Source organism: Apium graveolens, chromosome 1, assembly GCF_009905375.1.
Source record: "Apium graveolens cultivar Ventura chromosome 1, ASM990537v1, whole genome shotgun sequence".
Taxonomy (NCBI): Eukaryota; Viridiplantae; Streptophyta; class Magnoliopsida; order Apiales; family Apiaceae; genus Apium; species Apium graveolens.
Window position 1 is genome coordinate 20,010,480 of NC_133647.1, and position 72,089 is coordinate 20,082,568.

Genomic DNA, 72,089 nt, shown 5'->3' on the forward strand with positions numbered 1-72,089 from the left:
ATAGTTACAAAATTATTTTAAAAATAGTTTTCTTTTGAATTAATATCAAATATTTAAACTTTTATTTAAAAAAAGAAAAATTTCAAAAAAAAGTTATGAAATTATACTAAATAAAAGTATTAAAATATGTGACAAACACTTTATTTAAATTGTTAACGATCTATTGGAACGGAGGGATTAGTTTTTTAATTTCTTGCTAATCTTGTAAGTAGTTCTTTTTCTTTGGTTGTATTTAATTTGTTGTTTTCTTAATTTATGAAACTGATTGACAAAAATAAACAAAAGTCTAGTTCAACTTTACCTCATCTTGACTAATTCCAAAAATGTATATCACTTTAATCATCGTCATAACGAGTAAAAAGCACTTTGTGTGCGTGCACTTTAAATGTCAAACCATTTGTGGTACGGCATTTCATAATCTAGCACATGTTATACTACATTTAGTAATTACTTAAATTTTGTGTACCGCTGTGAGTTATCCTTAACTCCGTTAACTTCTTGAGGGGTAAATCAGTCTTTTCATTTTTCTTTTTACAGTTTAATTATATATGAATAAAAAACACATCACGTAACTTTACTCTCTTCTCTAACAGCTCTTCCCTCTTCATTATCCCCTTCATCTTCCCGCCCAATATTGTCACAGGGGTGATCGGAATTCTGTCGGCTTGGACTGGTTTCGAAGAGCTGCAGAGGACGTGGATATGTACTTGCCTGACGATGGTCCTCGTTATGGAGGTAGTTTCCGGCCTTCACTTCGTGTGCGGGTGTATCGACTAAATTAGGGTTAACGCTTGTGGTGTTAAATAGTCATAGAGACTTTTAATTAAATTATGTGTTTTTCTTTAGTTGAATGTCTGTTATAAGAGATGCAGGTAAATTTATATTGTTTTAGTTTTAGGGTTTCAGTATTGATTTGGTTAATTGGCTCCACTGTGGACCCTTTGTGTTTGATGTTGTCTAGTAAAAGGCAATTGTTTAGAGTAAATATTGTATTATTAGGCCTTTTTAGTATAAAGTATCACCATGGTGGGAATTTAGAGTGAATCCGACTGAATATGTGGGTGGGACTGTAGATTATTTTGACCTATGTGATGCTGACACAATAAGTTTGATTGAGTTAATTTCAATGGCTAAAGAAACTGGTGAGTTAGGTTTTATAAGCTTCTTCTACAAATGGCCTAAGACAGACGTGAATAGGGGTTTGCATCCAATTGAAAATGATGCAGATGTCGTTGAAATGTGTGAGTTATTGCCACCATATAGGGTTATACATGTTTATTCCATAACAATGAAGGTTGTATATGTTGTTGGTGCTGATGAGAATCCAACACAAGAGTATGCACCATCTCAGGATCCAAACTGAGTATGTGGATGGTGAGCATGTGCAAGATAATTTGAACAATCCTTTAGGTGATGTGGATGATGTATGGTGATACTGATGAGGAATATAATCCTGCAAATGATAAGGATGTGATGTCTGACTGTAGTTTTTACTCATATTCTTTCAATGTGGATAGCACTGATAATGAAGTTTGTGATCACAAGTCTGACAGAATTAGAAAGAGGGAATCTAGGTCACATGCCAAGGCAAAAAAAAGGCATAGGGTAAAAAAAATTGGGGTGGATGAAGTGGTTCAGGACAAAGTTCCAAGCAGGCCATTGATTGATAATTCCAAAGATAAAGTCAATGCAGATGAAGAATATGGACATAATGGAAATGATTGTTCTACTCACTATGCATCAAGTGATGAGGAGAGAATGGCCTCAAACTCAACAGATGAAGATGAAATCTTTTATCCAGTGTTCAATGAGAGGACAGATATGCATGATCCAAAGTTTTAGTTGGGCATGTTGTTCTCAACAGCAAAAGTTTTTCAGGGCTGCAGTCAAGAAGCAGGCTATAAAGGAAATGAGACCAATCAAACATTGCGGAAATTATGGAATCAGAGTTAGGTTTATTTGTGAGAAACCTTGTGAATGGAAGATATATGCTAGTAAAATGCAGAGGACATATTCATACCAGATAAAATTATACAATTCAAATCACACATGACATATCACATTTCATCATAAACAGATCAATTCTAGATGGATTGCAGAACATTATGAGGATGACATAAGGATTAACCCCGCATGGCCTTTGCAGTCATTCTTGCAGAAGGTTGTTAATGACTGGCACTGTCATATGAGTATATATGATATTGATAGGGCAAAGAGAAAAGCATTAGAGAAGATTAGGGGAAAGCATGTTGATCAATATGCCAAGTTATCGGACTATGGAAATGCATTATTGAAGGCAATGCCAGGGAGTACCATTCAATTGATGACTGAAGACCAAGAAATGCCTGATGGTAGGAAGAGGTTTAAGAGATTTTATATCTTCCTTGCTTCACTGAAAACTAGTTTCAGAAATGGGTGTAGACCTTTGTTAGGGCTTGATGGGTGTCACCTTAAAGGCCCTTCTGATGGTCAATTTTTGGATGTAGTGGGTACTGATGCTAATGATGGAATATAACCACTGGCTTGGGCAGTTGTTGAGGCAGAGAACAGTGACCGTTAAAACTGGTTCCTACAGCTTATAAATGATAATTTAAGGATTCAGGGTAGTGGTACCTTCATATTTGTATCAGACAGGAAAAAGGTACATTCAATTTCTTTGCAAATATCATTCCCTTGTATGTACTATAAATCTTTGCAATATCATCCCCTTGTATGTATTATATCTAATAGCTGGTTATTTATAGGGCCTTATAAATGCAATAGAAGCAGTGTTCTCAAATGCAGAACATAGGTTCTGTATGATGCACTTGTACATAAATATGTGGAAGGACCACAAAGGCATAGGAGTAAGGATGATGTTGTGGTTGGCTGCTAGGGCCACCACTGACTACACTTCTAACAAACACGTGGAGGAGATGAAAAAAGGTAAAGCTTGAGTCTATTAGTGTTTTTATTATACAAACAGTATTTTTAATAGTACCATGATAGTAACATTCTATATACAGCTATCCAAGAAATGTTCTGATTGGTTAAGTGAGAAGCCTATGTCACAGTGTTCTAGGAATGCTTGTAGACCTTTTTGCAAATCAGACATGTTTGTAAACAACCACTCAGAAGTGTTCAACAGTATCATAAGGAGGTATAGATATTTGCCAATAATTTCTATGTTCAAATCCATACATGTTGATGTAATGAGAAGGATTTAGATGAGCAGGGATAAAATGTAAAATAGTTATGCATTGAACCCTATTTGCCCTAATGCTATGAGGAGGCTTAACAAGTAAGTGGTTAATTTATCTCTTTGTTGTGGTTAATTTTTTAATTTACACTGCATGTACACACTTGCTTACTAGATATATTTACATTTTATTCACAATTAACTCTATTTTTAGAGCAATAGAGCAAAGTAGAGGTCGTCATGTTGTTTGGAGTGGAGGAGCAAGGTACCTGGTCACAATGACCTCTGGTGGATATGAAATGGTTGTTGATCTAGATGCTCATACATGTGCTTGCAAGAAGTGGGAGTTGTCTGGAATCCCATGTTACCATGCATGTGCCTGTATTGCTTGATGTAAGAAACCCTTTGAATAATTTATCCATCAGTTATATAACAAGGATATGTTTATGTCATGTTATCAGCATATTGTGGAACCTATATGTGGAGAAGAAGAGTGGGAGGCAAACAAATTATCCCAAGCCTTTACCTCCACAAGTTAAGCCTCAGGTAGGCAGACCTAAGAAAAAAAGAAACAATAGAAATGATATGGTTGCTACAGATCCAACAAGACTAAAAAGGCAGAACACAAAGGTCAAATGCAGCTATTAACTGGGTATAGTCACAATGCAAGAACTTGCCCAGCTAGGGTAAGAGTGTTTAAATTTTTAATACTGATGCACTTTACTAATTAGTGATAGTCATGAAATGGATATTAATGCTCATAATTATTTTTGCAGATGGCTGATAGAGCAAATGATTGTGAAAAGCAGTTCAAGATGAGGACTAATGCACCAAAGAAGAAGACACCAACTGTTGGTGCCAATGAGAATGCCATTGGTGGAGATGGTGCATCAAATGAAAGAGCTGATGTTGGAAAAACTAAAAGAAGGACTAGAGGACAATCCAAGGCTAGTGAAGGTGCCCCAAAGAGTACCACTGAATGAGGATCAGGAGGAAACAAATTAACAACCAATGAGAACAATCAGGCAAAAAGGAGGGCAATGCAAGCTAAGCTCAGAAAACATCCAGTTTGGAAATTTTGAACTTGTGTACCATTTTATTGGAACAATTATTGGTATGTTATGACATCTAGATAAGAATTGTATTTAGTATTTTTTGTCTCCTTTAACGGGTTATTTTGTGTTTGGATGTCGTAAAATTGTTTAAGTTATTTTGTATGGCCTTCGAACTCGTTGACCTTATGGTAATGCTATAACAAGTACGCATCTTACAATGTCATAGTTTTGCCTTTACACTTTGTTAAATTTAGTAATTAGATGTACTTTATTATGTACGAACTTTAAACAAACGACACAACTAAACCATTACACAAAAGTCGAACATTGCATTACAAGCATTACCATAGTAAAGTGACACGAATAAGTCAAATATTGCATTACAAGCATTACCATAGAAATTAATCAAACATTGCATTACAAGCACCATCCAAATTGAAAATTACAATAAAAGGAGGATAAATTAAGCAACACATAAATGATAATAAAGATACTAAACTAAACACTTCGAATAGTAGACAGAAACAAACACTTCACTGCTTCACTCTTCTTCATAATCAGATTCAGCCACTGGAAACTCGGTGTTCTCACCCACATCCTAGAGCACCATATTCGTCATGCACGAAAACTGCACAAACATTGCAACCACTGTCATCTCTTGCTTCTTATTTATTGTATTCATTTGGGTTTTATGCTTTTCAATCAAACGATCAATCTTTCGCTCGTACCTGTGGTACAACTCAGCAGTCCTATCCCAGCTCCTCGATGACTGCTACAGCCCGCAGACCAAGTGGTGGGTCAACCCATATGTGATATCCACACTCCTCTTCCCCTCACGTGTGGAGCCTCCTACCAGCATTTTCCCCATTCCAATGGGTCTTCACCACGCTGAGCTAATTACAGTCATACATAAGATTGAGCAAATCATCAGAAGGAAGCATTTTTTTCACCCATTTTGAGTTGTAGCCAAGGATGAGCTGTGAAATTAGGGTTGGAAGTTGAGAAGTGGAACAAATGGGAGGTTACAACTGTTGGTGAGACTGCGTAGCCGTATGAACAGTTACGTGATAACACAACACGATAACAACACTAGAACAGGACAGGTTAATAATACTATGTCTACACAAGAAATCAAGAAGAATGAAGACAAGGCAAATACAAAGAGTCAGAAGATTAGAAGAAGGCCTCAAGTCTGTTTACAGGTCACTGAAAGAAGTTCATTAATATGTTCATGCCTCAGTGAAGAATAAAGGTTAAAGACTTTCAGGGTTTCAGAAATGATAAAGATTCAGTGTATAAGTGCTACGAGAAGATTTTAGTATATTGGCATTGATTGAAGATAGATAGTAGGAATCTGAAGAATTGAAGACATGGTATAGATAGAGGTTAAAGAAGACAATTGCAGTCTTGAAGTTATACTCACTGACAGGAGTTCATTTATATGTTCAAGCGTCGGTGAAGAACAGTGAATGAAGTATTCAAGATTGTAGTAGCAATGAAGACGTTATCTAAAGTACCAAAAAGGATTCCAGTGAAAGTACAATTGTTTATTGACAGTCAGTGTTTGAAGTAATAAAGTTGAGGCAAGCTTAATAATGTAATCAAGGCTATAATACGAAGACCTGAATCGGGGTTAATCGTCTGTGAACCAGACCAGTTGCACTAGGCGTAAACAGCTCGTGAAAGGAATCTGGGTATTATTTATAGAAGAATTGTTAAGTTGAGGAATGTACTTGGATTGAACGTTTATCTGTTAAAGTACAAGAAGAGGTGCGAGGGGTATACATCTAAACTGCTCGAGGGACTGGCGAAGTTCAAAGTTTAATTGTTAAATTAAATAAATTTATTTTGTGGACTTTAATATAACTTATTTAATAAACTTAAAATGATTAATCTTATAAACTTTAAATAAGTGTCTTTTATAAATCTAAATTAGTTTATTTATATAAGTTATAATTAAGTTAATTTATAAATTAATTTAATTACAATTTAAACTAAAAGAAAAACAAAAAGAAAATAAAAAGAAAAAGGAAAACAAAAAGAAAACAAAAAAAAAGAGAAAAACAAAAACAAAAGAAAAGAAAAATGAAAGAAAGAAAAATATAAACTACACAAACAAATGTGTACAAATCTTTTTTGTTTTTGTTAAGTTCAGTCAAGTACACATATATGTACTAGTAGTGTAGTTGTCGCCACAGAGCATAGGAGTCACCTGTTCAACTAAATAAACTAAGTAAAGCTCCCTCCTGTACCTCCTTGGTCGCCACAGAGTAACACACATATAAACTAAGGCAAATGAATTACCTTGGTCGCCATAGAGAAGCTAATGTTGGTCGCCACAGAGCACTCCTCAACCTCAGCCACTACTTTATTGATTCATTCAATTAACTTGTGTGGTCGATATTTACCCATACATTTGAATTGAATATAATGACTACACTCAGCAGCAAATCAGATTTAAGCTATTTGGATTAATTTTATGTTCATCTTCTCTCCCAAGAGAGGTGAAATATAGAAGCACGGATTTTCAGAGAAGCTCAACCTTTTTATATATCCGTTTAACTTCTCACCGGAGTAATGTTATAATACCCAATTTAATTCTTGTATATTCATAGAGGCATTATAATCGTTACCTGGTAATTAAATTCTTAGACAAATAAAAGCTAGATCATTGTATAGGATTTGATTTGTAAATCTTTGTAGAAGCTAGGAACTTTGTTATTTTAGACTGTAGTTGGTAAATTTATTTACCGGAGTGTAGTAACACCCCTCGAGGATTTATATATGAATATATACTTTCCCGAATATCTTGTGTTCCTCATTTTATATTCCCAAACACTATTCACCTCAAGAACACGGAACCACTAACCGAGCACTAAATCTATATCCGCTAAATATTCGAAATGATTTTTAATTTAGTGATTATCATATTCAACCCCCCCCCCTTCTACAATAATTCGGGACCTAACAATTGGTATCAGAGCTGACTGATTGATACAGAAATCAGGATCCTTAAATTAATTTATTTTATTAATTTGCATTTACATAAATTTATTTTGTAAATTTGATTTAGCAAATTTGTTTTATAAATTTAATTTAAATAAGTTTATTTTATAAACTTAATTAAAATAAATTTATTTTATAAATTTGACTAAATTAATTTATCACTTAAATTTTAGTAAATAAAAATTATTATTTTAAATTAGTATTTCAGGATATAAGGTGCAAAATTCAGAATTTGTAGGTGCCATTTTATCTCGGCAATTCAAGGCAAATTAGATGCCAGTTTTCTGTTCAGTTTGTTCACTTCCAATTTTTGGCTGCCAAGAAAACAGACTTAGGTGTACATAATGTGCAATTGTTTTGTTGATTGTTGAACAACACGCGCCAACCTGTTTGTCTGGCAAGTGAAGATCACGCGAGGGAAATATTTCAATATGTGCAGTGCACGCGCAGTCCTCCTATCACGCGCAGCAAATTAGTCGAAGTGTACAAAAATAAAGAAAATGACAATCATCTGGTAGTTAGCTCTGGTCGCCATAGAAAGTTATATTAAATCTACTGAATTTCTAAGGCAGGATACTGTGTAACCCAAGGTCACCACAAGAGCTTATAAAAGCAATATACAGGGATAATCGCCATTTAGCATTTAATTTTTTTGTAACTCCAATTTAATTATTTCTGATTTATTTATTTTTCCATAAAATTTAAAATTCTTAAATTTAATTTTTTCTAAGATAGTCATTTATGTTTTATTTAATTTTTAAGAAAATTCAAAATTCTTGAAAATTAGATTTGATGTAAATATTTATTTTTGATTAATTTATGTTAGGCCATACACACTGTAGAATGGGGTTGAATACAGTGTTTATCACAATCAAATCGAATTAAAGAACACAAGTAACAGAAAACAAGCTTTATTAAACTCCGTTACAATATGGAACTGTCCTCTCTCAGTGATGAACAAATATCACGAGAGCTGGTAGGGTTACAACAAATATTATTCTCGATAATGATAACACTTATAGTGTAAACCCTATGTCTGTGTTTATATACTACACAGTTACAAGATAATCGCTAATTGATATGGAATATAATTCTGCTTCCTAAAATATATCAATCAGTTATCTTTTCTTCCAAGTATTATATTCTTCATAGAATTCTTTCTCCATGCATGTCTCTTCTTGCGTTTGTCTTGATCTTCTTTCCTTTCAATCAGCCGCCTTCCTTATCTGAAAGTCTCCTTAAGTCCTGATATTATCTCCTGATAAATATCTCCTGATAACTTAAGTTCTGACCACTTAAGTTCTGATATCTTAAGTACTGACTTCAGTATAAGTGCTGATTTCCAGTTAAGTACTGATTTGTCCTGTTTAAGTAAGATCTGAAAACTAAACACAAATCATTTTAGACATGACATTATCAAATATATCTAACAGTCTCCCTTAATTTGTAAATTAGCATAATATACAAGTTTAACATATATTTGATGATGTCAAAAACATTAAGTACAAATGCATGAGAATTTGACTTGATAACTACAACTTACAGTCCTTAAAGCTTTACCAACTTCAACTTCAGAAAAAAAAGCTTCAGACTGTATACACATCAGAATTTGAGCAGTTGTAGATCTTGACTTGGCTTCAATTACTAATCTCTTTGATATCAGGAGTTGTTCTGAGATAGTTCTTTAACAAACATGTCTCAGCATATTTAAGTTCATCAATCATCCTCCTTTTAGCATTCTTCAATTCAACTGTATCTTCACCAATTTGAAAGATAGCAGCCCTGAGATAATTTATTATGGCTTTCCTTATGTCCTGATCCAGTCTGATCAAATATGCCTTGTCAGACTCAAGATTGAATTCTACAGCCTTATAACCCAGAAAGGTAGTTATAATTTTAGCAAAGTTAGGCTTCATCTCAATAATATCACCCTTGTGATCTCTGTACTTGGGATAGTATGTGTTGTCAGACTTTACATAATAAAGCTTCTTCTGCTCTGAATTTGAGTCTTCAAATAATTTGCAGCACTTTCTGTTAATCTGTTCTTCACTTGAAGTAAGAATAGAACATGTTCTAGTTCCTCAAAATACTTCAGTGGTATAGCATTCTCCCTTATGTGGTAAACCCTTCCATCTGTCATGAAATATAACAAGATGTGTTCTTTCAAGAAGGTTTGGTAAACCATCTGTACAGATTTAAGCTGATTCAAGCTTTCAGGAGTTGCTCCAACACCTGGTTCACTTAAGGAAGTTGGATCATTGGTTGTGTTCTGCACTCTTCTTTTATTAGCACTACCTAATCCAGATTTATCTCTTGCTTCCTTTCCTGTAACCACTCTTGCTTCAAAACCACTTGTTGCGGTCTTCAAAGATTGAGTTTGTTTGGATTTAGTGAATCCTGTTAGGAGTAATCTTGAGGATTTAACATGAGCAATATCAGAGGTTTCCTTTAACTTATCTTCTGATATCAAGCCAACTTGAGCTATGTCAGAGGTTGCTTGCTTCAGTGTCATATCAGAACTTACTATATCTTGACTCTGAACAACTTGAGCCATGTCAGAGGTTGTTTGAGAAATCATCTTTGAAATCAGAGTAAGATTAGCATCTTCATCAGATATTTCTTCATCCATAGCAGGCACATAAACCTTTACAGGTTCACCAACATTTTCTTTGCCCTTGGACCTTGGATCTATCTCCATTTGTGATTTGGCCTTAGTTGCCTCAGAATTTGTCCTTTCTTTTATCACAATGCCTTTAGCTTTAGGAAGTTTCTTTTCAACAACTGAAGCTTCAGATTTGGAGTTGACTTTTTCTAACTTAAGTCTAGCTTCTTCTTCCTTTAGACTCTCAAAGTCCGATCCTGGATTTTCTTTCAGAAATAACTGTCTTGAAATTTCCTCATCAAGTTCCAGAAGTTCGTCAGAACTTATCCTTTTACCAGTATAAGAACTTATTCTTCTCCCAGTATCAGAACTTGTTCTTTGACTTGTAGTTCCAGCTTTACTTGATGAAAAACCTTTACCTTGACCATGACCTACACCCATTCCAGAGTTTCCCAGATCATCTTTTCCATCATCATTTCCCTTCAGTGTCTTAATAGGTTTGCATTTGGACTTAATTACTTTCTCCCCTTTTTGGCATCAGCAGGTAAAAGAAGAGAGACAAGCAATTCCACTGAGGATTGGATCTCATTGAGTTGATTTTGGTGAGAAGCTTGATTCTTCAGAATTTCTTCAATTTGAGCTTGTTGCTTCTCCTGAGTTTTCTCAATGTAGGCAATTATGTCAAAGGTAGGCTGGAAAAACCTTTTCTTTTCAAGTTTCAGATTCATATCTTGCTGGATGAAGTTTTCTTGAATTTTATTCACCTTGTCATGAGTTATAGAGTGTTGACCTTGAAGGTGCCTTGTACTCAATACAGTAACTCTCAGTTGTGCCTTGAAATCATCATTTATCAGCATTTCATCAGCTTTTGCAAGATGCTCAGCAAGAATCTTTTCAGAAGGAACAAAGGTAACTGTGTTCCACTCCTTAGTCCACTCTTGTCCTCTAGGAGTTTCACTCCAAGGTACTGGTGCTTCCCCTGTAACAAACTTCTTGACTAAATCAGCTTTATGAACAGTTTGTTGAGGTGCATGTCCAGAAGGACCAGTTTGTTGACTTTTTATATCTCACCCAAACATATTCTGATTTTAAATATGACTGTTTCAGATTTTAACCACAAATAAGTCAAGTAAAGAATCAGGATTTAATATCAGAACTTAGACTTATATCAGAACTTAACAGTCATCAGAACATGGCTCCTTAACTCGAAAAGTGAATGATTTATTCCTGTAATTCTTCACATAAGTACTGATATGGTTTCATCAGAATTTAATCATCAGAACTTCCAATAGAACTTGTCCTCAGAATTTATGCAACTGACGCTTAACCTGTTCATCTAAAACAACATATGTTAGTCCCTTAACAATATTGCAAGAATTACAGAAGGGGGGTTGAATGGAATTCTTGAACCTTTTTCTTGAAATAAAAATGTTCAACTCGATTATGGATATATTTTTTTTGATTAGCACAATGCAGAATGTAAACTTGAATGAATCAAAACATAAGTAATTAAAAACAAGAGTCTTTAAAAACTTTCTGGTGGATTTAAACAATTCCACCAGAGATATATATAATATATCGAGAGGACTCTGTGTGCAGAAATGCTCACAGCTGCTTACAAAATAGAACTGCTGAGAATACAGGAAATGCTAAAGATTGTGCTTACAAAGATTTCTATGTTTGTATATTTCTCAACTATCTCAGTTATTTTTCTATTTGCTACTCTCTTGGTTTATATATTACCAAGATTACAAATTTAAAAGAACTGAACAAATATAAAATCTAACAGTCTTGATCTTTGCTGCTTTTTGTCCTCTATTACCCAGTTAATAGGCTTCCACAGTGTGTTTGTATCCAACTCGACGGCTGTGTGTCAGCTTTCACTGTTCAACTGATGTTTGAATCTTGATATGATCATCCGTCGACTTTCATATCATCCGGCAATGACTTAATTGATCATTCGTCGACTGCTATGTTAAACATCCGTTGATAGTCATTTGATCATCCGTCGAAGCTTTGTTAATCATCCGTCGATAGCTATTTTGGCACTTGACTTCATTTCACTTATAAAGAATTACAAAACATTGCTTATGTACAGTTAATCAACCTATTCTGCATATCTAGTTAAAGTCAACATGACTTATATGCTACTACAGATTCTATACAAAGGTGCATACATCACTGTGCTACAAACTTATTATTACATATACTACTCACTCGATGGATAATAAGTTAATCATCCGTCGGGACTATAATGAGTTATCCGTCGGGACTAAAACTCTTATTCGTCGAGTGCTACATCATTTCACTAAGTAAAATCTACTTAGACATTTTGTTTAAGTGATCATCAAGTACACAACATATTCACAACAATCTCCCCCAATTTATGTCTACTGGAATTGTAGCCATAAATTAAGAGACACTTGATGATTACAAAACATCCTTAACATATATCTTTAAAGATAAGTAGATAAAACTGAAAGTGCTTCAATTTAAATAAAATGTACAAGGTTTGGCTCACAGTCAGTTCAAGATGCTCCTCTAGCCTGAGCAGATTTTTCTAGTTTCTTGAAGGTCTGGATCTTCTTCCAAGCTTTCTGTTGTTTTCTTCAATTTGATTCTGGAGCTGCCTGTGGAATTCTAATTCATCAGATTCTGAGAGATCTAACATTTCTTGCATCTCCAAGAGAGTCTCATTGCTAGAGATACTCAATTGGCCTTCTAATCTGAAGAATCTTCTCACACCCTTGTCATCCATGAATTCCATCAGCCAGTAAGGCCTTAAATGCACTCTTCTCCCTGTGTATGGGATGATAAGAGTCTTGGGAAGTGCATTTTTGGCTCTAACACTCCTTAGCTCTTCAATCTTCTTCAATACTAATCTTCTTGCAGTTACATTGAACCCAAAGTTTTTCTTGAAGGATGAATAGACTTTGATCAACACAACTTGGCTTTCTTGAAGTATCCTGTGAAGAGGCCACTGAATCTTCCTTCCTCCTTTGTACTTGAACACCAACCTTTCAGGTAGGTTTCTGTATGCATCAATTGCCCTTACCTCATCCAGCTCCTCCAGATAAAGGTTTAGATCTGAGAATTCTTTGATGTCACATAAGTACAAGTAGTCTCCCATGTTGACCTTGGGTTGAGCTTTGACTACTGACTTGGATTTGAGAGGTGACAACTTCACTTTCTTGACTGCCCTTGACTTTGTCCTTCTTGGCTTCGTAAGAATTGGCAAGTTGAAGTCAGGAATTGGTAATTTATCCCACTCTATTGGCTCATCCTTTAGCACAATAGGCTCTCCATGTATGTTCCTGTAGGGGTCCACCACCCTTATATTTTCAAATACCACAGAGGGCTTTGATGATTGAGTTTTAGCTTGAGTGGATTCCTTAGGAAATTGATCTTCCAATTCCTTGTCAACAACATCCAATTTCCTTTTTGTTCTTTTAGCCAGTTCTTTCTCTCTTGGGGATTTCTTCTGTTCTTCAATCTTCTTCTTTGATTCAGTAGCTTGAGATGGTTGAGAGGGAATTTGTTGAGAAGAATTCACAGCCTGTAGCTTGGCCAAGATAGCAAACTCTTCTTTCTTTTGTTTTGACTTCTTTGCATCTAGAGCAGCTTGCCTCTTTTCCTGCTTCAATCTGGCTTTTTCTTCTTTCTTTGCATGAGCAAATTGTGGATGTCCAGCTACCACACAAATTTCCTTCCCATTTCTGAATATCTTTGCAATTCTCTTTCTTGAGGCTGAATCAGCTGGATCTTTGTAGAAGACAATAGATCTTGACAGAAGCTTCTTTTCATCAGGTTTGGGTGTCTCATACACAGTATCCATAGGGTTCTTCAAAGATGACTTTGGATAGTTTTCCCTTGGTTTAAGAATTATCTCAGCCTTTATAGTCTTAATGCAGGAAGATTGTCCTTTCTCCAGATAGTTCATGCTCATTTCATTCACACTGATTGGCTTGACATGAGAGTGATGGATGGCTGACTGAACTGGTTCCTTGACTAATTCAAATTTTTCTGTATGTCCTCATCAATCTTTTTCCAGTTGATCAGAGTCAACTTTCCTTTATCAGCATCTTTCAAATTTTCTGCTGCTGCATTGATAAGATCTATACCATCTGCAACTGGTGGCTTGGAGATAGTAATTGAAGGTATAATTACTTTGCTGATTTGAACTAGAAGTTTCTCCCCCTAAGTTGGTCCTTTCTCCCCCTTACTTGATTCTCTCTCCCCCTTTTTGTTATCATCAAGTGGAGGAGTTAGGCCTTGTGCTTTAGCCAGTTGTATAAGAAGATTTGTCTGAGTCTGTTGATTTTGAAGAAGTAGAGCCACTGAATTCTCAATAACTTGAACTCTGTTCTCCAGCTTGGCTATCTTCTTGTCAGAATCTAATTCTCTCCTTAATCTCAGTAATAGATCTTGCATGGTACCATATGGCATTACTGAATCCAGCTTCTCAGAGTTATAGGTCTTCAAGTCAGCTATATCCCTTTTCAATTCATCCACACTGAGATTCTGTCTTAAGTGCTGGATCTTCATTAGATGTAGAGAGTCCAGGTGAGCTTGAAGAACAGCCTTGGTACCAGCATCTGAAGTTTCCTGAGGGGCCTGTTGAATAGCTATTACTTGTTTGACCAAAGACACCTCAAATTGTCCTGGTGTAGATTCCTTTGCCCATGCCCATTCAGGTAAACTTAAAGCAGAACTTGGGCCTTCAGCTCCCCCTAAGTTCATGCTTCCATCCAAAGAACCAGAGTCATCATCATCAGAATTTACTCTAAATTCTTCATATGGCTCTCCAGCTTGAGAAGGCATTCTGTTCACAGCAGCTTTATCTCTTTGGAGAGATTCTGTGGTGTGCACTAAATTCAAAGTCTGCTCTGCCTCCACATTGCCCTGAGCAGCCAACAATTGATAGGCTGAAACAGGGTGAGTAAAAGTGTCGGCATCCAAGGAAATGTTATCAATTATAGCTTTATAATGTTGCTGAAATTGTCTTTCCTTTTCAGCATCATCCATAATCATTGACTCACTAGCAATGGCTGGTTCCATCCTTATTTCTCCAGTACCTGCCTTTCTCTCATATTCTCTCTTTTGTTGCATCAGGGTCTCACCCTGGCTCCCCACCCTCACACCCTCACCTTCACCTACTAAGGTGGGACTCCTCTCACTCACTTTTGCCAATCCTGGATGAATAGATTGCTGAGATTCACTCTTTTCCTCTCCTTTTGCCTGGGAGCAACCCAGTCTCTCACTCAATGCACTCTCATCTCTCAGTCCTAAGAGTGATTGTATTACCACTAAATCTTCTGCACTTGAAATTATTGAAGTTTGAAGTTGTGCAGAGACACTCGACGGATAAGTGATATCCGTCGGGTGAGTGGTAAAGCTATCTGACGGATAACTGCTGTTAAGCTTATCCGTTGGGATACAATCACTACTCGACGGATGAGCAATATCCATCGAGAGAGTAGAAATGAATGAGGTGGGAAGAGAAACTATTGTTGACTCTGTGTTGATTGAAGTTATTTGAGGCACAGATGTCACAATAGAATCTGAAAGAATTGGCAAGTGAGCCAACAAATCATCTAAAAGATGATGCTCACTTGCACTAGATTTTGGCTTCCCCAACAGAGTTAAAGAAGGGGAATCAGGAATTGAAGTATTTATCATGTCCACTTCCAGTGAGTTAGTTGGTGAGTATTGTGTTTCAGTGGCTTCTATAATGAGAGATTTTGGCTGTGACTCCACATTTATTGGAGCCACATCAATCTGAATTTGAGAAGGTGCAGGGACTGTGTCTTTAGCACCAGTTTGCACTAAGTGTGTGCCCTGTGGATCCCCAGTTATTTTGGATTTCTTTTTTCTAGTGTAAGTTTGGGGTGAGCTTGTGTCCCTAACCCTCTTGGCCTGTGCTCTTGGATGAGAGCTTTGTTCAATAGCCACATCCTTTTGGGAGGATGCAGCTAGAAGTGAGCTTTTGTCCTTTTTAAGCACTGCAGTTTGTTGGGAAACTGCAGTGTGGCTAGGTTGGGATTCACTCAACTCTCCAACCTTATCCTTGGGGTTTCTTTGATGTTCACCCCTTCCCTCACCTATCTTACCCTCCTTCACACTCCCCTCTTTGGCTTTGGTAGATTTTTCAACTGGTACCTTTTGAGAGATACCAGAGGAGGTTTTCTTTGATTTGGATTTAGAAATTGCAGTTGTTTTAGCAGCTTTGGTAGGCAACTGTTTGGTCATTGTCACAGTTGCCATAGCTAAGCCTGAAGTCAAAGAAATAGAAGAGATTGGAATAGTTGAGGGTATGGATGAACTTACCTCACTTACCTTAGGTGTCAGCATTACAGGAAAATAGAACATTGGCACATCCCTGTGATGGTTGGCTCTGTTCAGGTCTACAATAATTCTTCTCTCTTGAACCCAACAAGCTAATTTGTTGTTTGGGTTCTCAAGCACAATCTCTTGACAAAGATGGTTAGCCAAAAGCATAAAAAATCTAGCATAGTAAACATTATTTCCTCTTTTGGCTAAGTCACCTAATTTAAAACCTAACTCATACACAATAAGGTCACTGAAATTGTAAAATTTGTCTGTAACTAGCATGTATAGCATGTTAAGCATGGAAATGTTCACAGAGAATCAAAATTACTGATTTTTCCAGAAAAGACTTTAGTTACAACATCACACATGTAACTCCATTCCTTCCTAAGACCTAGTCTCCTAATGTCACTTAGTTTTGTAGTAGGAAGTGCATAATGAATGGAATTGAGCATATTGACAATATCAGTGTCAGTGTGTGGTGCAGTTATATTATCATCAGGAATCTTGAAACATGCTTTTATTACATCATTATTGATACAGAATTCATTACCTCTGATGGTCAGAGTGATGGTTTTGTCAGTAGAGTTGTAGATTGATGTTGTCCACATCTCTTCAACAACTTCACAATAAATTGTGGGTGATTCCAGCATGGCAAAACTTAACTTGCAGTTCTTCACGAAGTCTATCATCTTATGATAGTCTTCTGATTGCTGAATACCCTTATTGACCAAAGCAGTGAAGTTGTTCTTCTCATATATGAACCCAGTCTGTGACATGATCTTTACTACGGGTGCCATTGTTAGAGAAGAAAAGCTTGAAGAGAAAGAGGATTTTTGCTTGAGAGAGAATGAAATAACATAGTTGAATTTGAGAATGATAAAAGAAAATGATTAGAATGAAATAAGCTTTTATACTTTACTCAAAATCAACGGATAAAAATAATAAAGAAAAGTAAATTACCCAATAGAAATTGCCTAAACTAGCCGTTTTAGAAATAAACTGTAAAAATTCCACTCATTATCCATCGTGTAATGCTTACAAAATGTAAGTATACTCGATGGATAATGTTCAGTGAATTAACGGTTAAGATTTAGACACTTCGACGGATGAGGATAAACTGTTATCCGTCGAATTTGAAAAGATTCCAGAAAAAATAATTGATTTTTATTTACAATTTGTATATCGACGGATGACTCAACTCGATGGATAATGGTCATCCGTCGAGATGCAAATTTTGACTTAGCCAAAATTTCATCCAAGACTAAAAATCAGTTAAATTTCTGGCTACTTTTCGACTTGCAAAATAGTTCAGATAAATTCAAGAGTAATTAAGCATACCTAACTCACTTACCAACCTAGAAAAGGTGGATTCATCCAGTGGCTTGGTAAAAATATCTGCAAGTTGCTTCTCACTTGGAACAAAATGTAACTCTACAGTACCATTCATTACATGTTCCCTTATGAAATGTTACTTGATGTCTATATGCTTTTTCCCTGAATGTTGCACTGGATTTTCAGTGATGGCAATTGCATTTGTGTTGTCACAGAAAATAGGAATCCTTTCAACTTGCAAACCATAGTCTAGCAATTGATTTTTCATCCATAAAATCTGTGCACAGCAACTACCAGCATCAATATATTCAGCTTCAGCTGTAGAAGTAGAAACTGAATTTTGCTTTTTACTAAACCAGGACATAAGCTTGTCTCCTAAAAATTGACAGGTTCCTGTTGTGCTTTTTCTATCAATTCTGCAACCTGCATAATCTGCATCTAAATAACCAGTTAGATCAAAACCAGAATCTCTAGGATACCAAATGCCAAGTTTTGGTGTTCCTTTGAGATATCTGAAAATTCTCTTAATGGCTATCAAGTGAGACTCTCTAGGATCAGCCTGAAATCTAGCACACAAACATGTAGCAAACATTATATCTGGTCTTCTAGCTGTTAAGTACAAGAGTGAGCCAACCATGCCTCTATAACTTGAAATATCCACAGACTTTTCAGTAGTGTTTAGTTCAAGCTTAGTTGCAGTGGCCATGGGAGTTTTTGCAGATGTGCAATCCATTAGATCAAACTTCTTTAAAAGATCAAAAATATATTTAGTTTGACTAATGAATATTCCATCACTAACTTGCTTAACTTGTAAACCAAGAAAGTAAGTTAGTTCTCCCATCATACTCATTTCATACTTGCTTTGCATCAGTTTGGCAAACTTTTTACAAAGTTTCTCATCTGTAGAGCCAAAAATAATATCATCTACATAAATTTGAACAAGTATGCTAGAGCTATTAACATTTCTGAAAAATAAAGTTTTATCTACAGTACCTCTTGTGAAGTGATTTTTCAAAAGGAACTTTGATAAAGTGTCATACCAGGCTCTAGGTGCTTGCTTCAGTCCATAAAGTGCTTTCAGTAGATAATAGACATACACTGGGAAATTTGGATCTTCAAAGCCAGGAGGTTGACTTATATACACTTCTTCCTCCAAATCTCCATTCAGAAAGGCACTTTTGACATCCATTTGATAGACCTTGAAATTGGCATGGGCTGCATAGGCTAAGAAGATTCTGATGGCTTCAAGTCTTGCAACAGGAGCAAATTTTTCATCAAAATCTATCCCTTCTTGCTGAGAATAGCCTTTAGCAACCAATCTTGCTTTGTTCCTTACTACTATGCCATTTTCATCCATCTTGTTTTTGAATACCCATTTGGTGTCTATTGGATTCTTTTCTGTAGGCTTGGGTACCAGCTTCCATACTTTATTCCTTTCAAATTGGTTTAGCTCCTCCTGCATAGTTAAAATCCAATCTGGATCTAACAAGGCTTCTTCTACCTTCTTTGGTTCTTCCTTAGACAGGAAGCTGTTGTATAGACATTCTTCTTGAGTTGCTCTCCTGGTTTGAACTCTGGAAGAAACATCACCAATAATCAGTTCAAAGGGGTGATCTTTTGTCCATTTTCTTGGTTGAGGTAGATTAGCCATAGATGAAGAGACCTCAATGTTGTCTTGATGTGTGATTGAGTTTTGATTGCTAGAAACTCCCCCTGAGTTTGTGGATCTTTGATTTGAGATAGGGGTACTTTCTATGGGTGATCTGCCTTGACTTCCTGCTCCTTTTGATAACCCGACGGATGGTGAATTTTGAGTACCGACGGATGAGGCAGGTTGTCTTCCGACGGATAATACAGATTGCCTTCCGATGGATGAAGCATTATGTAACTCGATGGATGTTGAGTTTTGTGCTTCATTTGTGGTAGATTTGTCTGCATTATCCTTAGACACTGTTTCTTGATCACTCTCATCATCACTTTCATCACTGACCATCTCAACATTGTCGAATTTGAGGATTTCATGGTAATCTCCATCTTTTAGTCCTTCAATCTTTTTATCATCAAACACAACATGTATAGATTCAACAACAATGTTGGTTCTTAGATTGTAGACTCTATATGCTTTACCAACAACATATCCAACAAAAATTCCTTCATCTACTTTAGCATCAAACTTCCCATTTTGATCAGTTTGATTTCTCAGAATATAGCATTTACAGCCAAAGACATGAAGAAAGTTTAGAGTTGGATTCTTGTTCTTGAACAATTGATAAGGTGTCATGCATCTTGCTTGATTAATCAAAGAGATGTTCTGAGTGTAGCATGCAGTGTTTACAGCTTCAGACCATAAATAAGTTGGTAATTTTGATTCTTCAAGCATTGTCCTTGCAGTTTCAATAAGAGATCTATTCTTTCTTTCCACTACTTCATTCTATTATGGAGTCCTTGCTGCTGAAAACTCATGCAAGATCCCATTTTCCTCACAAAATACTCTCATGACATAGTTCTTGAACTCGGTTCCATTGTCACTCCTGATTCTTCTAACTTTGAAATTAGGATGATTGTTAACTTGCCTTATGTGATTGATGATGATTTCACTAGCCTCATCCTTGGACTTTAGGAAATAGGTCCAAGAGAATTTTGAGAAATCATCTACAATTACTAGGCAAAATCTTTTCTTTGAAATTGACAATACATTGACTGGTCCAAACAAATCCATGTGAAGCAGTTGCAGAGGCTCTTCAATTATTGAATCAAGTTTCTTCCTGAATGATGCTTTAATCTGCTTCCCTTTTTGGCAGGCATCACACAGTCCATCCTTTGTAAACTCCACCAGAGGAATGCCTCTAACTAGCTCTTTCTTTACCAGCTCATTCATGGTCTTGAAGTTCAAATGGGATAGCTTCTTGTGCCATAGCCAACTTTCATCTTGACTTGCTTTACTAAGAAGACAAGTTACAGATTCTGCTTTAGTTGAGTTGAAGTCAGCTAGGTACACATTTCCTCTTCTCACACCAGTGAGAACCACTTTGTTGTTTTGATTATTAATCACAACACAGGTTTCTTTGTTGAAGATTACTGAGTTGCCTTTGTCACAAAGCTGGCTGATACTCAACTGATTGTGTTTGAGACCATCCATTAAGGCAACCTCTTCAATGATGACATTGTCCTTTGAAATCAAGCCATATCCCATAGTATAACCTTTGCAGTCATCTCCAAAAGTGATACTTGGGCCAGCTCTCTCTTCAAACTCTGTGAGCAGGGTAGAATCACCAGTCATGTGTCTTCAACAACCACTATCCAAGTACCAAAGATTCCTTCTATTTCCCTGCACACATCAAAATCAAATCAAGTTGATTTTGGTACCCAAGTTTCCTTGGGTCCTGCCTTGTTAGCTTTCTTCTTCTGTTTCTTAGGTCTTAACTCATTTGACTTAGGAATTTCAGATTCTTCCTTAGTCATTTGGGTTGGGCCTTTGAAACCACTAGATGCAACAGAATTATCATGCATGTTATGGCTAAGAGGAAATGGCATGCTTGGTGCAAACATGTTATTCCAGTAAGGCATGCTAAATGGCATTTGAGGCATATTGTATGCAGCATAATATGGATTAGGTGCAAATGGCATATTAGCAAACTGTGCATTCATGTTCTGTGTAGGCATAGCATTAACAGGCATGGGAGGCATGGCATTCATGTTAGAGAATTGAGGCTGAACAGACAAGGGAGTAGGCATGGCAGATTTGCAATTAACAGACAGATGATTTACACTACCACACTTGACACAGATTTTTCTAGGAGCATATTTGTCAGGTGTGTAGTTATTGTGTTTGTTAATCCCTACTTTACCATTCCTATTGTTTTTCCTTTTAGTCTCTGTCTTTACCTCTATCTTCTCAAGTCTGTCACTTAATTGTTTGACAGTCATGTGACCAACATTAGCCTTCTTCCCTTTCTTGGCTTGACTTGAGTCTCCTGAAATAAAGTTCTTGGAAACAGACCCATACTTATCATTTAGCTTGGTTAATTTGGCTTTGCTAATGGGTTTGCTTACAGCCGACGGATGAGGATTTTTATCATTCGACGGATAACACTTTTGTTATCCGACGGATAGTCCTCATCATCCGTCGAGTCTACATCTGTCAGCAACCCATCTACCAAAATAGGTTCTAGTTTCTCCTTATTCTTTTTTCAGGATTCATCACAAAAAGACTCAATTCCTTGAACCTTGGTGATTTGAGCATGAACATCTTTGGATGTTTTCCATGCTTTAATCACCTCTTGTTCACGATCGAGCTGCTTCTTTAAAATTTCTTCCTTTTTCAAGGACTCGGTTAATTCCTCCTTGGCAATTCTACACTCAATTTTTAGTTTCTCAAACTCAACAAACTGAGACTCAAGCAAATTATTCCTCTCACTCAAAAACAAGTTGTTTTCTTTGATTTTAGCATTTTCTTTAGTGAGGGACTTAAGTGTAACACGCAAAAGATACAATTCTGTAGACATGTCATTTATTGCATTATTACACTCAGCTTTAGATAAATGTGCAAGGTTTGTAGTGATTACCTGATTGCTTGAGGAACTTGTCTCTGTTTCATCAGACTTGGCCATAAGGGCTAGATTGACATAGCTGACATCTTCATCTTCATCCAAGCCATCAGCTGCCCAGTCATTCTCTTGTGTAATAAAAGCCCTTTCCTTTTGTTTGAGTAGATCAAAGTATTTTTGCTTGTAATCTACAGACTCAAATCTTTTCTTACTGGAATCTGACTTTTTACACTCATTTGCAAAATGCCCTGCCAAGCCACATTTGAAACACTTGAATTTTGATTTATCCACCATGTTTCTATTTGGCTTGGCAGCTCCAAAGTTCTTCTTGAACTTGAGCTTGGCAAATCTTCTTGAAAGGAATGCTAGGTGCTCATCAATGTCCTCCATGTCATCTTGGCTCAATGAATCTTCATTTTCTGCAGCTAGCCCTTCACCCTTGCTTTCACAGGCCTTTGAAGTTGATTCTACAGCTTCCATATTCACTTCCTTCTCCTTTTCCAGATCAGTAACTAGTGCAATGGATCCTCCTTTCTTCTTTCCTCTCTCTATTCTTTCATCCTGCTCTATTTCAAACTCATAGGTCTTCAGAATGCCATACAGTCTCTCCAAAGTAAACTCCTTATAATCTTGTGAGTTTCTCAATGAGACTGTCATTGGTTTCCATTCCTTTGGAAGAGATCTGAGAAATTTCAGATTGGAGTCTTTAGTCTGATAGACTCTTCCATGCAATTTAAGAGCATTTAGTAGCTTTTAGAATCTACTAAAAATGTCAGTGAGTGACTCACTTTCTTCATTGTGAAAATGCTCATATTGCTGAATCAGGAGCTGTATTTTATTTCCTCTTACTTGCTCAGTACCATCACAAATTATCTGTATTGTGTCTCAAACTTCCTTGGCAGTCTTGCAGTTGATAATGTTATCAAACATGTCTGCATCAACACCATTGAACAGAATGTTCATGGCCTTTTTATCTTTCCTGACTTGTTCAATATCAGGATCAGACCATTCATGCCTTGGCTTTGGAACAGATGGTTCATTTCCTGTTGCAGCTCTCATTGGAACATGAGGGCCTCTTTCTATGCAGTCCACATAGGCCTCATCTTGAGAAAGCATATGAAGATGCATCTTTACCTTCCAATGATGGTAATTATCTTTATCAAGAAAAGGAATCTTGACTCCAACATATTTCTTGTTCATCTTGCTGAATTGTTTTGATCTTTAAACTCTTTGTAGATTAAGAGCTTGCTACGATACCAATTGTTAGTCCCTTAACAATATAGCAAGAATTACAGAAGGGGGGTTGAATGGAATTCTTGAACCTTTTTCTTGAAATAAAAATGTTCAACTCGATTATGGATATATTTGTTTTGATTAGCACAATGCGGAATGTAAACTTGAATGAATCAAAACATAAGTAATTAAAAACAAGAGTCTTTAAAAACTTTCTGGTGGATTTAAACAATTCCACCAGAGATATATATAATATATCGAGAGGACTCTGTGTGCATAAATGCTCACAGCTGCTTACAAAATAGAACTGCTGAGAATACAGGAAATGCTAAAGATTGTGCTTACAAAGATTTCTCTGTTTGTATGTTTCTCAGCTATCTTAGTTATTTTTCTATTTGCTACTCTCTTGGTTTATATATTACCAAGATTACAAAGTCAAAAGAACTGAACAAATATAAAATCTACAGTCTTGATATTTGCTGCTTTTTGTCCTCTATTACCCAGTTAATGGGCTTCCACAGTGTGGTTGTATCCAACTCGACGGCTGTGTGTCAGCTTTCACTGTTCAACTGATGTTTGAATCTTGATATGATCATTCGTCGACTTTCAGATCATCCGTTGATGACTTAATTGATCATCCGTCGACTGCTATGTTAAACATCCGTTGATAGTCATTTGATCATCCGTCGAAGCTTTGTTAATCATCCGTAGGTAGCTATTTTGGCACTTGACTTCATTTCACTTATACAGAATTACAAAACATTGCTTATGTACAGTTAATCAACCTATTCTGCATATCTAGTTAAAATCAACATGACTTATATGCTACTACAGATTCTATACAAAGGTGCATACATCACTGTGCTACAAACTTATTATTACATAAGCTACTCACTCGATGGATAATAAGTCAATCATCCATCGGGACTATAATGAGTTATCCGTCGGGACTAAAACTCTTATCCGTCGAGTGCTACATCATTTCACTAGGTAAAATCTACTTAGACATTTTGTTTAAGTGATCATCAAGTACATAACATATTCACAACAACATATATCACCACAATAATTTTCATCATTCATATGGAGTGTATGTGTGTGCAATAAGCTATATATCAGATAAATATTAAAGTCTGATTCACTTCAGTACATCTTAGAAATAAGGCATAACTAAGAACTTTTCTCAAAATCTGTCATTATTCAGAAGTCTACTATAGAATGAGTTCATGCATGAGTCCACCTCAACTGTTTTGTGCTCATTTTATGCATCTTTTAAAATTCCTTTTTATAGTGGCTTCTCAGTGTAAGTGAGTCACGACTGCTTATCAGAATTTATGCTATTATCAGAGTATTTCTCCAGTAATCATAGAGTGTGAAAAGTCACCAAGAAAATTTTATTTTGCTTTTCTAATGCATATTACTTAATACCAGCAATGCACTTGGGTCTTCCCTTCCACATTTTTACTCTAGATCTCAAAGGAGTACCTTATTTTTATTTCCTTTTCTTTTTCTTTTGATAAATGAGGTTTATCAGCACTTAGTACATTCACCAAGTTTACTAACTTCAGAACTTAACAGATAAGAAGCACTATTCTAGTTTTTGACTTAGTAACAAGATACACAAAGTAAACTTTAACTAAGCTCAATATCAGAATTTGCTTGTGTTAAAAGATTTCCACATAAACAACTACTTCATACATGGGATCTTTAGTATATTAAAGACTACTAGGTCAGCATCTAGCACGGTTATCCTCATTGGATTGAATAGTCACAGAAACATGCATATCAGTATCAGAGTTTAGAAATTCACATCAGACAACAATCAGCACTTAAGCGAATTTCAAAATAAGCACAGTATACACAAAGATAGTAATATCTGTAAATACTGATCATAAAGTCTGATGTAACAGAACATAAACTAAGCAGATTTAGAGAAAGAACATGAAACCATTCCAAGTTCATTTACCAATCTTGTAAAAGTAGCTTTACACAGTGGTTTTGTGAAGATATCTGCTAGTTGTTGATCTGTTGGAACAAAGTGCAATTCCACTGTACCTTCATCCACATGTTCCCTTATGAAGTGGTACCTAATGCTGATGTGCTTTGTCATTGAATGTTGAACTGGATTACCTGTCATAGCAATAGCACTTTGATTATCACAGTAAATAGGGATTTTAAAGTATGTTAACCCATAATCCAGTAATTGATTCTTCATCCAAAGAATCTGTGCACAACAGCTTCCTGCAGCAATGTACTTTGCTTCTGCAGTTGATGTGGAAATTGACTTTTGTTTCTTGCTAAACCAAGAAACTAATTTGCCTCCAAGAAATTGGCAGCTTCCACTTGTGTTTTTCCTGTCAATTTTGCATCCTGCAAAATCTGCATTTGAGTAACCTATTAGCTTAAAGTCTGATTCTCTAGAATACAACAATCCCAGATCAGCTGTACCCTTAAGGTACTTGAAAATTCTTTTCACAGCTGTTAAGTGAGGTTCTCTTGGATCTGCTTGAAATCTTGCACAAAGACAGGTAGCATACATGATATCAGGTCTACATGCAGTTAGATAGAGTAATGAGTCAATCATACCTCTGTAATCAGTAATATCTACTGATGTACCGGTATCCTTATCCAATTTTATTGCAGTGGCCATGAGAGTGGATGCACTTGAACAATCTTGCATTTCAAATTTATTCAACAAATTTCTGGTGTACTTGGATTGACAAATAAAAGTGCCTTCTTCATTCTGCTTGACTTGAAGGCCCAGAAAATAGCTAAGTTCCCCCATCATACTCATTTGATATCTTGACTGCATCAGTTTGGCAAACTTCTCGCAAAGTCTGTCATTTGTAGAACCAAAAATGATATCATCAACATATATTTGCACCAAAAGTAAGTCATTTCCATGGTTGAGGTAGAACAGTGTTTTGTCAATAGTTCCTTTGTTAAATCCACTTTCCAGAAGAAACTGAGCTAAAGTCTCATACCATGCTCTTGGAGCTTGCTTTAAAGCCATAAAGTGCTTTATCAAGCCTGTAGACATGATTTGGAAGTTTGGAATCTACAAAGCCTGGAGGTTGTTCAACATATACTTCCTCATCCAATTCTCCAGTGAGAAAAGCACTTTTCACATTTATTTGAAAGACAGTAAACTTTTTGTAAGCAGCATAAGCCAAAAATATCCTTATGGCTTCCAATCTAGCAACTGGTTCAAATGTTTCATCATAATCAATTCCCTCATGTTGAGAATATCCTTTTACAACCAGCCTTGCTTTATTCCTTGTAATTATGCCATCACTATCAGTTTTGTTTCTGAACACCCACTTTGTACCAACAACAGATCTGTTCTTTGGTCTTGGCACTAGGGTCCAGACTTTGTTTCTTTCAAATTCATTTAACTCTTCCTGCATTGCTTGCACCCAATCAGCATCTTGAAGAGCTTCTTCCACTTTTTTTGGTTCAGTCTGAGAAATAAAAAAATTATAAAGACATGCATTTGATGTAGCTGTTCTAGTTCTGACACCTGCATCAGGATTTCTAATAATTAAGTCAGGTGTATGTGATTTAGTCCACTTCCTTGCAGATGGAAGGTAAACTCTAGAACTGGATGCTCCCCCATGATCCATGTTGTCTTCATCAACATTTTCTGATCCTCCCCCTGAAATTATGCTCTCTGAGTTGGATCCTTCAGAATTTGAGTTTCCAGAATTATCAGAACTTGGCTCATCAGAACTTGAAGAGCCAGTTGTAGGTTCTGATGCTTCTTGAGATGTGGTTATATCTTCAGTATGCTCCCCCTGCACAGGTGCATCTTCCTTTGGCGTAGTCACTACAGTTTCAATAACATGAGATTTCAATCCATTAGAGTTTACAGTATCAAGATTTAGACTGTCAGGATTTAGACTGTCAGGATTTACAGTATCAGAATTTAAATCTTCATTTTCAAATCTCAGCTGATCATGATCATTGAAATCTTCAAGTCCAGTAATCTTCTTATCATCAAAAGAGACATTGATAGATTCCATAACAACCCTAGTTCTTAAATTATAGACTCTGAAGGCTTTTGTAGAAAGTGGATATCCAACAAAAATTCCTTCATCAACTTTTAGATCAAATTTGGATAGCTGTTCAGGATGAGTCTTAAGAACAAAACACTTGCATCCAAATACATGGAAATACTTCAGAGTTGGCTTCTTTTTCTTCACCATCTCATATGGTGTCTTTCCATGCTTGTTAATGAGTGTTGCATTCTGAGTGAAACAAGCAGTCTGCACAGCTTCAGCCCAAAAATAGGTTGGTAGATTTGCTTCATCAAGCATAGTTCGTGCAGCTTCAATAAGAGTTCTATTCTTTCTTTCAACAACTCCATTTTGTTGTGGAGTTCCAGAAGCAGAAAATTCTTGCTTTATTCCACGGTCTTTGCAGAACTCTTCCATGATCAAATTCTTGAACTCAGTGCCATTATCACTTCTTATAATCTTCACAGAATCTTTGACCAATTTATCCAGTTGCTTGACATGATCAATCAAAATAGATGCAGTTTCACTTTTTGTGTGCAAGAAATACACCCATGTGTATCTGGTGAACTCATCCACTATGACCATAGCATATTTCTTCTTTGCAATAGACATGACATTCACTGGACCAAATAGATCAATATGTAGTAGGTGATAAGGCTCAAGAATTGATGATTCGGTCTTGCTCTTGAATGAAGATTTTCTTTGTTTAGCCTTCTAACATGAATCACAAAGGCCATCAGGAGCAAATACTGATTTTGGCAGTCCTCTCACAAGATCTTTCTTGACTAGTTCATTTATATTGTTGAAATTTAAATGAGAGAGTTTCTTGTGCCAATTCCAGCTTTCTTCAATTGATGCTCTACTTAACAGACAGATTGCAGAACCATCAGTACTTATTGAAAGCTTGGCTTCATAAATGTTACCATGCCTATATCCTTTCAGAACAACTTTGCCTGTAGATTTGCTTACAACTTCACAGTGTTCTTCAAAGAAATCCACATGATAACCTCTGTCACAGATTTGACTAACACTCAGCAGATTATGTTTAAGTCCTGAGACCAGAGCTACTTTTTCAATGATGACATTCCCCAGATTTTTATTGCCATATCCCAAGGTTTTTCCAATGTTGCCATCTCCATAAGAAACACTTTGGACAACTTTCTCCACAAAGTCTGATAGCAGGGCTTTATTTCCAGTCATATGTCCTGAACATCCAATGTCCAGAACTAGGATGTTTTTCCTGTTGCCCTGCAATCACAAAGACCATTAATGATTAGTTTTAAGGACCCAGACTTGCTTGGATCCTTTGGCCTTATTAAGTTTGTTAACATTTGCAGCGGATTTAGCATCAGAGTTTATGTTAATATTTTTCTGATCAGCATTTACACTATCAGACTTTGTATCAGAACTTACACTAGAAGGAACAATGCTAACTTTCTTTAAAGAAGGTTTTATTTGATAATAATCATAGTACAAACTATGATATTCCTTACAAGTATAAATGGAATGCCATAAACTACCACAATGAAAACAAGGATTTTGTGGCTTATATCTAACAGACTGACTCTTAACTCCTGACTTTAAAGGTAGGAGTTTATGTTCTTATTTTTCCTGTAAAAAGAAGCCAGATGGTTAGAATTTCCACAGTTATGACATGTTTTTCTAGGAGCATTAGGAACAGGCTTATAATCATTAGTTTTATTCATACCTTCCTTTCCATTCCTATTTTTCCTAGGTGACTTTACCTTGTTTACATTCTTAACATCTTTCAGCTTATGCTTAAGCTGCTTCTTTGTCATTAAGCCTATGTTTACTTCAGCTGGCTTACCTTGTTTTGGTTTGTCAGAAGTTAATTTCTCTTTTAACTTCTGATTTCTCAGTATCAGACTTTACAGCTACAAACTTAACAGGTTTTACCTTTGGCTTTTGTTTAACAACTATAGGCTCAATTTCTACAGTTCCTTTATCATTCTTATCATCTCCATAACCTAAGCCCTATTTCCAGTTTCCACTACTTAACAAATTCTGAGTTGTTCTGCCATAGTTAGTCCAAGTCCTGATAATCTCTCTTTCCTTTTCTAACTCAGTTTTTAGAGATTCATTTATTTTAAGTACTTCATCCCTAACATAGAAAGCATCATCTCTATCTTTCTGAGTTTGATGGAACATGACTAACTCTTTTTCTAAATAATCTTTCCTCTTTTTACAAGCAAGATTTTCAGAAGTTAATCTTTCACATTTTAAAGTTTGATCTCTATAACTAATGAACATGTTTTTAAGATATCTTCTCAACTCATTAATATCATCAGTATGAAAGGCATAAGTAGTTTGAGATACCTTTAACTCAGCAGCATCAGAACTGCTATCAGCATTTGCCGTCAAGGCATAGTTCTCCTCACTTTCAGAATCTGAAGTGTATGTCCAGCTTTTCTTCTTTGTGACAAGAGCCTTGCCTTTGTCACTCTTCACTTTCTTGCAATCAGGAGATATGTGGCCTTTCTCACCATAGTTGTAGCATTTGACATTTGTGTAATTTCCTCTGTCAGACTTCCCTCCTTTGCCTTCAGATTTTTTGAAACTCTTCTTATCAGAACTTGCACCTTTCCTGGAAAATTTATTTCCCTTCCTGAATTTTCTGTATGCAATCCTTGTGATTCCTTTTACCATAAGAGCACACAGCTTCATCATCTCTTCATCAGCATCCATCTCAGGTAAGCTTTCAGTTTCTGAGTCATCATCACTATCAGAACTTGATGACTCAATATCAAACTTTTTGATGAGAACTTTTCCCTTGCCTTTCCTTGAGGTAGCTGCTTTAGGGGATTCCTCCTCAGCCTTAAGAGCAATTATCCTTGACTTTCCTCATTTCCTCTTGCTTCTTTGTTCCATCTCAAGTTCATGAGTCTTGAGCATCCCATAAATTTCATCAAGAGTTATTTCTTCAAGATTATAGTTGTCTCTTATAATTGTGGCCTTCAAATCCCAACTTTCAGGAAGAGCTAACAGGAATTTAAGGTTTGAATCTTCAAGATCATATTCCTAATCAACTAGTGACAAATCATTCAAGAGTTTGACAAATATGTCATATAAATCAGTCAATGACTCATTAGGCTTTGAGTCAAAGTGTTCATACTCTTGAGTGATTATAGTCTTCCTGTTCTTCTTAATTGAATCAGTTCCCTGGCATCTTGTCTCCAAGGCATCCCATATCTCCTTTGCAGTCTTGCAGTTAATTACCCTGTTTAACATTACATTATCAATGGCACTATGCAGCAAGTGTCGTACCTTAGCATCCTTAGCAATTGATGCGATATCTTCAGCAGTGTAATCACTCTTCTCCTTTGGTACAGACTTTGCTGCTTCACCTGCAACTGCAACAGCGAGTTTGGTTGGCTTGTGTGGTCCTTCATTGATTCTGTCAAGATATTCTGGATCTGTAGCTTCCAGAAACATAGACATCCTCACCTTCCATATGGGATATTCAGATGGGTTCAGTATGGGAACTCTAATAGTCTCATATCGACTATGGATTTGAGTCTTTGGAGGTTCTTCAGTTTTGGTGAACTTGGTTGGAGTTTCTGCTTCAGACATGATTTTTGGATCTTAAACTGTTTGTGTGTTAACAGATCTGCTCTGATACCACTTGTTAGGTCACATACACTGTAGAAGGGGGTTGAATACAGTGTTTATCATAATCAAATCGAATTAAAGAACACAAGTAACAGAAAATAGGCTTTATTAAACTCTGTTACAATATGGAACTGTCCTCTCTCAGTGATGAATAAATATCACGAGAGCTGCTAGAATTACAATAAATATTATTCTCGATAATGATAACACTTATAGTGTAAACCCTATGTATGTGTTTATATACTACACAGTTATAAGATAATCGCTATTGATATGGAATATAAATCTGCTTCCTAAAATATATCAATCAGTTATCTTTTCTTCCAAGTATTCTATTCTTCATAGAATTCCTTCTTCATGCATATCTCTTCTTGCATTTGTCTTGATCTTCTTTCCTTCCAATCAGCCGCCTTCCTTATCTGAAAGTCTCCTTAAGTCCTGATATTATCTCCTGATAAATATCTCCTGATAACTTAAGTTTTGACCACTTAAGTTCTGATATCTTAAGTACTGACTTAGTATAAGTGTTGATTTCCAGTTAAGTACTGACTTAGTTTCTACGGGTACAGTTTTTTTCGAAGATTTTAAAGACAACTCTATGATTCCAGATTATAAAGTCACACGGTGGTTTGTACCAATACTACATTTATCCAAGAATCATTGAGATCATATAGGCAGGAATTTTGGAGGTCAGAGAGAATAGTGGGGAAAAACAAATATCTCAGTTACATGCATTAGGGTTGGAACCTCGGGACATAATGTAAGAGTTACTGATAGCCGAATCAGAAGAAGCTCAGGTAGAAGTACTTGAGGGAGTGGATGTCAGGGTAGTGTTTCACATGTCAGGGAAGTTTAGTCGTATCAGATTCACAAGGAATACATAAGCTATATCCAAGTATCAAGCCTATCTATTCTGAAGCAGAGACTTTTACAGATTCAGTTCAAGAGGTGATTACAAGAATGAGATTGGGACAGATACAAGATTTGATAGCTATAGTTATGACAAGACATACGTGTCAAGTAACTATCAGGGGTTTTGCTACAACAGAACAAGAAGCTTGACAAACAAGGATGCGTAGGTATTCAGTTGAAGAGTCGGGATAAAGGTGAATATTTTCTTAGGGAAGCATCCATTCAAAACTTATAGTGCACGGGAAAGAGTTGGGATGGATCAGATGAGAATAATGAATATCTTGCTTTCATAGAAATCTCTGAAGATGGTCCAACTGACATATCTTAGGTTTCAATTTCTTGAACCACTGCAATATTTTGCTCTCAATATTCAATGCATGATAAGATCTTAGTGTTTAAATGTTTAACACTCGCACAAGCATGATAACATCACACATAGATAACGCTGAATTAATTCACTAGATTATTTTTCTGGTAACTAAGATTGATGTTTAACTTGTGCATGTTACTTTAGATGATCTTAAATATGTGTTTGTATATTTGTTGAATATGATCAATGGCTTTAGTGAGATATATGTTTTCCAACACTTAAGACCTTTGTTTATGCTTATCTCCTGCATCCTATTAAATTTTAATTTATTCATTTAATCTGAATTATTTGTTAAGATGTATCAGTTTATAATTAGATTGAGATAGCTAGATGAGATACATCAACAGGATTGGACTAGATAGAAGTAGTAATTTATTTGTTAATTCTGTTTATTCCATATCATGCCTATATTGCTTAATTCTTATGTATCATATTTCTGAATGAATGCCATGTATTCCTATTTCAATGATTGCTTATTTTTATGCCATGAATGCATCTCTTAGTACTTACATTAATTGTAGAAAGCATGTTTAGGATTTCAATAGGGCAAAGACTGCTAGTCCTCCTTATATAAGGTTGGAATCAATTTTCCCCTAGCCTAGAGACAAGTTTGTCAAGGGTATTAAAATGAAGAAAATGGTCAGTCAAAAATAAGAATTAGCATGATAAGGTTGCAGCTGTTGTTATCTCTGCTTATAGTAAAATCTCTAATCCATCTGGACCCAAACTGACAAGTTGGGTACCAAGAACTGTTAATCAATATGTGAGTGCAGGATGTAACAGGTTATTTGATTCATATGCATTCTTGGTATTTGATACTCAAGGCATGTGATCAAAGAAAGAGTCTAACAATCAAATCGATTGACATAAGTTATTCCGTCGGTAATCTTTGGAGATGAAAGCAAAGGTTTTCATTACGGGACAAGCTATACAGATAATGGGATGTCATCATAAATTGAACGATTGGTATCACTGATAACAACAAATCATTAGTGTCACTGATAACAATTGAAGCATCTTTCTTGCTGGAGAATCAAGACACAGATCCTCTTATCAGAAAGTTCTGCATTAAAGGAAAAAATGTCAATTTAAAGAAGGATTAGTGTCTCATCTGAAGCAGGAAGGTTGAGAAGCTTGCTCTGATTAAAAGTAAGGAAAGGAAATGCTCGTGGCTAGACTGGAAACTCTAAAAAGGTGAATTCAATGGTTTCTACTATAAAGTTTCATCTAACAAAAGTTTAGCTATGTCATTAGAAGCTCTCACCCTTGAACATCAACTCAAGGAACTCTTTTGTGAAAAGGAGTTAATGAGAGGACTGTCTCATCTGGAATTCAGAAGGATGATAAATGTGAGGCATGTCAGAAAGAGAAGTCAAAGACAATATCACATCAAAGTAAAGATATACCTTAGTGATGAATGATGACTACGCTTAACACAAAGTTGTTGTTCGTGCATTCTCAAGACAAGACATCACAGATGGTGATTGATCGTATCAGAAGATCAAGCTGGAAACAACTTTAAAAGAAATGATCTTGTGGTCAGATAATGGGACTGAATTCAAGAAGCAGTTCTGATTAATATCTGTAATATCAAGAATATTTTGAGACATATTCAGCATTGGGAGCTCCGTATCAAAATGGAGTGGTACAAGGGAAGAACCGGAACTTGATTAAAGCTACAAGGGAAATATCAAGCTAATCAAAACTTTCTAAATACCAAAGGGATGGAGCAGTCAAAATAATTTACAATAAGTAAGATCAAGCCTTGATCTGGATGTATACATGAAGACCACTAATGAGTTAATGTCCAACGGAAGCAAACACTGGATAACTTGAAAGTGTTTGAGAGAATGTTCTATAGAAGCAAACAATGAAATGTTTTCAGTTGTTTGAAGATCATAGCATTTGCAGCTAAGACTAGTTAGGATATTTTCCATGGCTACTCAGTGGAGTCTACAACCTATAGGGCATTTGTGGTTGATCAACAGAAGATGATTGATAGTCTAAGTGCACAGTTCAACAACTTCATGCTCCAAGCTATTAAAGGAGAAATTTATGGTATTGATGATTCACATCCAAGCAGTGGAATGGCAGTGTATAACACAACTCACTACTTCAATGAAGCCAGTCAGCAAGGGTAAGGATTTTCAGGAAATCCCAGCAACAACTTAGGGGGAGCAAAAGAAGGATCAACTAGTCAGAAACAATACCACATTGAAAATCAAGAGGACACTACAAGAACATATCTGCCGAGACAAAGGGTTTGATGTCAATGTTATTCCCAGAGTCTATTTCTAAGTGATCCGGATGATGAAGTAATGATTAGCAGGGCTACTGAGTATAAATGAGTATCTCTCTAATTTTTTATCTAAGGAAGAAACTAAGAAAGTTACAGAAGCTCTGATAGATCCGGATTGATTGGGTGATTACAAGGCAAGATGAACTCAATCAGTCAGCAAGCATATTATAGGGAAGCTGGTATCCAAACCAAATGACAACTTTGTAATTGGTACTAGGATAACCAGAAGTCAATACTGGATGACAATGGCATTGTTACGAGGGACAAGTCCAAACTGGATGCTAGGTTATTATCTGGAAGCAGTATCTAACAGAAAGCACCAATGATGAGACTTGAGAATATTATGACATATCAGGCATTTGATGCACATTCTACCTGGAATTGGACTCTGGTAAATGTGTACAAGTGCACTCCTGGTTGGTGAGTCAAAAGAGGAAGTCAATGCACAACAGTTCATGGACTTTGCAGTTGCAGACCTATTGGACTACGTATATCTCTTCTTCACAAGCTCGCTTCAGGTTGGTATGAACTAGTATACTACTCAAGCAATCGTCAAGGACATGGTATGGCACTTTAACTGAAGTTACAGTTAAATATGAACTAGTAGAGTCTTCATATTAATAACTCTCTTATCACCAGGCACGGAAATAATGTTATATATGTGCAGTGATATCATGATAATGTTATATATTGGTCCACTAACAAAAACTTGTGCAAGATTATTTGCTAAGTAATTGCAGAGTAGGTATGGAGGAACGTGTTGGAAAGGTTGCAATTCCATTTGGAATTACTACAAGCATGCCAAAAGAATATTTCTTTTAGAAGCTCAAGTAAACCAAGAGAATGATGGCAATACAAGTAAGTTAAGGATCTTTTGAAGATGTAAAACTTTGGAAGATTCTGAACATGTCAAGACTATTTACCAACATAAACCACTAAAGCTTGATCAGTGTAACTCAGGTAAAATGACAAGCTGTAGAGGTATGACAAGCACGCTCTTTTACTCAAATGCTAATAGACAACATGTAATGTTCTCAAGATTCCAAAGTGTAAGGTTCTAAGTAGATCCTAGAGAATCCAATCTTATAGCTATTAACAAGATTATTAGATATCTTAGGGGACTACCAACTCTTGGATTATAGTACCTTAAAGTTATAGTGCTTAATATGTTTGGCTATATATATATATATAAATAGATTACGTAGGTTGTAAGAAAGACAGGAGAAGCATCTCTGAAGCTGTCAACTTAAGTGACAGGAGAAGCATCTCAGGAAGCTGTCAACTTCGTGGAAGAATATGGATTTCTTATTATGATGAGAAATAACTTCAACTCCAGTAACTCTGTGGAACACTCTAAGTCAGGACACCTTCACACCAGGTATCATTTCTTTCAAGAGCATGTCTTTTAGTCAAAGAGTCAATTGCAGAAATACTTATTAAATCACTTGATAAAGTAAATTTTTCATGACTGGTTTGTAAGTGTGGGATATCATTCATTATATATCAGTTGGAAATCCCATCTGTAAGGAATTCTTAATATAAGTTTACAAGTATTAAATCTTCAATATTTAAAGGACTTGTGAATTTATCAGTAATCCAGTACCTCGTACTTAGTGCTACTATCTTGATTATCATGATTACAATGTCATACACATTTGTGGTAGATAAGTATTATAGCATTAAGTTTGAATATTATTTTAATTGATTTAAATTATGACTGTAGACAATTCCATTCCATATCAGTCTCATAATTTGAATTATATTAAAATAAAATGCAGCATAGTTATTTGTATCATGTACGAATAATTGTGGTACTTTTAGTATTAGTGATATTATTTAGAATTTTTGTTCTAAGTAATCAATGCTTATTTCTAAAATTACTAATATTGAAAGTTAAAGTATTTTCTAAGTCATGTGTATAAAACTCTCAATATTTTATATGCTTAGAAAGTATTTCTAAAATTACTAATTATCTAGAAATTGATTGACATGTATATAAGTCATATATATCCTTTTGGTGATTATTCAAGGATAATTATAAATGTTTAAGTGCTAATATCTACCTCATAGATATTTAGTATTTATTTATTTAATATTTATTTTGGGTAGTTTGGATTATGGAAATTGAAGCAATTCAATGATTTTATTTGCTCCATAATTCAAACTAACTTAAAATAAATAAGCAGCATGATTGATTATACCTAAATTTGTCAACAATTGATATCTAGTATGTTGATTGTAACTCGTGTGTTCTAAGTTAATTATGAGATTTTGGTTTTAGTGAATTTAGCAATGCTTATATCTCAAGAATTCACTGAAATCAGAATATGATTATAACATGATTAGTTGTGTGTAATTTTTGACTTATATTAGTTAATGATGTTTAGTTAAGAGTTCCACTATGAACTAATTGTGAAGTATTAGTATTTGTGACACTACTTAGAACTCCTCTAAGTAATCAATATTTATCCTCACTCACTTATACTAATATAAAATTCCTAAACACTTTGATAATAGATGCAATACTCAATGGATCAAAGTATATGGAACTTAGAATATTTATCTAAGATTGCAAACAAGTCAATGTTGGTTAATGTTGCTTTATTTATCGAACCAGTATTGTTTGAGATACTATATTTGTTAGGAGTTAACAATTGTATGATATATGAAATTAAATGTTGATGTCTTTTTGATAGATAATTGGTATTTAATTCATTGATATCTTATTTTAATATATAAAATATGATGCAATATAATTATTGGTATCCAAAGTACTTGACAAGTATCAGACAATGATATATTGTTAATATTTTGTTGCAGATAATTGTGAGATTTTAAGTTATAGTGGATTTATATGAGTTGCTATATCTGATAGATTCACTATAATTTGAAATCAGCAGCATAGTCCTTCTTATTAAGATTACTTATCAATAAACAATATTGTTGGTAATGATTTTATAAAGATAGATTATGGAGCTTTTGATATGAATGAGAATTGCTTAGACTTTACCCTAAGTGATCAATGCTTTTACAAAAACTCATTCATCTTGAAAGACAAAATATGTCTTTCTCTTCTTAATACTGCTAGGTCATCAGTCTGTGTCTTATCAAATCATTTATCTTATTAGGCATAAAAACAGACTTGTGCACTCGAACAGTTTTAGGAGAAAATCAAACTTCTTTCTACAATGGTGATTTCTTATTTCATTAAAATCTTTTGAAATCACTGTTGTACATCATTTCTCTCAAAAGATTAAATGCATGACTTTTATTCATTATAGATCTTAAATGTATTTTATCTCTACATTGCCATATGTTCTGTGATACAGGTTCAGCCTCCAATGGCTTTCTTTCATTTGATAGTCATGAGGTTGAAAACCCACAACTTATATCCCAGACTGTAAAGACAAATACAGAATCAGAACCAACCAACACTCTTTAACCACTAAAATATAGTATGAATGAGCGTGAGGGAGAAAGTGCCTTAGTGCACCACATAAGGAAGGTTCTGAAGTCACCCAGCAGCTCTGTCTCCTACAAAGATGAGTAGTATTTAAACCGAGACAACTGTTAGTCCTCATACATCTTCTCAAAAAGATGTATTGGCTGAAAAGGCATAAAACAATTACTAGATTCATCATCTTAATAGGGCGCGTCTATTGAAATTTGCCTGTCGGCCAGGGTATCCGATGTATTGTCACCACCTCAAATATAAACAATTCTTGATGCACAAGGAAATGTTACACATACAAAGGATGATTTGACGGAAACAAGAGTTTCGACCATTTTACGGTTAGATTCGATTGTTCAAGGTTCTTTAATGGATCAAGTGCCTTTACAGGTGTTAGAAGAGGATACTGATCCAATAGCCATATGTCAGTGGTCAGTGTCTACCTCCCCAGGCTTAAATCCCATGGATGCATCTGCGGATAGTGGATCAGATATAGGTGCAGATCGGCAACTTGTTGACAATGATTCAGATATTACCTGATGAGTCACAAGGAAATGTCTTCACAGACATTAAAAGAGAAATTTGATCTTTATGCTAAATTTTTTGGATCATTGCATACATTCCCAGAGTTCAAATCTGAAACCCTAATAGGGAAACTAGCAACTTGTAGATGATGACTCAGATTCATCTGACGAGTCTAACAAGGATGGGGATTTGCGAACTCCCATTGCACCACATGTGACCTCCTTAAGGATGGCTAAGGTGATTTTTCTTACAGGTATGGCTGGATTTTGGAGCTATGAGAGGAGTGATACACTTGTGAGGATGAGTGTAAACACGAGTGGAGAGAAGAGTGAAACACTTGTGAGGCACACGAAACAGAATCACACACTCACAGTGAGGAAGAAAGTATAACACCATATCCCCTTCCCTATCCCTAAACATGGTTCTTGATACTTCGGGTCTCGAATCTGTTTATGGTTGGAACCTAACTCTTAGGGACCTAACATTTACAGATTGGATTAGATTACTTCGGGACCTAACAAGTTGGGAGCTAACAATTGGTAACAATTGGTGATCTCACAGTTGGGAGGTATAAGGAGTTGGGAAGATTGGTGAACATGATGATCAACGATGAAGACATTCTTGCAGCATTTAAAGGGACATGCTTGATCAGACTATGACTTTTTATTTCTTTTCCAACCAAGTAAAATATGAGAACTCCTTCAGTCAACAACATACATTCCTTCTCTTAGGGTGAGCTAAAAGCTTAAGTAATGGTTTGGAGGATTACTCAACTAAGGGGCAGAAATAACATATAGGTTAAAAAGGTAAAGCATATAACCACAACACCATTGTTGTTTATAACTACGGATCCTATTGTACGGGAGAGGTAGTAAACATCAAGGTGATTTCCTAGTGATAAGAAGAAGTGGTTTGGTTTATCACTATTCTTCATAAGGGGAGAAGTTGTTTTCCAAAAGGGGGGTACCATTGGTTTTTATCTGCGGATCCTATTGTACGGGAGAGGTGGTAAATGAAGGTGATCTCCTTTAGGCAGTCAACTCTCATAGGGGAGAAGTAAGAGAGATATGCGCTTCTCAACAGGAAATGTGGTTGTACAAAAGAAATTGTTGATGATTACTTCAAGACTGAGAAGTGTTATCTGGCAGAGATTTGTAGAACTAAGAAAATGAAGATGAGACTACTTGAAGATCTGTTCAGTGCTAGAGGAACAAGCATCTTTCATTTTAGTTACTCAAGAAATCTGGAAATGCAGTATTTGATCCGGAAAACCAGTAGCATTATGTACAAGTCCCGGTACTTCATTTCTAGTTGTTAGTTGAATTATCCTCTCTATTTAATTTGTTTGTTAGGTTTAACAATCTAATAGGGAGAGATTGTTGGTGAGACTGCGTAGCCGTATGAACAGTTATGTGATAACTCAACACGATAACAACACTAGAACATGACAGGTTTATAATACTACGTCTACACAAAAAATCAGGAAGAATGAAGAGAAGGCAAATACAAAGAGTCAGAAGATTAGAAGAAGGCCTGAAGTCTGTTTACAGGTCACTGAAATAAGTTCATTAATATGTTCATACCTCAGTAAAGAATAAAGGTTAAAGACTTTCAGGGTTTTAAAAATGATGAAGATTTAGTGTATAAGTGCTACCAGAAGATTTCAGTGTATTGGCATTGATCGAAGATAGATAGTGTATAAAGCATAGGAATCTGAAGAATTGAAGACATGGTATAGACATAGGTTAAAGAAGACAATTGCAGTCTTGAAATTATACTCACTGACAGGAGTTCATTTATATGTTCAAGCGTCGGTGAAGAACAGTGAATGAAGTATTTAAGATTGTAGTAGCTATAAACACGTTGTCTAAAGTACCAAAAAGGATTCCAGTGAAAGTACAATTATTTATTGACAGTCAGTGTTCGAAGTAATAAAGTTGAGGTAAGCTTAACAATGTAATCAAGGCTATAATACGAAGACTTGAATCGGGGTTAGTCGTCTGTGAACCAGACCAGTTTCACTAGGCGTCAACAGCTCGTGAAAGGAATTTGGGTATTATTTATAGAAGAATTGTTAAGTTGAGGAACGTACTTGGATTGAACGTTTATCCGTTAAAGTACGAGAAGAGGTGCGCGGGGTATACAGCTAAACTGCTCGAGGGATTGGCGAAGTTCAAAGTTTAATTGTTAAATTAAATAAATTTATTTAGTGGACTTTAATATAACTTATTTAATAAACTTAAAATAAATTATCTTATAAACTTTAAATAAGTTTATTTCATAAATCTAAATTAGTTTATTTATATAACTTGTATTTTAGTTAATTTTATAAATTAATTTAGTTATAATTTAAACTAAAATAAAAGAAAAATAAAATGAAAAGAAAAGAAAAAGAAAATAAAAAAAAGAAAAGAAAAAATCAAAAAGTAATAATAAACTACACAAACAAACGTGTACAAGTCTTTTTTTATTTTTATTAAGTTCAGTCAAGTACACATATATGTACTAGTAGTGTAGTTGTCGCCACAGAGCAGATGAGTCACCTATTCAACTAAATAAACTAAGTAAAGCTCCCTCATGTACCTTCTTGGTCTCCATAGAGTAACACACAAATAAAACTAAAGCAAATGAATTACCTTGGTCGCCATAGAGAAGCTAAAGTTGGTCGCCACAGAGCACTCCTCAACCCTAGCCACTACTTTATTGATTCATTCAATTAATTTGTGTGGTCGATATTTACCCCACATTTGAATTGAATATAAAGACTACACTCAGAAGCAGATCAGATTCAAGCTATTTGGATTAATTTTATGTTCATCTTCTCTCCCAAGAGAGGTGAAAAATAGCAGCAAAGATTTTCAGAAAAGCTCAAACTTTTTATATATCTGTTTAACTTATCACCGGAGTAATGTTATAATACCCGATTTAATTCTTCTATATTCATAGGGGCATTATAATCGTTACCCGGTAATTAAATTTTTAGACAAACAAAAACTAGATCATTGTATAAGATTTGATTTGTAAATCTTTGTAGAAGTTAGGAACTTTGTTGTTCTTATATTGTAGCCGGTAAATTTATTTAACGGAGTGTAGCAACACCCCTCGAGGATTTATATTCGAATATATACTTTCCCGAATATCTTGTGTTCCTCGTTTTATATTCCCTAACACTATTCACCTCAATAACACGGAACCACTAACCGAGCACTAAAACTATATCCGCTAAAGATTCGAAAGAATTTTTAATTTAGTGATTATCGTATTCAACCCCCTCTTCTACGATAATTTGGGACCTAACAACGACACTTTATAAACACATTACGGATCCGTTGAAATTTGTAAAGACTGATTTACCCCTCAAGAAGTTAATGGAGTTAGGGATAACTCACGGTGGTACACAAAATTTAAATAATTATTAAATACAATATAGCATGTGTTAGATTATGAAATATAGTATCACAAGTGGTCTAACCCCTAAAATACACGTGCACAAAATGCTTTTTATTCTCGTCATAATTTTCTACTTAAATACAAGTGGTGAATCGAAATTGGAAATGCGATCCTAAAATGATAAATTTCTAAAATTTTGGTCAGCTCCTTGACCGGGGTATATATCACTTTTATAAAGTGAAAACATGGTCTTGCTTTACTGATTTAGCTCAATTTTAAACATTAAAGCATATGTAACAATGTCATGTAAAATGATTGATTAAAATAATATATAATTATAGTTACCTAGTTCTAGCAATCTAAAATTGGGTATAAACATATTTTTAAAATAACGTGACATTATTGATTTGTCATTTTAAATTATTTTAATTGATAATTATTAATGTAAATGTACGAGGCATCTCGTTTAATGGACAATCGCGTTTAATGGACAATCGCAACATGTCCCGTGGCATTTTACAACCATTCTGGGAACCTAAATTTCTCTTACCTGTCTGTACTATATTATTTATACTATAATAACCGGAATAGAGTATAATTTGTATTTTAGTTAACCCTCATTTTGGTTATTCCTTTCCATCACGACCGTCGGATCTTTTTCATCAAATAATCAGAGCCGTTAGATTCAAATACTAAAAAATACACAACACAAAGTTTCAGGTTCGAATCCCGTCAACAACAAACATTTATATTATTATCTATAAGATACATATAAGTTATCAAGTTCGAATCTCGTTAACAACAAATATTTATATTATTATTTATAAAGATACATGTAAGTTTTCAGATTTGAATATCACCAACAACAAATATTTATATAATTATTTATGAATAACATCCCATCGATCATATATTATTATACTATTTGAACTTAACTTGAAATTATAATTATATAATCATTATTTAGTATATAATTAATATATAAAATTTTAATAAATTATATAAAATAAAATTAAAAAATATATAAATATTAATCAAGACTTGTGCATTGCACGGGCCGTAAGCTCGTATTATATAATATGAAAAATCATATTTTCACTAATAATGTTATTTATAGTTATCGATATATTTTTAAACAACAATTATCTTTACTAATAAAAGGAAAGTTCAAAAAGTTGAGGTGTAAATACTGTAACTCTAAAATATCAGACAGCAATAATAGTGAGATTTTGGTTACTAATCTTTGTTGAAGCGTTTTGGATCGAATTTATTTGAAAATAATCAATAGAATATTACGAAAAATGTTACTCTCTCTATCCCAACCAATTTTTTACACTTTATTTTTTGGGATATCTCATCTAATTCTTTACATTTCAAAACTTACCGGAAATAGTCAAAAGTTCCCACCACTTTCCCGTTTTTTCTTCATTTTCACACTATTTTTACTCCACTATCTCCCTTTTGTATATTAAAAATCAATGGCCCCCATCACTGCACCACTTTTCTTTCTCTTTTTCGTTGTTTTATACATATCTCTTAATCTTCGTGCCCAAACCAAACATAAAAAATTGGTCGGGACGGAGGGAGTATATACTAAAAAATCGTTTCAAAAATAATTTTAAAATACTTGTTGGCATTACATTATTGGGTGTCATTTTAAGATATTTGTTGAAATTGTTTTTGAGTACATAATACTATTCGAAGAGTTTAAGTTATAGAAAATCAATATAAACACTACTTTGAAGTAAAACACTTTTTTGATTCCTTCTTTTAGGAAATTATTATTTTATTATGATTTAAGAAATCATTGTAGATCATCCTATCAGTGATGTACTTGGAGCAATTTCAATGATATAAACCCTTTCCTAAAAAAAATTTAGGTGGCATTAACGTGTCATATATGTGGCATGTTTAGATAATATGTAAAAAAAATTAGCACTCCAATCATGTATCTTCTTAGCAAAAAATATAGAAAATTATATTTAGTTCACCATATTTGTCAGAACCAAAAAATCCTTTACAGCATCTCTAATGGTGATAACAAAACTTGTTAGCTAAAAATGCTAAAATAAAGATTATGTAAATTTTTAGCTAAGGAGAATGGTATCCACTCCAATGTTATTATATATAATATGATATTTAAGGGTTTTGATGGTTCAACAAATATAGTTAACCAAATTTATTATCTTTATTTTTTGCTAAGGGTTAACATGGTTGGAGTGCTCAAATTTTTACAAAATATTTAAAAATGACACATAGATGATATAGCTAAGGTTTTGTTACATTGGAGATGCTCTTAGGTATAACTAGCTCTATAGTCCGTGCAATGCACGGGCATGTTCTCTAATGCGTGAATTGATGTTATTTTGATTGTAATTATCGACGATATATTCATGTTGTTTCATGATGTATCGATTAACTAAATATCTCTCTTTATGGAATTGAGATCGATGTCGTACTTAACATGTTTTTTCTCAAAATGAATTGAATATGTAGCAATGAAATCGAAATATACGATCAAAATATTATACAAATGACACACACATATCTCATGAAAATAATTACAATGAATGAAATATTGCGAAGTTAATTAAAGAGTTACTATATTTGTTTACATGGTACAATTAGTGATACAAAATGATTGGATATGTAAGCCGACATATTAAATATGATATTGTACAATTGATAAAATAAATATATTTTTCAATATACATCATTTTTATGATAAATATATTAATAGATAGGTCAGTAATCAATGATTATGGAAATTGAAAAATGGAGTACATCGTTTGAGCTACCGTCAAAAATCGAGAATTTATCGAAATGCTAAATCGAAATAATGTCGAACATATTTTTATATTCTTTTTAAAATATATAAGTAAAATAATTATATTTGAGATGTGTAAAATTGCATTTGTACATGCATACTAAGTTATAACATTATTTTATGTGCATTATTTATTAAAATAATAAGAGTCTTAATCATCTTTACGCATCTCTCTTCTTCTTCCGTTATCTTTTCAGTTTCTATTCGACAACCGATTTCTTCATTTAAAATCGTCATTATTCACCAACTCGATGCTGAGTATATTTCTTCTTTCTTTTCTTCTCTTCATAGCCTCAAATTGTGTGTTTGATTCGTCAAATTTTGACCGGAAAATTGCCGATTTTGATCGAAAATGGCAAAAATGTTGTATGCTCCAATTTTGCTCTATAATATTGTTTGGTTGCATTCTAGCAATTTATCGGCGAAATTGTCGATTTCTATAACACTGCAGTAATCTTATAACTCTTTTACTTATACCTCTGAAAAAACTTTAAATTGATTAATGTAAGAAAAATGATTCACCTTACCATTGTAAAATATTAATGTAACCGTAATGAACTTGATATTTTAATATTTTATTATATATATTCAAAATCTTCAAACCAGTCTTAGTTTATATTCGATTTGGTCATATAATAAGAATCTCAACTTTATTATAAACCCCCTCATAACCCACTATTTTATCCATATACAAAGAGAATATCTATTATTTTTCTTGGGTTTAATACTTGATACACTAACATTGTCATTTTCAGATTAGCTAACATATTAAATTTATTTATTGAAAATAATTTATTTTTTATAAAGTCTTCAAAAAAATAAGAATTTAGTATATATAAATGCAAATATTATTAAATTTTAGATATTTAATTAGGTTGTTAATATTCAATTATAAATGGTAACATATATAAAATTATTAATACTAATGAGTTAACTGTAATTAATATATGTTATTAAATATGGCATTTAATTATAATTATTAATAAGGAGTAATAACGACATAAGTGTAATTAATATATGGTATTAAATTTGACAATTATTTGTATTTATTATTGAGGGGTAAATTAGTAATTTAGAATAAATTGTCTCACCTAACCCCCTATTTGTTCTATTATATATATAATAGATTTTACATAATATAAATATAAGAACACATCTAATGATGTTGTCTAAAGTGGTCAGTTAAATTGATATAAAATAATGATTATGTAAAATTTATTGAACTTGTTAGCCGATTTACTACGATGGAGTTGGCTATAATAATTGGTTATATTTTAAAAATAATATATTTTTGTATTTCTTTTTTTGCTAAAGTATGTTTTTATTATTTCAAGTTATTATAAATAGATGAATTATTTCGATATGGTAAGTAGATGATGTGTAATTTAACTATGGGTCTGTACATATTCAACAAATATAGCCAATATATGGAGATTGAATAAAATTTTAGTTAATATGAATGCACCATTTGAGTTGATTAATTTTTACACAATCTCTATAATATTTATTTATAGTATCTATAATACATTTTGAGTTAAAGGATTTTACCTATCGGAGATGCTCTAAACAACCCTTAATATCAAACTAACCTATAGAATTAATATTCTCATCTTTAATAACACATGTGATATATATTCAAATCAGCCTATAACTCATGCGGTGCACGCATTACTTGTAACAGTTAAATAATTTTTAATAATATATTTTATCTTAAAATTTTTAAAATATTAATATTGATTTTCAATAGTTGAAAAATAAATCGAAGAATATAATTAGTTATAATAAATTATGTTTATGATAATTTGAGACTTGATTGAAATTAACTCGAACCTTGAACCTGAATAAATTGTTAAAAATAAATAATATAAAAAATTAAATATAATAATCTGTTGACGAGATTCAAAACCTGAACTTATAAAAACAGTTTAAATATTAATATAATGTTATTTTATTATTATATCCAATGATTCTCATTTATCTGTCTTTAAATCTGATAGTTATTATTTACCATATCAAACAATTATACCGAACAACCGATTCAGCTACCAAATATGTAGGGTGTTCTACTTATAACAATATCGTATACATGGTATCCGGTGTTCCATAAAAATTCGTTCTATATTACGCTAAAGCTTTGCAAAAATTAAAAAAAATAGACACTCGTTTATTGGAAATCTTACCCTAAATATTAGAATTAATATATATTCTCATATTTGATAACATCTGTCTCGTATGTTTAAATGGGGCGTCGTATTTTGTATAGCAACGGCGTCGTATCTTCAAATGATTGAAGGAAAATATTTAATATACGTATACAAAATTTTGTATATAATAACATGTGGTAGATTTTAATTAGAACATTCTTGCATTCACATCAACAATATCAATTAAAATAACACACTTGTCATATTATTTTGTACAATTTTTTATACAAAATTCTCTACACCTAACAATACTCGTGGTTGAAAATTAAAGCTACAAAGAAATATGCAAAATGAGGTTGTTGGATCTGCAATTGCAAAGCTACGACTTTAATCAATATAAGATCTCGTCGTTTTAGTTGCAACGTTGGACACTTTGGAGGTTACATTGATTAAACATTAAACATTAAAATTTATTTATTTGTTATTTTAAAAAATTGAAAATTACATACTTAAATAGATTGAATCGAGTTTGTAATGATTTAATTTTAAAAATATTTACAATAATATAATAAATGTAAATTTTAGTCGAAATTTGATTAATTTGATCATCAAAAATTAAAACTAGACAACTAAATTAGGATTTAGGAAATATTTTATTTTGATTATTGGAGTTTAGGTTAAATATACAACAGTAAAGTAAAAGTAGTTGCTTCAAAATATTTTTTTTAAAAAATAATTCACAACCTTGTGTATTTTTTGAATAAATTTATGCTTAGGATTATTGTTAAAAATTGGTGTGATGTTAAAAAAATGCTGGTGAAAAAAAACGATGTTATAAAAATTAGATAACTGTTTGCCAATTTTTTGATGTAAAATATTAAAAAGAGTAATGTTTTTGTTGAAATTCAATGGTGAAATCAACAACTATTTATAGCGTACGCCGAAAATTAGTTTTTTTTTTTAAAACACAGAACTTACTTCCGCTAAAAACAGTTATTTTTATCATTTTTTTCTCACAGTTACTACCCTTCGGGTGTGTACTGGATAAATCTTATAAGCTCACTGAATAGCCTCCAAATCACATGAACTAAGCTAAACCGCATTTAACCGCCCATCTGGCTTATAAGACATAACTATAAATTCTTCTCTGTGGATTCGAAACTGTGACCAAGAGAATAATTGTTCGCTCTTTAACCAACTCAGCCAACTTTTGCAGGCACAGTTTTTTAGATTAAAAGCACAGGAAAATTAGCTTATAAATTTATTAAACGATTTTTGAACTTTTTTTTAGCACAAAGTAAAAAAACTGCCAGTGTCCGAATAGAACACCCCCTGCAAGAAGTTCAAAATTAACTTAATAAATTACTAGTAAGTTTCGTGGAAATTTAGGACCCGTTTGATAAATATTAAAATAAGTAACTTACGACTTAAACTGAATAAGTAACTGATAAGTGACAATTTGATAAATGTTTATAAGTTATACAAGTGTTTGGATAATTTCACTTATAAGTCAGAATTATTTTAATTGAAATGAATTAAAATATTTTTTTTGAATATAATTATCTTAATTCTTATATTTTAAGTTAGATTAACATTTAAAAAAATATATTTTAAAATTGAAATTGATAAAAAAACAAAAAATAAAAAAAATAATTAAGAAAAAGTATATCGTTACTAACATTCAACTTGTCAGCTTATAAATTATAAATTGAGCCGTCAAACACTTATCAATAAATTATTGCGGATTTGTAAGCTTAAGATTTGGCAAAGAGACCCTTATACATAAAGCCAATAAGTTGGTGTCCAGAAGCACCACCGTCGTAATTAGAAGATGCTAATACCACATGATTTAGACATGGACAGCGAGGCAAGATTGTGATTTACTATTGTATTTAACAGCTAATTTATAATTGTTGCCGTGATTTCCTCTTTTGGTCGATTATAATTTGCATATTTTCAGAGAATATTGCAGCAAACGCAAAGATACCGACATACGTCTACAACCCTGTAAAATGTGGTATGGTTGCAATATTTAATTGCATAAAATATTAAATTAAATTTAAATAGTCTTGATTTTAATTCGAAATAATAATTCTATTCTAATTAATAAATTCTATTCTAAAATGAAAATATATATGCGATGCGATGGGAAGACGTCTTGAATTTTACCGCTACATGACTTCAACATTTTTTAAGAAATTTTCATTATTGAGTTGAAAATGAATACAAAAAGCATGACCTTAGCATAACCCAAAAAAATTTAAATCCCTTACCTTACTAGGATAATACGTCATGTCACAAAACTGAAGATTTTGACTGTGACAATCAGATGTGGTGTAGAAACTCAAAGGCATTAACTAGTCTTTTTTTAACACCAATATTAGAAATTATACATATTAAAATATATATATCGGGGACAAAATTTGGTACCCATAATCGAGATGGTGTCCTCGGTGGTGCTCGCCTGACCAAAGTGTCGATCCTGATTTGGTTCCGAATTTGGATGAACTAATAATTTAAATTTAAATTTTGTTACAAACACTTTATTTGGATCATATATTAGTTTGTCAAATCGTTCGTGAGATATTTTTATTCGGTTCAGAAAATATTTAAGTCGGTTTGGTAATAATTAAACCATACTCGAGCTTTTCATATCTTTATTGTTTTTTAATATAAATATTTTTTTAAATATTTAATATTTTATATATTTAATTGAATCAAATTTGAGGTGAACAGATCAAATTTTGAATTTACATCAATATATGATTAAACAAAATTTAAGTTTTCAAACCAAAATTGAGATTATCGAATTTTTTAGAAGCCTGTAATCAAATTTTGTCGGAGTTCTCTATTCAGGCAAAAACTGTCGACATGATGTAACTAACTACGAGAATGCCCAAGGCCTGGTACCCTTTTGCTTTTCATTTTCTTTTGAATTGAACAACGAACTTTTGCTTGAACATAAAGATCATTAAATGGTAATCTCTCCGTCCCAAAATATTTTTTTTTTATTTTGATTTTTTTACTGTTCATGATAAGTGATTGACTCCTAATTTATATCTAATCTATAAAATCAAACATAGTCATGAATGATTTTGTTGGATTCGTATTTATGAATATTTTAATACAATAAAATTTTTATATTTAATACTAATACAAAATTAAAGATATTAACAATCAAAATTGTGCATTAACAAACGTGTCTAATACAAAATTAAAGATATTAATAATCAAAATTGTGCATTAACAAACGTGTCCAATCCAAACAAAAAACGTTTTTAGGGACGTACTGTTATCAACTTTTATGTTACTCCCAAGAATATGGGCAGGTTTATGTACCTCCTTTGTCTTTTTTTATATGCTATAATTTACTATTGAATATATTGTGAAAAGGAATTTTGATCTCTAATGTATGTACACAATACACTCATCTGACTGCACGATAAGTCTGAAGAAACCTATTGCTTATTTCCAAAGAATCTCACAAGTTCTACAAATGAAAATAACTTTTTTAATCGTATACTCCCTCTGTCAAACTTATTTTTTCATCAATCAGATTTTCAACTTTTATTCAATTATATTAAATTAATTAATAATTATCAAAAAAATAAATTACTTCTAAAAAATATTAACATAATTATCACTGATAACAATTTTAAGACGTATAAAATGGAAAATGTGATCAAAAGGACTGAGGGATTATAGTGAAAACAACATTTTACCAGAATTTTTTTAAAAAAACAGCAAGTGTGGAGAATCTCACTTCCTGTCCGAGAACAATCAAACTTGAGACATCGCCGCTTCATAATTGGGCATGTGCATGTCTTACTATATTCAACACAAGATGCAAAAATCATCTTATCCTTAAGCCTCAATTATATTCTTTTCAATTTCTTTTTAAAATGGCATTCAGATCAAGATACATATATCTGTAGAGTTTAGAGGGTAGCCTATGTGATTTAATATTTTTTTTTATGATATAATTATCTGGCTTCCTCGGATATTTTACAACCTAGTCAAAAATATACAAACGGGACCATCAATTGGGGGATGAGATTAAATTAAGAACAATAAAGAAAAAGTTTAGATCTATTGTCTCCAAATCTATATCCCAAACGCAATGCGTATCTCAAAATTGATCTCATCTCAGGCTCCAGGACCCATTTTAAAGAACTTTTAAAAAGCCCATGGTTATTAACAATTGATTGCTCTAATGGTTTGACTTGGTAGAAAGTTGTCATTACATGAATATTATTTTTATAAGGTAATTTTTGTTTTGTTGAGCTCTTTTTTTAATGATAGATTCAGGCAATTATTTGAAAGTTGGACATACCGACTACAGTTAGTTAAGTGCCCTATTTTTAATATTTAATTAATGGCCTTTTATTTTAGGAAATTTGACAAATATACCAATTTTTGGATGTTTATTTGCAAATATACTACCTTACTTAAAATCTTGCAAATTAATTATCTTTTTTAAATATAGAAACAATTAAATTGCAAAAATACCATCCCTCTGCCCTCTTTATCATCCTCATCCTTACTCACTTCATCTTCCTCCACCGCAACTTCCTCCTCAACCCTCTCCTCTACTTTCATAACCACAATCTCCCTCCGTCGCTTCAATCCACCTCGTTCTTTCTGATTCACCACATACGGTGACGGAGACACCGATTCCATTGATCTTTTCTCTCCCTCGAACAAACATCTCACCCTCGTCAACTTCCCCCTTCCACTGATCGTTGAAATTTCTACTACTTTCTTCATTTCTTGTACTCTCCCCCTTATCTCCAATCCCTCTCCCAACTCTCAACCACTTTCCAGTATTATCATTATTGTTTCTGTTTTCCAATTCATGCTTACTAATACTTGTTGTGGTTTACTGTTCAATTTGATTCTTTCTCTCATATTAGTCTTGAATACTCTATGGATCTGATCTAACTTGTTGTCCCTTTCTGACTAAACTAGTTGAGTAAATATTAATGATTATGGCGACGGGCGATTTTTGCTTTGTTTTTAGTCAATTTCATGGTTGCTTTTGTGATATTAGTATTGGCCCCGCAGGACACTTATTTTTCGCCATTTGCAACCACATGAACATCTTATTTTGCAACTAAATATAATTTTCAACAGATTTTTTTCAAATTTGCATTTGTGGTTGCATATATGGTTGCTAACAGTTGCAGATATGATTGCAAATACAACCTCCGTATTTTTCAAATATTTTTTGAATAATAGTATTTTTGTAATTTGTTTTAAAAAATGACAATATTTTTACAAAAAATTTGTAAAATTTGGGTATATATGAAAAAGTCCTTTATTTTATATAGACATATTAATTCAATAGTATCGAGATACAATAGTCAAATATCAAAATAAATGAGTTTTCGAACATCTTCAATAAAGGTTTGTGAAACAGCTATCAAATTTTCCGTGACATGACAATTAAGTTGCCAGTCTTTTGAAATTGTATGATTGTTGTTGGCGCACAAACTTGCCAGAATTTGACAACTTTCCAAAATGTTCAAATACATATACAATTATAAAAAGTGTTTGTTAATATATTTTTTTAATTTATGAGTCATTTATAATTTAATTTATGGACCTCATGGGTAACTTTCAAAGATTATTATTCATTAGATTATAATGTTGTCAAGTTGATCTAAAATTGAGTAAAAATTAAATATTAATAGATATGATAATTTAACAATGTTGGCAACTATTTTGACAACACATTATTGAAAATGTTCTTAGTTAATCTAAATGACATCCTTAAAAAATATATATAATACGTACATAAAAGAATTCATCACTCTAATCGAAAAATCCTTATCTATTTTATGTTACGGTGGTTATATATATGAGCAACTTAGCCCATACTTTTAATCACTTTTCTAGTTATTTTAATAGCTCGGATTTTGGAACGGAGGATTATCTCACTACGTCATAGATGATCTAACCTTACATTTGAGTGGGGGTGTTACGTGGAGTATATTACTATAGATATGAAATTTTCACTCTATCACACCACCTACACTAGGCGGGTTACCAAAATTATAAATCTATGTTGCCATAGCCCACTAAGGTGGTAAGGAGAGCACATGAGAGAATATATTATTATAGACTATGATATATAATTTAAATTTAAATTTAAAAATATTTTTTTTAAAAAAATATTTGATTTGAATACAAAATAATTCATTATTTTGTATCAAAAAGTAAGATTACATCAAATAATTAATTTTTTAAATAATATAACATTTTATTTGAATCTAAAATTTATAAATTCTACTTAATGAGTATATTAATTAATTTTAATTAAAATTACTAAATTAACTATTTATATTAAATAAAATCTTGTAATAGTTTTAATTTTCACAAATAAACTAAATTAAACAATTAATTATAATAATTGTAATGTGTGCAATTTAAAAAATATTTATAATATTTTTATTGTAATCACCAAAAGTTTTTTTTATATAAATTAAAAACTTGTAATTTATTGATTCCAAAATAATTAAAGAAATGGTACAGTTTAAAGAATTATGATATTAAAAAAATAAAATAAAAGGTATAGCCCGTGGGATCAAATTGGGCCGGGCTGGTGAACTTGTGCTGGGCGGTCAAAATTTGGAAGGAGTGGAAAACGAAATTTTGGGACAAAAAAAGGGGAAATGAATTACCGACATGCTTATCTCTCTCTCTTCCTCCACTCTTCCTCACTCTCTCTCCCCGTCTTTTCTCTGTTAAAATATTACAATCGTTCTTTCTAACACCATCAAGCAAAATTAATGAGCAACATATTTGGATTGGTTTTAAAGGTTTCGAGTTTAATTAGGGTTGTAGCAGAGGATTGTGATTCAATTAGGGTTCAAGAAAAGATTTGGTTTCAAGCACCTTTTCTTTTTTAAACTCTGTTTTGGTTCGATAAACTCTCTTTCTCTGTATACTATATGTGTTTGGATGTTCAGTTATGGGCTTTTCTGTATCATCTTCTATTCTTCCAATATATCGTAAAATATGGTCTTATGTGTAATAAATCTGATATAAGTTGTCATCAGTTGTCAAGATTTATAAGATATTTTTCAAATAATATCCTAAAAATATTTCATAGTTTACTTTGTTAATTATTTTATGAATTTAGTCCACCTATTTAATATTTTATAAGTTGTACTAATGTTCATCTGTTGATTTACATAGGTCAGAGATGATCATAATTAAATTACAAGCATTGGATCATAAATCCAGGGAAAGAATCTGAGTCAGAGCTCCTACTCTTGGCTCGCGTGTTCTTGTATTTCTTACATCTGATGTTGCTGTAGAGGTAATAGTTACTTGTTAGTTGCTCTTTGATTTTCATTGTAATACGATAGTCATATGATGATATTGATGTGTTGTACTATGTCCATTTGTTATTCCTTAACAATATAATAAATAATTATAAAAGGGGGTTTTATTTCAAAAAAAAAAAGAATTACAAAAGGGGGTTGAATGTAATTCTGGCTACTTTTTCATATTAAGAACAGTTCTACTGTGAATATATAACTGTGTTTGATTTGGCTATGGTGCGGAATGAAAGTATTGATGAAATCAAAACACAAAGCAATCAAATACAAGTATTTAAAAACTTTCTGGTGGACTGAACTTTTTTACCAGAGATATATATTAATATGAGAACTCTGTGATGCAAAGTTTGCACACAGCTGCTTACACGTTAAACTTACAAAGAACAAAGAAATTCTTTAGAGATGTAACTTAATCTATTTCTCTAGTAATTGCTTACTAACTTGGATACCATTCAACTTTCTACACTTGGTTTATATATCACCAAGATACATGATAAAAAGACAAGTAAATAAGATAAAACATTTCTAGTTTAATTTCATGCTACTTCACATCTCTTTCCAGCATCTTTGAATATCTTCAGTTTAGCATGAAAATGGAAATGTTTCTTTGTTCTCTAAACCCTACAAATAGGCTGCCACATTCCATTTGCATACATTCAACGCATGTGACTGTCAGGTCATTATCAACTGCTCTTTTGAATTTGAACATCCATTGAAACTCAGATTGATCATCCGTTGAAACTCAGATTGATCATCCGTCGAAACTCTGGTTGATCATCTGTCGAGACTTAAGTTGATCATCCTTTATAGCTTAGTGAAACATCCGTTGAGACTGTTTTCATGGCAGTTAACTCCATTTTATTTATACAAGATTACAAGGCATCTAATATTTACATTTAACCAACCTATCTTGCATATCAAACTAGTAGTCAACATGACTTAAACATTTTCCAACATCTAGTTCACTAAAGCATTATAATATGCAGGAATGTGCTACTAAACTTATTATTACATAAGTTACTCTTTCAACGGATGTTGAAATGATCATCCGTTGAAAGCTACAATTTTACTTAAATAAAAATCTACTTAGTGTTTTAATCAAGTTATCATCAAGTACACAACATATCCTTAACAATCTCCCCTAATTTATGTCTACTGGAATTGTAGCCATAAATTAAAAGAAACTTGATGATAACAAAACACTCTATGAATACTGATTGAAATAAAGTAGATAAAATTTACAAGTGCTGCAATTTTATTAAAAATTCTCACAAAGAAAAAATTTATAGAGTGTCTTACAGATCATTTTCAAGGTGCTCCTCTAGACTGAGAAAATTTAGATCATTTCCTTGATTGTCTTGACTTCTTTCCCAGCATCACATTATTTTCCTCAATCTGATATTGGAGTTCCTTGCATCTCTATAAGAGTTTCATTACTTGCAATCTTTAGTTGATTTTCCAATCTGAAGAATCTTCTGATGCATTTTTCATCCTTAAACTCCATTATCCAGTAAGGCCTCAAATGCACCCTATCTCCAGTAAAAGGAATTATCAATACTTTTGGAAGTGCATTTGGTCCCCTCCAGCTATTCCTTATCTCCTCAATCTTGTTCGGTACCATCTTCTTGGAAAATATGTTGAATCCAAAGTTTTTCTTAATTGAAGAGAAGATAGTGAACAAGGTGGAATAGCCTTCATCAAGAATTCTGTGAAGGGGCCATGTCATTTCTCTTCCACCCTTGTACCTGAAGACTAATCTTTCTGGAAGATGTTTGTAGGAATCAATATCTCTAATTTCATCTATTTCTTCCAGATAAAGATTTATGTCTGAAAATTCTTTGATGTCATAAATGAAGAGTTGATCTCCCTTGTTGACAGTATGTTTGGATTTGGCCATTATCTTGGATTGAAATTTGACATGTTTGACTACTCTTTTCTTTGTCTTTATTGGTTTGGCAAAGATTGAAATGTTTAGATTATGAAGAGGCAAGCTGTCCCAATCTATAGGTTCATCCTTAGGAATTACAAGTTCACCATGAAAGGTTATGTTGGGATCAACCTTGAATTCAGCCTCTTTCACTATAGGTATGGCTGGTTGGCTTGAAGTTGTAGATAGGGTAGGCATGTAGTCTTCCTTATCTTCATTGAAATCTAGCTTCCTCTTTGCTGGTAGCTTGTACCTAAATTTCCTCTTAGTCTGCTTTGGTTTTCCTTTCTTTTCTTCCATCGAATTCTCAGATGTCACAGCCGACAATGCAAATTCTGTGGTTGCAGGCTTCTTGGCTAGGTTCTTGGCTTCTAAAGCAGCTTGCTTTTGTTGTTGTTTAAGCATCACATTTTCTTCTTTCTTAGCCTCTGCAAACTGTGGATGTCCAGCCACTACACATATTAATTTACCATTCCTGTAGATCTTAGCAATTCTGTTCTTTGACACTATATCTCTGGGATCTTTGGATAAGGCAATAGACCTTGCAAGCAGCTTCTTTTCATCTGGCCTAGGGGTTTCATATGATAGGTCCAGTGGATTTTTTTCTGAATTCTTTGGATAATTTCTTTTTGGCTGAAAAATCACACTGGTCTTTGGAGACTTGATTGGTGAGGGTTGGCCCCTTTCCATGTTCCCTAAGCTCATTTTATTAACTGAAATTTGTCTCAATTGGGAGAAGTGAGAAAAGATCTTGTCTTGCTTCCCAATTGGACCAAACCTCTTTTTGATGTTTTCATCGAGCTTCTTCCATTTTGCATCTAACTCTTGCTCAACTACCGCTACATCAAGCTTTTTTAATTTATCATTTAACTCCAACTTAGCTGCTGCTAGATTGATTAGATCAATGCAGTCAAGAGTTGGTGGCTTAGTGAAAGTAATTGCTGGCACAATCACTTTGCTAACTTGAATTTTGAGTACTTTCTCCCCCTCACTTGTTGACTATCCCTGGCTAACTGGAATGATAGATTCTGTCTCCCCCTTTTTGTTAGCATCAAGTTAAGTAGAAGTTGAGGTGTGTACAACTACCAACTGTTGTAGCAGACTAGTCTGAGTTTCCTGATGTGCAAGTATCTTGGCCACTGATTTCTCCACATTTTTCAGTCTTGAATCCATGGCCTCAACTTTCATGTTCAGATCAGCCTCCTTTCTGAGATTTTGAGCTATTTCTGTCATGGTGGTGCCTGGAAGCCTAGCATCCAACCTTACTACAAGGTCTGGTTTAATTTCATCAATTTCCTGTTTGATGGCATCCACATTTTGACTTTGTTGGAGGGCTTGAATTTTGTGCAATTGGAGAGATTCTAGGTGAGCTGTAAGTAATCTTTTGGTGCTGGCACTAGAGGATGCCTGAATTGTTGTTTGTGTGTCATGAATTAGCTTGAATAGTACGGATTGGAGATGGGTATAATAGTAGTCCTTGTGTAGTATCCATGATGGAGTGTCTCCATCTCCCCATATGCTCATGCCTTCTAATTCATCATCATCTTCACCATCATCCCCAAATGAATCTTCAGCATATTCAAAGTCATTACCAGCTATGGAGGGCATGGCAGTTATAACATCCTTTACTCTTTGCATAGAAGCAGTTGTGTGCACTAAGTTCAATGCCTGCTCAGCCTGCTCATTGCCTTGTCCAGCCAGAATTTGATATGCTAGAACAGGATTAGTAAATGTCTCAGCATCCAAAGAGATAGAATCTATGATAGCTTGATATTCTTGCTGAAATAGTCTCTCTTTTTCTGCATCACTGACATTCATTGACTCACTAGCAATGGTTTTTATTCTTATTTCTCCTGTACCTGCTTTTCTCTCATGTTCTCTCTGTTTTTGCATCAAAGGCTCCCCTTGGCTTCCCATCCCCACCTTCATCTACTAAGGTGGGACTCCACTCACTCACTTTTGCCAAGCTGAAAGAAATAGCTTGCATGTTTTCACTCTTTTCCTCTCCTTTTTCCTGAGAGCAACTCAGCCTCTCAATCTGTTCACTCCCTTCCCTCAATCCTAAGAGTAATTGTACAACCACTAAATCATCTGAACTTGTGACAACACTTGAGATTTCAAGTTGTGCAGTGATTGCCAACAGATGAGAGACATTCATCGACATAGTAGTTGAGAGTTTCAACGGAAGACTGCTGTTAAGTACATCCATCGAGATACAATCACTAGTCGACGGATGAACAATATCCGTCGAGATAGTATAAATGACAGAGTTTGGAGTAGAGACTACTGTAGAATTTGTGGTGATTTATTTTTGATTTTGTACAGATTTCTTAGTAGAATCAGAATGAAATGGCAAGTGAGCCAATAAATCATCTAAAAGATGATGCTCACTTGCTGTAGATTTTGGCTTCTCCGTTAGAGTTAAAGATGGAGAATCAGGAATTGATGTGTGAATCATGTCCACATCCAGAGAATTAGTGGGTGAGTTTGGAGTGTGAGGTGCTTCTATAACTAAAGATTTTGGCTGTGACTCCACATTTACAGGAGCCACATCAATCTGAATTTGAGAAGGTGCTGTAACTGAGTCTTTGACTGCAATTTGCACAGTGTGTGCACCCTGTGCATCCCCAAGGGTTTTTGATTTCTTCTTTCTAATATAAATTTGGGGTGATTTTGTTTCCCTAACCCTTTTGGCCTGCGCTCTTGGATGAGAGCTTTGTTCAATAGTCACATCCTTTGGTAGGCATCTGTTTGGTCACTGTGACAGATGTCATTGCCATAACTGATTGCAAAGAAGTAAGAGGTTGAGAAGTAGTAGGGACAAAAACATTTACCTCACTTACCTGAGGCTGTTCCATGATTAGCATGTAAACAAGGGGAACATCCTTGTGGTGATTTGTCCATTTAAGATCAGCAATAACTCTTCTCTCTTGGACCCAACAATCTAACTTGTTTGTTGGGTTCTCAATTGAGAGATTTTCGGAAACAAAATTAGCTATCATCATGAAGAATCTAGCATAATAAATGTTCTTAGACCTCTTCTTAATATCCCCTAATTTACTTCCTAATTTATACAAAACTAAGGTGCTGAAGTTATAATACTTATCACTCAGAAGCATATAAATCATGTGAACAAGTGAAAAAGATACAACATCAAAGTTGCTAACTTTACCAGAAAATACCTTAATAAAGTAATCACACAGAAAACTCCATTCTTTCCTAAGACCCATTCTCCTAATATCACGAGGTTGTTCCATGATTAGCATGTAAATAAGAGGAACATCCTTGTGGTGATTTGTCCTGTTAAGATCAGCAATAACTCTTCTCTCTTGGACCCAACAATCTAACTTGTTTGTTGGGTTCTCAATTGAGAGATTTTCAGAAACAAAATTAGCTATCATCATGAAGAATCTAGCATAATAAATGTTCTTAGACCTCTTCTTAATATCCCTTAATTTACTTCATGATTTATACAAAACTGAGGTGCTGAAGTTATAATACTTATCACTCAGAAGCATATAAAGCATGTGAACAAGTGAAAAAGATACAACATCAAAGTTGCTAACTTTACCAGAAAATACCTTAATAAAGGAATCACACGGAAAACTCCATTCTTTCCTAAGACCCATTCTCCTAATATCACCTAACTTAGTGGCACTAAGAGCATAGCCCATAGAAACTAGCATGTTACTCACATCAGTGTCTGTGTGTGGAGCAAGTGTGTTATTTTCAGGCAGTTTAAAACATTTATCAATTGCATCACATTTAATACAGTGTTCATTACCTTTGAGAGTGAAGGTAATAGTTTTGTCCTTTGAATTGAACACCGCTATAGAATAAATTTCCTCGACAACTTCACACTAAATGGTTGGAGACTCAAGCATGGCATAATTCAGTTTGCAGTTTTGAATGAAGTTCATCATTTTGTGATAATCTTCAGATGCCGAAATTTGCTTATTTACCAGAGCCACCCAGTTGAGGACATGATTTTGAATACTGGTGACATAGTTGTGATTGAACTTAGTTACAGAAAGGGAGTTTTTGCTTTTGGAGAAGAAGAGAGTTAGAGAAATTTCTTTGAGAAAGATAAAAGTAAAGAATAGAAATGAAATTAGTTTATATATTTTCTCAAAAATAAACTGTCAAAAAGTAAAAAGTAAAATAAAGGGACCAATCAAATTAGCCCAAAATAGCCGTTTTAAAAAATAAAGAAAACTGTCAAAATTCTAAGATTATCCGTTGAGATATACATACGGGCTGTAAGTAAATTCGACGGATAATGCTTAAAATTAACGACTAAGACTGAGTGAAATTCGACGGATAATGATAAAAGTACCCAGAGTAATAATTGATACTTCGACGGATGATGAGATTCAAAGGATGTTCATTTTCAACGGATAATGAACATTCGTCGAGATATAAATTGTGACTTATCCAAAATTTTATCTTTGACAGGAAATATAACTTTTACTCTGGATGCATTACAATTCGCTTAGACATAAAAATGAATTAAGAATAATTAAGCATACCTATCTCACTTACCAACCTAGTAAAGGTGGATTCATCAAGTGGCTTGGTAAAGATGTCTGCAAGTTTTTTCTCACTTGGAACAAAATGAAGTTCTACAGTACCATTCATTACATGCTCTCCAATAAAATGGTACTTGATGTCAATGTGCTTGGTCCTTGAATGTTGTGCTGGGTTTTCAGTGATTGTAATGGCACTTGTGTTATCACAAAAAATAGGAATCTTGTCCACCTGTAGGCCATAGTCCAACAGTTGATTTTTCATCCATAAGATCCGTGCACAACAGCTACCAGCAACAATATATTCATCTTCATCTGTGGAAGTAGAAACTGAATTTTGCTTTTTTATTGAACCAGGATATTAGCTTATTTCCTAGAAATTGACAGGTTCCTGTTGTACTTTTTCTGTCAATTTTACAATCTGCATAATCTGCATCTGAATAACCAGTTAGATCAAAACCAGAATCTCTAGGATACCAAATGCCAAGTTTTGGTGTTCCTTTGAGATATCTGAAAATTCTCTTAATAGCTATTAAATGAGATTCTCTAGGATCAACCTGAAATATAGCACAAAGACAAGTAGAAAATGTTATATCTGGCCTACTAGCTGTTAAATACAAAAGTGAGCCAACCATGCCTCTATAACTTGAAATATCCACAGACTTTTCAGTAGCGTTTAGTTCAAGTTTAGTTACAGTGGCCATGGGAGTTTTTGCAGATGTGCAATCCATTAAGTCAAACTTCTTCAAAAGATCATAGATATATTTGGTTTAACTAATGAATATTCCATCACTAACTTGATTAACTTGTAAACCAAGAAAGTAAGTTAGTTCTCCAATCATGCTTATTTCATATTTACTTTGCATCAGTTTGGCAAACTTTTTACAAAGTTTTTCATCTGTAGATCCAAATATAATATCATCTACATAAATTTGAATAAGTATACTAGAGCCATTAACATTTCTAAAAAATAAAGTTTTATCAACAGTACCTCTGGTGAAATTATTTTCTAAGAGAAACTTTGACAAAGTGTCATAATAGGCTCTAGGTGCTTGTTTTAGTCCATAAAGTGCTTTCAAAAGATAGTAGACATATTCTGGAAAATTTGGATCTTGAAAACCAGGAGGCTGACTGACATAAACTTCCTCCTTCAAATCTCCATTTAGAAAAGCACTTTTGACATTTATTTGATAGACCTTGAAATTGACATGGGCTGCATAGGCTAAGAAAATTCTGATGGCTTCAAGTCTTGCAACAGGGGCAAAAGTTTCATCAAAATCTATTCCTTCTTGTTGACAATAGCCCTTAGCAACCAATCTAGCTTTGTTCCTGACTACTAAACCATTTTCATCAATCTTGTTTCTGAATACCCATTGGTGTCAATAGAATTCTTTCCTTTAGGCTTGGGTACCAGCTTCTATACTTTATTCCTTTCAAATTGGTTTAGCTCCTCCTGCATAGCTAAAACCCAATCAGATCCAACAGAGCTTCCTCTACCTTTTTAGGTTCTTCCTGAGATAGAAAGCTGATATATAGACATTCCTCTTGAGTTGCTTTTCTTGTTTGCACTCTTGAAGATGCATCACCAATGATTAGTTCAAATGGGTGATCTCTAGTCCATTTTCTCTATAGTGGTAGATTAGCTCTAGATGAAGATGCCTCATTGTTGTCTTGATGTGTAAAAGAGTTTTGATTAGAAGAAACTCCCCCGAGTTTGTGGATCTTTGACTTGAAATTGGGGTTCTTTCTGATTGTGATCTGACTTGAATTTTAACTCTTATTGATGGATCAACGGATGTTGTTCTTTGCCTTTTGACGGATGATTCAGATTGTCTTTCAATTGATGATGCACTTGGTCTTTCGACGGATGTTGAATTATGTGCTTCATTAGTTGTAGACTTTTCTGTATTGTCCTTAGATATTGGTTCTTGATCACTTTCATCATCACTATCTTCATAAATCATCTCAACATTGTTAAATTTGAGGCTTTCATAAAAATCTCCATCTTGCAATCCTTCAATCTTTTTATCATCAAACACAACATGTACAGATTCCATAACAATGTTGGTTCTGAGATTGTAGACTCTATATACTTTTCCACCTGCATATCCAACAAAAATGCCTTCATCTGCTTTGGCATCAAATTTCTCATGCTGATCAGTTTAATTCCTTAAGATATAGCATTTACAACCAAAGACATGAAGAAAGTTTAATGTTGGTTTCCTGTTCTTGAACAATTAGTAGGGTATCATGCATTTTGCTTGATTAACCAAAGAAATATTCCGAGTGTAGCATACAGTATTTACAGCTTCTGGCCAAAAATATGTTGGTAACTTTGATTCTTCCAGCATTGTTCTTGCAGCTTAAATGAGAGATATGTTCTTTATTTCCACCGCTCCATTTTGCTGTGGAGTTCTTGCTGCTGAAAACTCATGCATGATCCCATTTTCTTCACAAAATAATCTTATCACAGAATTCTTGACTCAGTTCCATTATCACTCCTGATCATTCTTACTTTAAAATCAGGATGATTGTTGACTTGTCTTATGTGATTGATGACGATTTCACTAGCTTCATCTTTGGATTTGAGAAAATATGTCCAATAGAACTTTGAGAAATCATCCACAATTACTAGACAATATCTTTTTTTTTGAGATGGACAATACATTGACTGGTCCAAATAAGTCCATGTGCAGTAGTTGCAAAGGTTCTTCAATTATTGAGTCAAGCTTATTTCTGAATGATGCCTTAATCTGCTTTCCTTTCTGACATGTATCACACAGTCTATCCTTTGAGAATTCCACTTGAGGAATACCTTTTACCAAATCTATTCTGACCAGCTCATTCATAGTCTTGAAGTTAAGGTGGGATAGCTTCTTGTGCCATAACCAACTTTCATCTTGACTTGCCTTGCTAATTAGACAAGTGACAGATTCTGCATTTGATGAGTTGAAGTCAGCTAAATACACATTTCTTTTTCTTACTCCAGTAAGAACCACTTTGTTGCTTTTCTTGTTGGTCACAACACAGACTTCAGAATTGAATGTTACTTATTGCCCTTATCACAAAGCTGGATGATACTCATCAAATTGTGCTTGAGTCCATCCACTAGGGCAACTTCCTCAATGATGATATTATCTTTTGAAATCAAGCCATATCCCACAGTATAACCCTTGATGTCATCTCGAAAAGTAATACTTGGGCTAGCTCTTTCTTTAAACTCAGTGAGCATGGTAGAATGTCCAGTCATGTGCCTTGAGCACCCACTATCCAAATACCAAAGATTCTTTCCCTACACACAACAAAATAAAATCAAGTTGATTTTGGTACCCAAGTTTCCTTGGGTCCTATTTTGTTAGCATTTTTCCTAGGTTTCTTAGGCTTGTCCTCATCTGACTTAGGCATTTGAAGTTCATCCTTAGTCAATCGAGTGGAACCCTTAAAATCATTCATCATTGTAGGATTATCATGCAAAGGCTGGTTAAAATGGAAAGGCATATTTTATGCAAACATGTTATTCCAGTATGGCATGCTAAATGGCATTTGTGGCATACTAAATATAGCATAGTAAGGATTTTGTGCAAATGGCATATTAGCAAATTGTGCATTCAAATTATGTGCAGGCATTGTAGGCATACTGGGAAATGAAGGAGGTGTAGATATGGAAGCAGACATAGCAAGTTTTTAGTTAACAGACAAATGATTAACACTACCACACTTAACACATGATTTTCTTGGTGCATATTTATCAGGTGTATAGTTGTTATGTTTGTTAATTTCTACTTTCCCAATTCTATTATTTTTCCTTTTAGACTCTGCTTTCACTTCAATTTTCTCCAATCTGTCATTCAATTTCTTGATGGACAGATGTCCTACATTGACTCTCTTATTCTTGTTCACTTGACTTGTTTCTCCTAGAACAAAGTTCTTAGAAACTGATTCATATTTCTCATTAAGTTTAGATAGTTTGGCTTTGCTAACTGGCTTTCTTTTACTCAACGGATGTCCTTGTCTTTCAACGGATAATCCTTTTGGTCTTTTGACCGATAACATCCATCATCCGTTGAATCCACATATGTTGAAAGTCCTTCTATCAAATTAGAATCTAGTTTCTCCTTGTTCTTTTTCCAGGATTCATCACAGAAGGATTCTATACCTTGAACTTTAGTAATTTGAGTATGGACATCTCTAGATGATTTTCATGCCTAAATTACTTCATGTTCTCGTTGAAGCTGCTTTCCTAAAATCTCCTATTTCTTTAAAGATTCAGTTAGTTCATCTTTAGCAATTTTGCACTCTATTTTTAATTTTTTAAACTCAACAGATTGAGTTTCTAACACATTGTTTCTTTCACTTAAAAACAGATTTTTCTCTTTAAGTTTGGTGTTTTCTTTAGTGAGAGACTTGAGTGTGACACGCAGATGATATAATTTAGTAGACATGTCATTTATAGCATCATTACACTCAGCTTTAGATAAATATGCTAGATTAGTGGTGATTACCCGATTGCTGGATGAGCTGACTTCTGTTTCATCTGATTTGGCCATGAGTGCTACATTTACATAGCTTGTATCTTCATCCTCTTCGAATCCATCTGCAGCCCAGTCATTTTCTTGTGTGATGAAAGACCTTTCCTTTTGTTTGAGCAGTTCAAAATATTTCTGCTTATAATCAACATGCTCAAACTTCTTTGACTAGAATCAGACTTTCTGCATTCACTAGCAAAATGACCTGCCAAGCCACACTTGAAACCTAAATTTAGATTTATCAACCATGTTTCTGTTTGACTTAGTTGCTCCAAAATTCTTCTTGAATTTGAGCTTGGTAAATCTCCTGGATAGAAAAGCAAGGTGCTCATATATGTCATCCATGTCATCTTGACTAAGATGGTCCTCATGTTCAGCTACTAGCCTTTTTCCCTTGCCTTAACAAACTCTAGGGTTTGGTGCAGATTCAACAGCTCCAACCTTTATCTCCTTCTCTTTTCCTTGCTCAGCAACCAATGCAATGGATCCTCCTTTCTTTCTTCCTTTCTCCAGATTCTCATCTTGCTCTATTTCAAGCTCATAGGTCTTTAGAATCCTATACAGTCTGTCCAAGGTGAATTCCTTAAAATCTTGAGAGTTTCTTAATGAGACTGTCATAGGCTTCCATTCCTTTGGCAGAGGTCTAAGGAATTTGAGATTTAAGTCCTTTGTTTGGTAGACCCTTCCATGCAACTTTAGGGCATTCAATAGTTTTTGAAATCTACTGAAAATGTCAGTGAGTGACTCATTTTCTTCACTATGGAAATGCTCATATTGCTGAATCAAGAGTTGTATTTTGTTTTCCCTTACCTGCTCAGTTCCATCACAAATAACTTGTATTGTATCACATACCTCTTTGGCAGTTTTGCAGTTAATGATGTTATCAAACATGTCACCATCAACACCATTGAATAAAATGTTCATGGCCTTCTTATCCTTATGAACTAGTTCAATATCAGGATCAGACCATTCTACTCTAGGCTTTGGGATGGATGGCTCATTTCCTGCAGTAGCTCTCATAGGGACATGTGGACCTTTTTCAATGCAGTTCACATATTCTTCATCTTGAGATAGGAGATGCAGGTGCATCTTCACCTTCCAATGGTGATAGTTGTCTTTGTCCAGAAATGGAATCTTTACTCCAACATCTTTTCTGCTCATCTTGTTAGTTGTTGTGATCTTTAAACTCTTTGATCCTCAAGAGCTTGCTCTGATACCAATTACTATTCCCTAACAATCTAACCCAGAGTTACAGAAGGGGGTTGAATGTAATCCAGGCTACTTTTTTAATTTTAAGAACAGTTCTACTATGAATATATAACTATGTTTGATTTAGCTATGATGCGGAATGAAAGTATTGATGAAATCAAAACACAAAGTAATCACATACAAGTATTTAAAAACTTATGGGTGGACTGAACTTTTCCACCAGAGATATATATTAATATGAGAACTCTGTGATGCAAAGTTTACATACAGCTGCTTAAAGTTGAACTTACAAAAAACAGTGAATTTCTTTACAGATGTAGCTTTATCTATTTCTCTGGTAATTGCTTACTAACTTGGATACCATTCAACTTGCTACACTTGGTTTATATATCACCAAGATACATGATAAAAAGAAAAGTAAATAAGACAAAACATTTCTAGTCTAATTTCATGCTACTTCACTTCTCTTTTCAGCATCTTTGAATATCTTCAGTTTAGCATGGAAATGGAAATGCTTCTTTGTTCTCTAAACCCTGCAAATAGGCTGCCACATTCCATTTGCATACAATCAACGCATGTGACTGTCAAGTCACTATCAACTGCTCTTTTGAATTTGAACAACCATTGAAACTCATAATGATCATCCGTTGAAACTCAGATTGATCATCCGTTGAAACTCAGATTGATCATCCGTTGAAAATCTGGTTGAACATCCGTCGAGACTTAAGTTGATCATCCGTTGAAGCTTAGTGAAACATCTGTTGAGACTGCCTTCATGGCAGTTAACTCCATTTCATTTATACAAGATTACAAGTCATCTAACATTTACAATTAACCAACCTATCTTGCATATCAAGCTAGTAGTCAACATGACTTAAATATTCTGCAACATCTAGTTCAGTAAGGCAGTATAATCTGCAGGAATGTGCTACTAAACTTATTATTAGATAAGCTACTCTTTCAACGGATGTTGAAATGATCATCCGTTGAAAGCTACAATTTCACTTAAATAAAATCTACTTAGTGTTTTGTTCAAGTTATCATCAAGTACACAACATATCCTTAACACCATTGAATAAAGTTACTTATTTGCTTGATCTTTATTGTAACTTTATATAAGGACAAGTTGATGTCCTTGATTACCTTGTAGAATTTATAGATTTATTTATTATTTCTTTATTATTGGTAATAGTGCCTCTAAAGAAGGAGAAAAGAATGTAATTTTCTTGATTTTCTTTCGTGATACTTTTTATGCATTCTTGTTTATATCTTGTCATATGATTTAATCTTTACAGTTCTTATTTTCTGTTTAATAATCATAATTTACCATTATTAAATTCTCAAGTTAAAAGATATATGGCATCATAGTAAGTGTGTTGATATGATAGTTTTGAACCTCACATAAGGAATGAAAACAGGGCACAAGATGGAGCCCATGTTCTTTATATTGAAGATGCATCTTATTGTGGAATAAAAACTAGAATGCGTTAGTAATTAATGCTAGGGGTTGTGATCTTCAAACTTTAATGGTTGTTCTTGCGGTGGAAATTGGCTGTCCTCGCAAGATGCCTACGTATCTCTGTGTTGTAGAGAATCAACCCAAAAACGTAGTTCTAAGTTGAGGGGTAGAGCCTTTTATATAGGGATGAGTCTAGGGTTAGACTTGTGTTGGGAGACTTGGTTGACAAGTCTCTTACTTAGGTGGTAATTAGAACTCTTGTAAGGTAAGGAATTCCAAATCTTTCCTTATAGGAATTTATATCCGTGTTGGACACATGCCTCTGCTCTTTTAGCTGTATTGGGCCTAATCCGTGAACAACTCATGTTCGTGGACCTCGATGACCTCTGCTTGTGGGGCTTAACCACTTGGGTCATCTTTAGTCTGTTACGGGCCTAGACCATCCTGTTCTGTACTGGGCCTTGGACAAGAATTCCAAATGTAATTAATGTGACATTTAATGTATATTTAGAATGTATTTCTATCCATATCATTTACCCCCAACTTCCGGGGAAAACACTCGGGTTTCCGTGCAAGTTATAATAGTCTATTCATGACTCGGGGTACTTTCGTCCCTTCCCGGGTATCGACCCTTCATGGGCATCGTCCCTTCATGAGTATCAGCCCTTCATGGGTATCGTCATTTTATCATAAAGTGTGGAGCGACCTACACGTTTACGACGGCTTATATAGTGTGAGTATAAACACTTAAGACCTTTGATAGGCTAACTGAATGGTGTTTGACACTAAACGGTCCAAATCGGACTAAAAAGTGAGAATTTATCATGCCTTAACCTTCGTCAAGTTTAAATATAGGGTGAAAGCTTCTGATAGGCCCTAACTGGGGCTAATCGGCCCTAAGTAGAGCTAACTTCCATGTATAAGCTGCTAATTAGGCTTGAAATAACCTAATTTTAAGCTAGAACGTGCTAATTAGCCTTAATCGAGGCTAATCTGCCCTAATCGGGGCAAGTCTTAATCATGACTAATTAGTATGTACGAGACACTAGTTATCCCTAATTCACACTAATAATGTACGTGAATAAGTTAAATGGCCCTAATCGGGGTTAATTGCATCACACGAACCACTAATTACCCCTGATTTAGGTTAATTATGTGTAATATACACTAATTGGAGCTAAGTTTAAAATCCTAAAAATTTTAAATTTTTTTTCTATTTTTTGCCAAAAAATTGAAAATTTTCGCAGGTGGGTCACCGGAAAACCTACAGGACCCCATGGACCAACCTCCCAGGAGGTCCTGCTCGACTCAAGCCCTCCCTGTGGCCTGGTCGGCCCCTCCTGGTCGGATGGAGGTGAACCTTCTGTTGGCCTGGAGGTGAACCTTCTGTTGTCCGGGAGGTGAACATTCTGTATTTTTTTTGCAGGAGCTTCTACTTGGCCTTAAGCCCTTCATGTGGCCTACTAGGTTTTTTCTGCTCTTGGTTGGCCATGGAGCCACCTCTATGGTGGTCTTGGAGCCTCTTGTAGCTTATCTGCTCTTGTATCAGTGAATGCTTTGTACTTGTTTTAGTGAACATTATGTACTTCATATAACTTGTTTCCATGGACGTTCTAATATTCACGGAATTTGTTCTCTTGGATGTTGTAACCCTCGCGAAAATTGTTCTCGCTGACGTTCTAGTCTTTACGAAACTGTTCTCATTGAGAGACAAAATTTTCAGAAAATTTCAAGAAATTTCTTAGGAGGGCCACCGGAAAACCTTCAGGAGGCCCTGAACCAATCTTACAGGAGGTTCTGGTGGGGCCTAAGGCCTTCATGTGGCATACTCGGCCTATCCTATTCTTGGTCGGCCGTGGAGCCACCTCCATGGTGGTTCTGGTCGGCTGGGAGACGAACGTTCTCCGAACTTTTTTGTATTCTTCCCTGCGAACATTCTCAGTTTGTTATGTTGAATGTCCTACTCTTTTTTGGTGGATGTTCTATTCTTTTTATAGTGAACGTTCCGCTCCTGTTCTCGTGAACGTTTTGCTCTTCACGAAACTTGTTTCTCAAAACGTCCCCGTAATCGAGTCACGGCTATAGATGATCATTGGCGCTGGATTAAAAGCTTGATATGGATCTAATCTTCATGGTTTTTACTAATTATAGTGATTAGCATAATTAATCATCGAGTTAAGACTAACGACTTGTGCTTAGCTTCAGCGAAATTTTTCTTGGAGGACTAATATGATAAGTGACACTCTGTATCAATTTATTCATTTATTATGTCCTTTTCTCTGGTTTCTTGATCATTTTTCCTACCATTCTTCGGAATTTTTTCGAGGGATACCTGCTAACGCGATGCATGCAGAGTTATGACCTGCTGTAGTAGGTACCTCTTCTCCTATAAAAGAAGATGAGAAGTGCTCATTTTCATTTATAATTTCATGTCTCAACTTCTCAAATTCTCTCAAGTTTTAGAAGCTCTCAACTTCTTGAATTCTTCAAAATATCTCAAGGTCCTAGCAAGCCCTCCATCTCAGCCAAAGAAGCCATGCATAAGAGAGCTACAATATGATCATTGAAAGGTATAACCGTTGTTTCTCCTTATTCCCTTAACCGTTGTTCTAAAAGCTTAAAGAATATGCTAGCGAGCGGTCTGATGAGTATCCAAGCACGGTTCACTTTGATGCATTCAAGTATAAGAGTGTGCTTGATGAAGAGGATGTCGACAAGATTTGATCGAGTTACCCCCGGCCTAACTGCATAAAGTTTGCAAGGCCAACTCCAACGAGAGGACCTGTAACCTGAGCACCAACAGATTGAAGGTTCACCCGTGCTAGGGGCTTACGCCTTGTACCAGGTACATCTTAACTTGTTTAATTTTTGTTCAAGGAAAATCCTCCAAGAGGCCCTGGACCAATCTTATAGGAGGCCCTAGTCGGGCTTAAGCCCTCCATGTAGCCTACTCGGCCCTTCCTGGTCTTGGTCGGCCAGGATCACTCTTTCGATAAGGTCCTGGTTGGCCGGGACTCTATGTGTTAGGGACTCGGCCCTCTTGAGTCTTAGTCGGTCTTAGTATCTTAGCCCTTATCCTCCGTGAGGTTAGCCTTTTTATGACTTCTCATTCTATTTTCTTTGTCAGGCCAATGCCTACTTCGTAACTTCCTCTACACAGAGTATCAAGATGATGAGCGACTATGCTGCATTGCAGACCTCCATGAACAAGATTAAGATTTCTTCAGAGGAATGGAAGTTTAAGGATCGTCAGGTAGAAGACAAGGTTGATGTCCTGGAGAAAAAACACTCCAAGGAGATGAGGAGGAGGAAGATGGAGTGGAGGAAGCTTGTGGATGTTTATCATAGATCCCAAGAGTTCACTCAGATGATGGACGACCATGAAGACCAGATGCACCCCGTGCACATGACCATAGGATGGCAAAGGGGCGTCAAAGACGTTTATAACTTATATACGGACGTGGTTAATCCGAGTCTCTTCACTTGCCCTTGGGAGGTTCCTGTTATGGATCCATCCGGGCAGGCCTCCAGGTCTGTACCTGAGACTTCTTGCCATCAACTTCAATCTAGTTCAAGCCGTGGGAATTCTGGTTCCAAGGATAAGGCTCCTTCAGGAAGCCCCATCTCCAAAAAGGCTCTCTAAAGGAAGATCCGGGAGCCGGTTCCAGTGACCAACAGCTCGCCGATTCAGATGAAGATGGTGAAGAAGAGGAGGATGAGGTCGCTCAGGGTGAGAGAAAAGAAGAGGAGGGGGAAGAGGATTCTTCAGATGAGTGATCGTGATAGCCTTACATGGCTTTCTGTGCCACTTGTGGTTTTATATTGAGAACTTGTTTATTTGAACTATATTGGTTTATAACCTATCCGTCCTTCAGAACTAACTCGTGATCCTTTGGGATCTTCATTTATGCATATTATTTGGTTTCGTTTCATACGTGTCTTTTATTTTTGGTATTTGGTCCTTCGGGACTTGTATTCTTTAGATGCTCGTACTTAAATAAATTAGTAGACAAGATGATAGAAACAAACTTATATAAATAGATAATATCTCGGAAAAACGGGTTCAAGACAAGCTTGGTTTATCAATAAACAAAAATACAACACCGATACGAGAGTTGTGTGCGTATAGTCGCCACGAAGGCATAAAAAACAAAAGGCTAGTCCCTGAGAGATTATGATAATGCAACCCAAAAAGATAGAAAGACCCCTCGCTCGAAGAAAGGTCTTTTAGATCCTAGTACCAGCCAAG